Source organism: Blennius ocellaris (genome assembly GCF_963422515.1).
Source record: "Blennius ocellaris genome assembly, chromosome: 22".
Classification (NCBI taxonomy): Eukaryota; Metazoa; Chordata; class Actinopteri; order Blenniiformes; family Blenniidae; genus Blennius; species Blennius ocellaris.
The window spans coordinates 16,431,925-16,504,013 of NC_137671.1; positions in this window are offsets into that span (position 1 = coordinate 16,431,925).

Here is a 72,089-nt window from a genome sequence, read left to right on the forward strand (position 1 = left end):
GAAAGGGGGACCCAAAAAAAAGTGGAACATTGCTCTTGTTATGGCAAATGTAACCCAATCAGTGCAGTAAATACATACATATCTCCTCCTCCCATCCCTCCCCCGGCTTCCTCCTGATCACTAATTTATGATATAATTTAACAACGCTTCTATATTTGTTCCGCTAAACACTTTGCGTGGCATCAAATTACGGCCCACAAAAGATCATAGAAACCCAATATCACGCGTCCTATTCTCAGCCAATCTGAACGGAGAGATTGTGTTTCTTTTCTTTTTCTTCCCCATCGCTCGGCTCCGCGTCCAGAGGGGGATAGATGACATTACTAAACACAAATCAGCCAATAGAATAAACAAACTCGGGGGGGGAATAAACAACAATGCAATCTCCATCTACGCGTAAACAATATGAAGGGTTGTGCGTGTGTGTGGCTTTTCTCTTGATGAGGCTGAATATGTGTAGATGATAAGGCAACCAAGGTAATCAATGCAGTAATGATGGGGGGGGGGGGGGGGGGCGGTGGGTCCTATCAGACTCAGTCATCAATGGAATTTATAAAAGCGCATTGCCTGCCCTGTGTGTGTGTGTGTGTGTGTGTGTGTGTGTGTGTGTGTGTGTGTGTGTGTGTGTTTGTGTGTGCGTGGAGCTAAAGCGTGACAAACGCGTCATCTCGTGTGCGAGAGAGATAAGCTCTAAATAATTGCGGTCTGACAGGCCTGAATAATGGCCAAATTAGACAGAAGGTGCACGTTATTACCAGCAGCAAACATTCAAGGCTGGTTTGAGATGCAACCGGGTTTGATTACGACGACGACTATGACGACTGTGATGATGATGATGATGGCGATGATGATGATGGCGATTGTGTTGCGAGCTCCCACCACCACACACGCCCAACCTAATCCCATTTCCCCTCATATACTTTGTCCCTCTCGTGTGCGGATTAACATTCGGGGGCTGCGTGACTGTGTTACCTGTGGACGACCTCCTGTTGAGCCGTGGCCCACACACTGCGACGAAGAAGAGAAAGAAGATGAAGGGGAGGAGGGGGGGGGGTGGGGTGGTGGTGGTTTGAAACAGCCCCAGCCGTTGATAATCAGCGGATAAAAAAGGAGCGATACAAGGTCAGGGAAAGGACGTGAGATGGTCGGGTGAATCCGGGTGTGAAAGGAGCGATGATGGCGGAGAACAGAGAGAAGACAGACGAGGGCTCAGCTCTTTGAAGTCCGTCAGCTTTCTGGATTGTTTGGTGTTTTGTCTGTGGCGCAGTTTTACCACGCTCAGGTAGAAAGGTGAGACAAGCCTTTTGGGTGACACTCACATGAACGCCTAACCAAAACAAGGAGCCTGTACCCGCAGAGAGAGAGAGAGAGAGAGAGAGAGAGAGAGAGAGAGAGAAATCAGGCATGTAGTGGAGCAAAACTACTTAAAATCAATTTCTCCACCTGACATGAACCTTTATGGCAGAAATCACAGCGCAGACCAGACTAAATGACATCAAACTGATGTAATTTTGCACCAGCCTTTTAAAGTAGAATCCAAAACCCATGCTTGTTTAAATGAAACAACATGCATTCTTCATCAATTCACTGGTTATATGTGACTTTTTTTCCCAAAGCTTGAACAGGCTGCTTTGAGTTTACGATGCAGGATGGTCGTCTTCGATGTGAACGACGTGTCAAGACAGAAACATTGCGGGATGTTGGTCCAGTGGTTTCTTTCCACAGCTCCAACACTCCGTCAGGTTTTCTGATCTGAGCCCAGACGTCATGAAGCTTTGGTGGGAAAAAAGAAATCCATGTGTTGATATAGTCGAACTTTGTAGTCCAGCATCAAAATGTTTGTTTGAAATCTTCATCTCTGACTCTGGTTCTGCAGGTTCCTTCCTGTTTGCCTTGAGATGACAGTCTTATTTGGCAATAGAGCAATAAAATTAAAGAATTGAAGTCGATGTTGTACCTTAAGGAAAAAGAAAGTGATGAAAAGTCACAGAGATGTACTGATCAACTGATAATTCTTCACAATAAACAACCTTTTAGGTTGAGTCTGAAACCAAGTATGGAAAATGGTAAAACTACAAATATTTTCCTGAAATGTGAACACATGAGGGTAAATGAGAAGCTGCTGGATTGGTTCATGTGTGTTATGTTCAGTTTCAACAGTTCAGTATTCAACAACTTTTTTCTCTCTCTCTCTCTCTCCAAAGCTTGATAAGTTCAGTTTTGTTGCAGAACTCCCCAAATCTATTTCAAAACCCATCTGATATTGTATCAGCAGGAGTGATCAGATCCAGATCACATCCATAATCTCCGTGCTGATCGCTGCCCGAGCAGACGGTTATCTGTCAGCGATTTGCAGATTAGTGTTTTTAAATGCTTATCCGTGTAGACCTCCCCGAGGTAGTCGGGCTCCGGAGTCTCCGCTGAATCACAGCATCCGATCAGAGACTCACACACAGATTCAACGTGTTGGATCTGTGTGTGTGCGTGTGCGTGTGTGTGTGTGCGTGTGTGTGCCGGGAGGGTGGCTGCAGTGGATCATGTACGTAATCACTCGGTTATCACCAGAGCATCTTTCTAAATCAGTAAAACTGCTCTAATCACAATAACCAGAGCAGCTCCTGTTCTGCTCCTCCGTGAGCTTCTTAAAAGACTTTGGGGTCAGCGTCGGGTTACGGACACACAGTCGATGGCAACAGTCCAAAAAGGTGCATTCAACTGTAAACACTCTTGATCTTGTCTTTGTCGTGAGAGCATGAAGAAACTAAACTGTAACTGAGCTTTACATGTGATCTCTCTGTGGGGTGATACAGGGATGATGTATTTTTCTTTAGTCAACCAGAAAGAAGATTTCATCCTACTTTTCTTTGGTGGAAAAAGGGGGATTCTCCACTGCAGATAACTCTTGGTGCGTTCATGAGAAACTGGCAAGTGACACAAAAGTGTATATATATATATATATATATATATATATATATATATATATATATATATATATATATATATATATATATCCTAGCTCCAAGATGAACTTGTTTTCTGCTAAATAAGTGTTCCTTAATGCAGACCTGCATCACAAGGCCCAGGGGCCAAGTGTGGTCCTTTGGACAGGTTAGGATTGGCCCTAAGAGTCACTCGGAAATTATAAATCAAAGAAATGTTAGTATGCACGCTGCATGTCGTATTTAATTTAATTTAAATGATCAATCTTTTCAAGTTATTGCCCATTGATGAATGATTGGTTGCTACATGGTGTCTTGCGTCTCTTAGCTAGAGGAACAAACAACTGTTGGTCTTCAAAAATTGCTTTATGTCTATAGAAAAGTAGTTTTGGGGAAATGTGAAAGTTTCAGACGTTATTACTGATAATTGCTCAATAATTTAGAGCACTTTCACAGCAGCACTGTTTTGTCCAGACCAGTTTATTTCAGGGGAAATCCACTTTGATTGGGTTCGTTGTGAAAGCTCACCTGGACTCTTCCACCTGAAAGCATGGAAGCATCGATGCAACTTGCAAGTCAACTGAGGTTCTGAGGACAGTGTGGAAGCGTCAGGGGATCTCCAGAGGACAGAGAGAGAGGACGTCACGTGGAGCACCGTGCATTCTGGGTAGTAAAAAAAAAAAAAAGCTTACAGTGTGAATCCGAGGAAGCAGACACAGAAAGAAAAAAGTTGGAAAATGATTTGTGGGCAGACGTGGAGCAGTGAGGTGGAAGGAGACAGGAAGCAGCAACTAAGGAGTAGCGAGGAGGAAGTAGAGAGAAAGGCTCATTTATCTGGCCTACAATACATCGCGGTGGCTCGTGGCTTGCCATTAGCCGCTTGCCGGCTAAAGGGGCGGGATTTCCTCTTTCGGTCCGGACCAATCAATGAACCATGTTGCTCCTTCGTTATACTTTTCTTCCGCTCTGATCAGTGTTTGTTTCAGGCGATGGCACATCCAAACCAGCAGCTGTTGTAGTTGTGGTTTGGTCATATTTTGAATATACAGGTTGGTTCAATGTAAAACAAAGTGATGTATTATTAAATGTCCAGAAGATGTCGGTCTGTGACTCTGATAAGGGGACATAGCATCTTATGTCATTGCTGCAAAGCTAAAATGTATGAGCATTCTTGTTAAAAAGTCAATTAAAAATGTCACAACCATTAGTTCAGGCTCCGAAAGACATCTCCTCTTGTAACGAACTCTTTAATACATGTGAGCTGCAGAATTTCACCTCGGCTGCCCCGTGGTCTAAAAGTAGTGTGTGTGTGTGTGTGTGTGTGTGTGTGTGTGTGTGTGTGTGTGTGTGTTTGGGATCAGGATGAGATCAAATCCTTCATACACAAAAAGCTTCCTGCCATGTATCTGCTGTCCTCATCTACCTTGGCCTGGTTGGAGATGTTCTACTGCCAGTAGGACTGAGGGGAAACTCCAAACACTAAATAAGTCTTATCTGCTCCCGGTGCTCTGCTGAGATTAGCAGAGGAGTGAAGGAAGCCAGGAGGAGAGAGGGAGGATGACGAGGGAGGGAAGGAAGACTGAAGAATTCAAACAGAAATGAAAAAAAAACAGCTCAGCATAGATTTGATTCGTATCGTCTCATCTGCCCTTCTTTTTTTGGGACAAAGGTCTTCGGCACTAAATGTTGTACTGTTGAAAAGCATTATTTGCCTTGCCACATTTGTGAGGAACATGCATTTGTAGGATGAGCAGCAGAGCACCGGGTGTTGCTGAACAGCTTCTTTCTGGAGCCACTTGCTTCGTTTTGAAGCGTTGGACAAACAGTTTCCAGGTCATAGTGCTGATCTCCACCCAACTGAAGCCTGACTGACGCCCCTTTTTCAATATAAAGCGCATTGTTTCATCATTGTTGTTAATGGAGAGAGAGTCCAGGCAGGTGAGACTGTTCCAGTTGGTTCCCAGTTGTGTCATACACTGGATGGAAATCAAGATATTTATCAATATAGATAGAAACAATCATCGAGATTGTTTTTTCTTGGCTGCTCATCCTTTGAATCAATTTTTCCTAAAAAGAAAATAACCTGGTTTTCCTTTCTATGAATCCAACTTTCCTTATTTTCAGTGCTCTGCTTAGGAAAGTACCAAGGAAGGGAGGATTCAAGGGCCAAGGTGTAAAAAGACGGGGAGGAGTGAGGAGAACACGAGATGTGGGTGTTGGACGACGGCTGCACCGGCTTTTCTCAAGCAAGTCTAAACTCCTCCACGCTGAATAACTTCCTGCTAAAGAGTCAACCCTGTTACAAAACCAGCGCCTCTATCTTTGCAGAGAAGCGCTTGTTTTCTGATGCCATTACCCAGGCGAGGTGCGGAGTGAGAGGGTGGCAAATGGGGGAATTTGGGAGTGCTTGACGAGCGGGCGCATGGGGAGAAAAGCCAGTTTGGGAGGCAGCGGTGGAACCGCAATCTCCAGAGTCCATTCAGTCCCTGCCGCCCCGCGATCCCCACAGCAATTAAAAGCACGGCGAGAGGGGCCACGGGGAAGTCCAACGAGTCACGCCCACGTGGCGATGCTCCTGGGCTTAACAACAAATGTATTACATTGTGTACCAATGTGGAGGTACCGAGGAAGAGACAGAGAAGCAGCGTAAAGTCAACTCCACTTGCAGAACCCTTCAAACAGAGGATCAAAAGAGGATTCTCAGCACAAGGACTAATTCATTGTTCATTACACTCCTTTAAAGATGGATTCTTTAAGAATTGTTTCTTGGCAGGAGAAATGCAAGGATGCATGTTTCATCTTGAAGGTCTTGTATAACACTGTCATTTTCAGAATGTAGAACTTGGAAATCTCAAGAAGAAAACATTTGCATAAAAAGTAAAATCGAAAGTTCAAAGCTCACTCTATCTGGCATGAAACAACGGGAAACAATAATAGCTGTCATCTCTGACCCTGGTTCTGTAGAAAATACTGAAAGATATTTTAAACAAAAACGCCAATTTGCCGTTGAAATTTGAAGGAACTTCTGCATTACAAAGTGTCGATGTTGAATTTGCAGCGAGCCGCCAACAATAAATATGGCAATCAGGGATTGTCACAATCAAATTAAACATTTACCCAGACATTCATGATCAATTCAAACTATATTCTGTTTCATTTGTTTCAGTCGTGGTCACAGTAACTATCAAGGTACAAGAGAACCAGAGCCAGAGTGTGTGTTGGGTTGTTAGTAAAGAGAGAAAAGAACAAGTGCACATGATCTGTGTACAGCGCAGGAAGAGGGAAGCAGCAAAAGAATTCCACAGGAAATTAGAGGATGGATCTCAAACTACTAGAGACAGACCGTTCTTCACATGCAATTAAGAGAGTCTCCAGCAGCGGAAACCTAAAGGAGCGCATCGATGAAATGGTTCAACATCACCTGAGGCCGTCGGATCAATGAGGTGAATCTGTTTATTTGTAAAGTAGTGAGTGTGTTAGGCCTCCTTCACACAAAAGTGAAAACCTATCGTTTTGTTTCCAAAAAGTTCTGCGTTTATATGGCAGCGTTTTCAAAATAATGTCAGTTTACATGGAAATGTTAGAAACCGTGAAGATGATGTAGTTAGCATGCTGGGCCACAAGTTGGCACCGTTGTTTGTTTTTGTAGTTAAACCACACATACATGTGACAGAACATTAACGATGGGAGAACATGGACATTCAAGTGGACAGACAACCAAGTTAGATTGTTATTACAGTGACTGTCAATTATAAAACTACCAAGTACAGGAGAAAATGAACTTCCATCATATTTACACCAATAACAAAATAAGTGTATTTCTAGTTTCCTTTTCTTAAATGACATTTCTGTTGGTTGTTCCGTGTTGATGCCAACTGTGTTTTTGTACTCCTACAAGATCTGAAAGGGAAGAGAGAAGAAGAGAAAGAGGGATAACACCCATATCTGACCAAATGCAGTGAAGGAGAGTGAGATTGTCTCATTGTAGGATGAGCCTAAATCCACATCACATCTCTCCGCACACCCCCAGTTTTCACATTAAGTCCAATATCGCCACTCACTCTTTAAAGCCGTGCCAGTAGCCGCCCACTCCAACTCTTATCCCCTTCTTCTTCCCCTCTCCTCCAATGTCCATCAGTCATTGTTTCTCGAGCATCCTCCTCCTGCTCTACCTCCCCCAACCTCTCGGCTTAGATCTTGATTTCTGACCAGGAAATATCTACCGAGGCCCCGTCCGGCTACAATAACATTCAATAAAAGAACACAGGGGTGGCTGAGACCGGACCACTGATAGTGCTCACGATTTATGGGCCCAGCTCGCTCGTTTGCCACAAGCACACGGGCGCCACAGCGGGCGCACACACAGGCTCGCGTCATCATCTCACACTTACTCATACTACACAAGTTATTTATGTATAGCTGCAATTTGGTGTCAAATAAATCTTGACTAAATTGAGAAATTGCATGAAATGTTGCATTTATGTGGGACTGCCTGTTGACTCTGTGAACGTGTTTACTTCCTGTCTGCTGACTGGATTTTAACTACGCTGGTATGAAAATAGCGTATCACAAAAATACAACATAAAATGTTGTTTGATTGTGGTAACTTGGGCTTTTAAGTGATTAAAAGAAGAAAAAACATTTTTCATTGTTATCATAGAACACCTTTATGGATTGTATTTATTGGTGTGAAACATTGTAGAAGTCATTTCTTTTCTTTTCAACTTTATTTATATAGCAGCAAATGGAACACTGTCATTTGTAGGCGCCTTAAACAGAGAAAAACCCAACAAAAGCATGAGCAAGTCTAAGTGACTATGAAAAGGGAAAACCCTCTCCAACAGGAAGAAACCTTTGCAGAAGCAGGTTCAGAGGTTCTGCTATTCCGGTTGGGGTGAAGCAATAGAAGAGAGAAAATAGGACAGACCAATTAGGGGAGAGAATCAGGTTCAAGATGTCTGTACACAATTTACCTTTTACACAGACCTTGTGAAACTTGTTTATTAGGTGCTGAGTTTTTTAATTTTTAAAATTTCACACTACAATTTCCTTCATGTTCAGCCAAATTTCACATGGTTGCATTTTTTGTAAAATAGAAATGAAAAAAGCTGGGAAAAAAGATTAATTTAAAAAAGAAAAAAATAGGTTTCTTTCATAGAAGTGTGGATTCTTTCAAAAAAGAAATTGAAAAAAACGATTAAAAAAAAATAGCCTGATGTTGTCTCCTTTCAACGCACCATGAGAGGCAGTGAGGCAGACCTCACATCGGCTCACTTCACATGGCTCGATCCCACCAAAGACATCAGGGCATGTTTCTGTCCAGTTTTGTACAGTGGACCTTTTGCTTATTAGACAAACATGAGCAGCGTTGGCACAGCTGGTAAAATGGTTCATCTCTCAATTGGAAGGATGCAGGTTTGATCCCCGATATGTCCACTAAACCGCGACCTGCTTCCAATGGATGGATTCACTCTAAGGTCTTTTTGCATTTTTGTTTCAGAATACTTTCATGTTCTGAAAACAACATGGCGACAGCAGAAACACAGAAAAAGATGTAGTTAGCATGCGAGGCAACAATCCGCTCTAAACATTAGCAATGGGAGAACACAGACATTCGTATGGAGTGACGACCAATTTGGATTGTTATCATAGTGAGTGTCACCTATAAAAGTACCAAGCCCCAGGAGAACATGGACTGAGAGTCATGACACTGTAGGAGACTAGCAACTAGGTTGTGGTGCACGTTTCCGTAGCAGTGTTTCCATCGATTTGGGATTGAGCCCAAGTGTTTCCAGAAACTGACATTTTCGCCTCCATAGAGCCGGAGCATTTTCAAAAAGTTCCACTTTGGGACTCGTTCTCAAAAGCCCTGTTTGCACCGCAGGAATGCAGAAACAACCGCTCCAAACCGCATGGCGTGCCACGGTCTTCTGTGGGTCACAGAAGGCGGTCAGCGTTCTGTTCAACTGCGGTCAGTGCCGCTGCATCACAGGGACGGACCACGGACGCGATGCAGAGAAGCTCGGAGCTCGGAGCCTCCGTGTTCCGGCGCGGAGCTGCAGGAGCGCGATCAGCGCCGGAGTGGCTGCTCCTGCGTTTGGGCAGTAAGCTAAAGGCTCCCGTGCCCCGGAGCCGCAGCCAGCCGGGCGCGCTCAGGTGCCGGGCAAGTCGCCGGAGCGTTGGCTCTCTCAGAACCAACACGGAAGTTGCGGCTGCAGCTCTGCTGCTGCAAAAAATAACAGTTAACTAAACAACAAGTGCAAAGTGGAGGATGTAAACAACAACAGAGGATTCATAAGATCTAGATCTGCAGCCAAGCTGAGACGACTCTTGCAACGTCACATATCTGCGGAGCTCTTAAGCCCCGCCCACTTTTAAAGCTCCTTTCTGCGGTGGAAACGGGTACCGGATTTGGCTCCGGTTACGCTTTCCGGTTACGCTCTGTACTGCTCCATTCCGTCCCCGCACTCTTGTGCGGTGGAAACGGGGCTAAAGAGTTGTATTTCCAGAGGCACATCATTTTTGCAGACACCCAAAATGTATAGAAAGTTTTGCATTTTAACTTGACAGTGTTGCCATGCAAACAGGGCTCAAATGAATGGAAAAGCATGTAGATTGCTCAGATACTTATGGCGTTCACACCAAGTTGTGCTAGTTGGGTCAAACAGTGTCAAGATGCAGACAAATATTACAACACTTCAGTGTCATAACTTTCACATCTGAGCTTCCGCTGTGTGCCTGTGTTTTTCATGAGTAACACAAAAAACATTCACCATTTTAACTTCTTCAGTTAAACTTTTTGCATTCCACATCTTGCTCAGGTTTTGTCTCTTGATGCCAAAATCAAAGCGCTGGCATTGGTCCGCAGCAGACTACATCAAATCAAACACAGGCTGGGCTGTAGTTGTTGTTGACACTTGTCTCAATCCCCTTTGTTCCAATGTCCATATCATACCAGCCCACCGCACTCCAACGCCCGTCCAAACAAGACTACAAATGGCTGCCGTCCCACAACTCCTTAACACGGTGTGGGACCGTGCATGACTCCTCAGCCTGCTCAGGAAATCCTCTGTGACCAATGCCGAACGACCGGACAAGAAAAGTCAGTGTCCACCCCACCCCCACCCCCCCTGTGCTTCGACCGCCAAAGGCTGGAACAGACTGTGACGCCGTCACCCACAAACTAGAGCGGGTATCGGCCCCGTCCTCGCCCACGCTCCTCCAGGCTGGCCGGAGCCGAGCGTCACTGTCACGGGACGCACCTCAGGGATTCGTTCCCCGAGTCCTGCTCACGGTCCCGCCTTGGTTATCTGCTCAGGGCCAGGGAGGTGGGGGACGAGCGTGGGCAAAAGGGTTGGACCGGGGTTGGAGGGGGGGGGGCAGCACCGATCCGTTTTAGGGCGGAAAAGGATCATCATTGTCTCCCGTTTCACCCCATCACTTCCCATTACGGAAATACTCGCTGACAGTCTGTGTGTTTCTATGTGTGCGAATCTGGGGGGGGGGGAAAGCACTGGATGTGTGGTCTTGGCATCGTTCTAGCACACGTGCACTTTACAAGTGAGCGCACACTCTTTCTTGCTGCACACACAGACACACTGACATCACTACAGGCGCTCCTCAGCAAACCTACACATGGGATTGAGAGTGGCGCAGCTCTTCCCAGCAGACTGTGTGTGGGAGGGACAGAGCCACAGGCGCTAAGTGTCTCTATAGCCCATGTGAAATCACATGTAGGCTGCAATGAGCCTCCAACCATACCAGGCACAATCACACCAAGAAACAGAGAGGGAGCTTTAGAAGACCACCAAGGATAGCAGCATGGCACAGGATGCCTGGGCTGTCTCCGTGTTAAGGCCTTTTTCTTCACTGTTCCAAAGTATTCACCACTTAAAACAGATTAAGAGCTTGGGGAATAAACAGGCCCGATGCTAACCAAGTGGGGGGGGGAAACACAGGAGGAGGGTTTTGGGAATTAGAGAGTAGGACGAAAAGGGAAAGAAGCCTTTTCAGGAGATAATGCCTGGAGGAGCAATCTGGATTGTTTCAATATTCACTTGTGATGAAACAGATGAAAAAAAAACAAGGGGGTAGAAAAGACCTCTGGATTGCTCTGTGGGGAAAAAGAGCAACTTTTTTTTGTCTTTTGAGATGTTGAAAAGCAAAATTTTTGGAATCACGTGAATAGATAAACATTGTTGTAGTTTCTGTTTGTTGTTCAATAACAGTATTGAAACCATCACCAAGACCGATCCCTGAGGTGCTCCGTTTGGCCTTGTTCTGCTGGCATTGGCTGGGGTGGATGGCCTGAAGCTTGGCCACGTTGTTCTGTGCTACACTTCCATCCATCCATCCATCCATCCATCCATCCATCCATCCATCCATCCATCCATCCATCCATCCATCCATCCATCCATTCATCCATCCATCCATCCATCCATCCATCCATCCATTGCCAAACAGGTTATATTCATGTCTCTAAATTAAGGAATTCTTTTTTTTTTTTTCTGCTTTTTCTTTATTTCTTAGAGGCCACCTTAGGTCTTATCAACACAAGTCAAAATAGTCTTTTTGCTCCTCATTGTTCTTAAAAAAAGAAAAAAAAAGAAAGGTGGTGCTGTAACAGAAATGCACCAGAAATGGAGAAGAAGACACGGAGCATGCAAATCAGAGAAATGGACAAATGAACATCTCTCCTCATTAAAGCGACAAGTATCTGTTGCTTCAGCAGCTCGATCTGTAGCATGTATGCATGTTATTGATGTTGTTGTTTTAGTTACGTTGCGGAGAAGGTAGCATCGTCTTTAGCAAATATATGTCTTGTCCGACTACACGTCAAAGCCGAGGTGGTGTTTTCAAATGTCCCCACTCTTGAACCATTTTTCAAAACACGTCCTTTTTCAGGATCCTAAAATGCTCGGACAGAAACGATGGTTACATGAAACATGTGTCATGTGGAGGGGGCCTCAAGTTTCTTTGGTTATTCAGAACAGTTAAAGACAACTAGGTTGGTGTTGAATGATTTGAAGTTCAATCAATTCTTCTTCTTCTGGGTTTAATGGCAGTTTGCGTCTGTTAATGTTGCATTACCACCATCTGCTGGTTTGTATTGCTCTGTATTTGTTCACACTGCTCTATGAGAAAGAACGTGACAACGTTCCATTGTGCATCTGTTGAAGGTAATTATGCCTTTCACTGTTATTTGTTACGGTGAAAATAATACAATTGTGGAATATGGTGTCATAAGCTCTTTAACACTATAAGTATTTTCCCCCACGTTTATATATGCATTTATATGTATCTGATTATCTTTTTATATATACAAAGTCTCTTCTCTTGAGTGCAACTATTATAACTGTCTTCAAGTATTTTTGTGTAATGTTGAGCTGATGCATGAATTTCCCCATGTGAGATTAATAAAGTCCGATCTTATCTTATCTTATCTTATCTTAAAGGTTCCACTTCGTCACATTTTCAGTCCGATAAATCCAGTGACGTCTGTTTGAATTCTTCAACTTTCAGCCCAAGGCATTCTGATGTTTTTGTAATTGGCATATAATAAACCATAAACTAAAATAGATGATTATAATATCAGTTTCGTTAAAATAATAGGACATTTTTTAATTACATTTTTTATTTGATTGTCCTGTAAAGCAACAATACCTTTATTATTATTGTTACATTTTTATTCTGAGGAAAAACTGAAAAGACACTTAGAAAATAAAATTAACTTGTCTGTCTTTTATGTGACTGCCATCTGGTCGGCCAATCAGAAGTGTGTAGCGTCCCGCGTCTGAACGCCGTTAAACTTCGGGTAAAAGCTGGTGCTTGTTTGAGTGTTTAGCGACTCAGACTTCAGCCTTCACAGACTCACTTCCTGAACTTTGTGAATTTATGTCGTGGTCAGCGTTGCGCCTCGGTCAGACAGCTCTGTCATGGGAATTGATAGAAAAGGTCGGAAGCCCAGTCGTATCGAATCACCTCCAAGAAGAAGCAGAAAATAAACACTTGTGATGGAGGCTGGGAGGGTTTTGATGTAGCAGCGATCAACAAAAGGGAAAAAGTGTGGTGGGGGGGGGGGGGGGGGGGGAGTACTTGATATTATTCCCTCATTGATTCAGTCATGCTTTTTTCTTTCAGTCTGGGCATTGGCGAAAAACACTAACGTTTAACTAAGTTGCCACCAGCATGGTGGGTGTTATTGTTGTCCCCCTTATTGCCCCTCCACTCCCCGCCGTCCCTGCTGGTTTGATTCGCACAAAAGATGTGAGCGGGTGGAAGGATGATTACCATAACAAACCCGTTCACAGACGGCGTCCTGCTTCCCCAGGGAAGTGTCAATCTAAGTGGAAAAGTATGTTGACATTTATAACCATCTGGAGGGGACACGGTCGCCATTTCTCAGCTGCTTAACTTCAATTAGGGGACGGGGGGGGGGGGTGGCTTGTTAGCGGATGGTTAAGTGGCGGCAGAATGGGCGCTAACGGGTGGAAACACATTTATGAGTGTCTCTTAAAGAGTTTGCATTGTGCCGCGGCCTTTGTGGCTTCACATTGATGGAGGACCGCTGATGGCTATAGGAGATTATGTATTGACGGAGGATGTTAATGCCAATGAAAGCCCCCATTTTTTTTTTTTTTTGTTAAGAGTGATTCTACTATGTGAGATTTTCTGCTCTGCCTGGAAGTTACATCCATATATATATATTTATATATATATATATATATTTTTTTTTTTTTTTAAGGTCAGAAACTGCTGCTAAAAAAAGGAGATGGTAGATCCCGACGGGCTGGACAAGGAATGAAGGACAGGTTAGTGGGGGGCTAAAAAAAGAAGAGAAAACGCCAATAATAAAATGATGAAGAGGGAGGGGGGGAAAGGTCCTATTGGACAGGAAATAAAGTGCGCTGTCAGTCAGTGCCACAGTCACATCTCCCAGGTTATTGCTTATTGTTTACACCCTCCCCATAAAGGTCAAAGGTCTCAGTGTCCATGTCTAACCCCCCCCCCCCCCGCACACACACACACACACACTCCCCAATCCCTCTCCGGGTGCGAGAAGGAGGAACAAAGAGCGCACGGCCAAGGGTGGCGGAGGGGTGAGGAGGGTGGGGGGGGGGGGGGGGTGGAATTAGAAAAAATATATATAGAAAGGGAGAGCAGTGATCAGACGGCGCTGATAAGGAGAGGAGGCCGGGGCGGGGTGTTGCTGTGAGCTTTTGGAGGAGGAGGAGGCGGGAGGGGGATGAGGAGGGAGGTGGGAGGATTGGGGGGTGGGGGGGGGGGGGGGTTGTGGGGGTGATGTGTGTATTCAACTCCGGGCTGACTCCTCTTATGCTAATACAGCCAATTTCCTCTTTTATTTCATTTCTGGAGCCGAAATCTGCGATCTGCGATAAGGTTGCCGTGGCGACCGCCTGTTCCCCGGGCGGATGCGGGCAGCCGTGTGATGGAGATGTGTAAGTCGGCGGCGGGAGCAGCAGGGAATGAATAATTTAAAACTCCACCAAGCTGGAGAGATAAGAGAGAGCAGGGCTGAGCCCACCACCACCCCCCCTCTCCTCCCCCCCCCCCCCCCCCCCCCCTCCATCGCTCTGTCTCTCTCACACACACACACACACACACCCCTTCTCTTTCACTTTCTATTCCTCTCTGGACATCTAAGGCTTCCTCCTCCAAAGCAAGCTGACCATCAAGGTCAAGGGCATGATGGGTAATTGAACCGCTGGTTTGGGGGCGGGTCGGGATCGCAGCCCTATGAGCCTGCGGTCACCGCCGCATTCGATCACCCCCCCCCCCCCCCCCCACCCACCCCCGTCGATGAACCTTAGCGTGGAACCAGCTTGGCTCGCGTGTCACGACGGCCCGACACTTGAATGTGAAACACGTCGGGTATCGCAGAATGTTCCGGCTCGCTGGCGCTCCCGTGTAAACACGGCGAGGCCCGCTGGAGACGAGCCTGTCAGCGAGTGCAGGGTGTGGCTGGAACAGGTGAACACCGGCCACCGTTGAAGAGGTGGAACATTTCTAACATTTCTGTTGAAGCCTCTCTGCCATTCAAAGCACTAAAGTTTATATAAACTATCCTCCAGGGCTGCACACTGCTCTTAATATTGAAACGTCAACACGCACAAAATACATGCCTCAAATGATGTGAATTTTGTTGGGAATTTCTGATTAATACTATAAAATGCAATAATGTGGAAGATGAAACATCAAGTCACATAAATGTACGATTAAATATTACAAAATTGTATTGATCAGACAACAGCCAGTAACAACACACCCAGTGAAAATAATCAAAATGAATAAACTGAGTCTTTTACAAACTGAGCTACAACAGTAATGCTCAAACTTCTCACAAGGTGAACCACCAGAGAAAACGTTGAGCTCTTCAAGCTCCAACATGGCTGACCTGAACCTGCAGCAGTGGAGGCTTCACCTGTTCTATCTATGGAACTATATATATATATTAAATATAAATCTCATACCTTCATATATTTCTCCATTTATATTTTGATAATTTTATATATTTTCAAATAAATATGATCAAATATCTAGAAATAACTTTCCATCACCTCGTACTAGTGGGAGCTTGCACTTCACCGCTGGTTTGCGTACCACAGTTTGAGAATCACAACAACAAAGAAAAACAAACCAGGGCTGGTTTGAGGGCCAAGAGATAAACATCAAGTGTTTGTATTTATCTCGAATTATTTCAATATCTAAAAACATCATCAGGAGAGAAACATTGATATTTTTGGACCAAAATCAACTTTTTAGTTTTTGCTCTATTTTGATCTGAATAGAGTAAATGTATGGAAAGAGTAACTAATAACTAAGAAGAAATACATTTATTTTTTTACAAATCCATTCATTGAGATTGTAACCACTCTGATGTCGCCTTTATTTCAATTATTCTAAGTCGGTGAGGCGTCGTGGTTAGCACTTTGTTCACGTGGACATAATCTTACAGGTTTGACTCGGGGTCGTTCTGCGTGACGTTTGCATGTCTCTGTGCATTTATAGGTTGTGTCTAATTAATATCACAGTCTAAAAGTATGCATATGAGGTGGACCCTGTCTTCTCCCTTTGTTAGCTGAACTTGCAGTAATATTACTAGTACTTTGTAGCTTTGATCATTTTAAAGGAGGAATAACAAAAAGATTCTGAACACTTGTCACACTAATTCCTGACCCTGACTTGTTGCCTCTGCCAGGCTGTCTGAATGTCTGACTGTTAATGCATATGTCTTCATTTGCTTTTAATCTTTTTATGTATTAAAATCCTACTCATAATTAAAATTTCAATTTTAAACTTCATTTCAATCATTAGCTTTTGCTTCTATACAATTTCCACATATTAGTAGCTGTAGACTGAGGAATTATCATTAATTAAGACAATTTGATAAACATTATCATGTTAAAATGTAGGCTACTATATATTTTCGTGCGTGAAGCCACCATACACTGGCTTTGTATTGTGCAACATGGTTACAAAGTCCTATCAAAAACAATCAATCAACCATCTATAGATTAGAGTGGATCAAACTGAAGCTGGAGATGAAAACTTGACTGTCACTTCGTCTTCTTGTAGAACTTAAAAATGAGCTCAAATGTGCTTGTTGCATCACAAAAAATGTAATGAAAGGATCGATGCTTAAAGATTTAACATACATGTAAATAAAACTTTCATATGAACATTTCCGTCACATTTCCATGTTGCGGAAGTTTTAGGAAAGAATTAAAGCCGAAATCCAGCCTAAGAAGAGAATTATGTCAATGATACAGCGTCAGATGATTTATTTCAGTCCAACATGAACACATATCACACTCCGTATATATATATACCCCAGAATAGACACTTTTATGAAAAAAAGACAAACATAAGCACGTGGGCCATTTCCGGCTGGCCAAACCACAAATCATGCATAATGACATTTAGACATGATGCAACAGATTCTTTGACGTTTCACTGTTTTGTTAGACAAGAAGTTTCCATTCGGGTTTCTTTTATACTGAGATTGTAGTCATTTTCAGTAGTGATTGCTTGGTCTTGTGACGTATTCTCCGCACAAAGAAAAGTTTAAAATCTAAAGGTTATTTTGGCACTATTTTTTCACTCTGGCCCATTCAAGATGAAAGAAATCAGCTTGAATGTGGCCTCAGTAGACACAATAATGATGCTATGATGATGTGTGTGTGTGTGTGTGTGTGTGTGTGTGTGTGTGTGTGTGTGTGTGTGTGTGTGTATGTGTGTGTGTGTGTGTGTATTTAAAGACAGAAAGAAAAAGAGTGACCAACTTTGGTGAAACATCCAGGACTGATGGTCCAGTTTCTCCAAATCCTTCAATATGGTGTCAGTTTCTTCATGCATCCTAACATATACAGCGTTTTAGAATAAGCACTCTGGCATTAGAATTAGAATTACTCCTAGCATTATTCTCTTCAGCCCAAAGTTTTCAGAATCGGAGCCACTGTCATTGTCAAATGATCTATTGATGTAGAGTCATTTCACTCAAACATGCTCATTTTGAAGTTAAAGACAGGTAAATAAAGAGGTTTTAACTGATGAGAGAGGAAATCACGTTGTGGTTGTGAGGCACAATTAACAGAAACATCCATGAAGAGCTTTTATTCATGGAGTGAGAGCCACCATGGACGCTGCCACAGGCTGGATACATGTAGGTTTATAGAAATCCAAGCCTGAGTCTCAGTTTTGAGCATTTATTGGTTTGCTGCTGAATTAAAGTGGAATCAACAACACAAAGATATGAAGAAATAGATCAGTTGGCCTCTTTTGAATTTCTTTCAACCTACCGTCAACAAAATAATAAGAACAGTGAGAACCTGCATATCATATATCTGTATGTTTAACTCTGCACAGGTTTCATGACTTCCTGATGCAATCTGAAAAATAATAGGTTAAAGGTTTCGCTTGGGCACTGGCTAGTGGGATTTGAACCAACAAACCTGTTAGAACCAGCTACAACCACCTACAGGAGGTGCAAATCATTTCAACTTGAAACAGACTTCTGCCACAACTTTTTGAAAACGGCTCCCACGGCATAACTTTCATAAACAGTAAACTGGGGAAATGAAACTTTCTGGAAACTTTCCTGTGCACCACATCTGTAATATAGTTCTTCTGCACATGCTCAGTAGATGGACAATAACAAACATGGGAGCCTCGAGAGTGTCATGACTCCCAGTCCATGTTCAAGTTTTATAGTTCTCCCATTGTTAATGTTGACAGCATATTGTTCTCTCCCGGGGTGTGTGTGTGTGTGTGTGTGTGTGTGTGTGTGTGTGTGTGTGTGTGTGTGTGTGTGTGTGTGTGTGTGTGTGTGGTGTGTGAGACAGAGAGAGACATGGAATCACGTGAAAACTACTGGACAGACGTCAACCCTGGTTGGATGGAGAATCGACTTGAACTCCAAAATACTTGACATGTGATGATGTTCAGCTCTCCGATGGCCCCGCAGGGGATTTTTTTTTTTTTTTCTTCTTAATTCCAAGTTTGCGGAAGCGACCGTGCAGGTCACTGGCTCGGGCCCGCTCAGCAGGTTGGAGCTGTGTGTGTGTGTGTGTGTGTGTGTGTGTGTGCGTGTGTGTGTGTGTGTGTGTGTGAGACATTACATCCTCGACTCCTGTCTGTCTGGCCAGCCGACCTGTTTTCATTCCACAGTGGTAGCACGAGGCTTTATCGCTATGGAGATAAAGCAGGGGCTATAAACAGTCTGCAGGTCAGGTCCAGGTGAGGCGTTCACGGCAAGGTGTGGCTCAGGCCGGCCTTCCCTCGCGCCCTCCCTCCTGTCCTCCCTCCTCATTCCCCTGTCCCCAAAGAGACACAAGCGGAGGGGAAAATTGGAACAAAAACGCTGATTCATAAACAAGCCACACAGGCCGCCCGCACAGGTAATCTCAGCCCAGGCGTGACGCCTTCATCCGTGTGGCGCCAGCAGGCGGCTCGCCCTGCTGGGAGTTTTTTTGGGGTTAAAACAAACTGAAAAAAAAAGTAAAAAAAATAAGTAGCATGATAATTCCACCTGATCCGGCTGAACACAGTCGAATCGTAGATCTCAATTTCATCAATCTGCTTAAATAAACTTAAACAAGCATCTTCAGAGCACGTCTGCATGGAGAACGCACAAAATGACACGTAGGGACCTGCAACACACACACACACACACACACACACACACGCACACACACACACAGCACAATCCAGGCAGGCTGTAGTTCCGTCCTCAGACACACGGTGGCACTACGTACTTATTGGAGCCCTGCGGCTTTTTGGCTCCTTCCATCCCGGCCTGCGTTAAACACATCGTCCCACCAAGCAGAACAGGAGTGAACACACACTCATCCCCACACACACACGCATACACACACACACACACACACACACACACACACACACACACACACACCTAGCAGATACTCCAGATTGCATTGATAACACCGAAAATATTGGCCCATAGAAATAATACAACACAGTGATAAGAGAATGCTATCTGGTCTGATCATGATACCACAACTAAACGCGAGTGGAATATCAACTCCCGCAAACAAGAAATAAGAAACTGGGCCTCACATCACTGAAATGACAACATAAAACGGGCCTGACACGGGCCAAACCCAGGAGCTCCAGAAGCCGCTTGCCTTCGACGCAAACGCCGTGGAAATGACACTGCGTCTCTACGTGGAGCCGTGTAAATAGAGCAGTTTTAAGAGGCTTTCAGGACGCCTGCGTGTGAACAAATATGATTTCATTAAACAGAGGATATGAGCTCTCTCTCTCTTTTTCTTCTCCTGATGGCTCTTAATCTAGATTAAGGTTTGTGTGCATGTTCACAAATAGATTGGGCAAATTATACGCACCCGCAGTCATCAAATCCATTCAAACAGGGTCAAAATATAGAGGAATTTCTTCCACTATTATCTCTTTAATTAAATTATTCCCAAATTATTTCTCTGTTAAAATTGTAATCTATGTAAAGGAATAATAATAACTTCAATATATTTGTTTTAAATGAGGAGATTTGCACATCAGTCTTGGTGGGTTCTTTTGGGTTTTTTTTGTTTTTTATATTTTTTGTGGTGAAAGGAGCTGCTAGATTTACATTTGTTTAATTATGGGGAGCTTGCGATCGTCTATCTGAATGTGGAGAAGAAGAAAAAAAAAGAATTGTGGGGCCTCAATTAAATCTGATGTTAATTAAATCTGATCTTGTTTTGTGTATTAATCAAGCGGCAATTTTAATCTAGTGAATACACAGACTGTAATAAGAAATGTGGATATTGAAGGAGAGCAAGAATTATTTTAATTTCATGCTTGTGATGAGTGTTATTTCTTTATATATTTTATTTAGCTGAGTTGCATTAGTTCCTAATCTCCTCCCTCCCCCTCGCACCCTTCATACTCTGCCTGTCTTTCTGCAATCTGAGCATCAGATTCATCCCGACTACACAAAGGCGACTGCATGATCAATGAGGTGAACTTCTGGTGAGTTATTATGTGGAGAAGTCTTCTGTGCACAGGCGCTTTGGAATTAGAATTGACGCACAAGAGCTAATATTTCATTTATTTTCCTCTCCTTTGGAGAGGAAAGTGTAAGTGTGCGGCTTCTTTTGCTTGAATTTCATGGTGAAATAGTGCGTGCGTGTGTGTGTGTGTGCTAATTATGTTTACATCAGCATTAAAAGCTTATCAGATGTGCTATTCCCCCCTTTTTTTTTCAGAGGCGGCTTCTTGGTGGAGTGACACCACAGATAAGTAGGGAGAATTTACTCTGTGGTCAGCAACTCTCTCCACCGATATTTCCTTCGGGGTTTATTTTAAGCGAACCTTCCTCCTGAATGCAGAGATAGAGGGGAAGAAACACACACACACACACACACACACACACACACACACACACACACACGCACACACAGCACACACAAACTCTATCCAAACCACATTAGACTAATTAACAAACTCATTTAAAGCCGGAGAAATATTGATTGCCATACATTTGGAGGAGGATGCTTGTGGAGGAAGAGGAGGAGGAAGAGCAAATAAATAAATAAGACTCTGGCAGGTGTATGTAAATTGTTTGTTGGCAATGGAGAAATTTAAATTACAGTTCAATCAGAGAGGAGGAGAGAAGAGGGGAGGAGGAGGAGGAGGAGGAGGAGAGCGGTGAGCAACCCTGTGATTTCCCGTCTCCACGCTTAGTTGATATTTCACTGGGTGAGGATTGAGCGCTACGGGTGCATTTCACACCCTGAATGAGAAAAGGCAATCTCGCTCAGCCGACTAGAACAATAATTAGAATGGAGATTAAATAAAAATAATTAGAAAAAGTTCATCTAGTTTTGATGTATTAATTATTCCGCCCCTGCTTTATTCCAAGTCTAATTATCTGCTTCAGTGAAAATGCCAAGATTTTCTGTGAGTCATAAAAAATTACATTCATGTAATTATGTCAGCAATTTGGGGGGAAGTCAGCTAAGCAGAACCCCCCCCACCCCACCCCACCCCACCCCTCCACACCTCCCCAGTTTAAAGTAAGTAACTTCTAACTACTTATAACTTATAAGTTAATACAGTCCCTTTCAAGCCAGGGGTATAAATAATAGAATGCAATGGGAGATTATTTACTCTTTAAATGAGGAGCTGCTCTCCCAGCTCCCGACACTTCCCGCCTTCACACTCACACGCTCCTCGCACCACAATGAAAACAAGACCAGTTTTTATCCATTCTTGGTCAGTAGATAATAATTTGCATATAAATGGAAATATTTATTGTGACAAAAAAAAAAAAAAAAATAAGGAAAGGGAGATGTAGGAAGTAATATGCTCATTTTTCAAAAACTCACAGGGCCCCAACTCTGATATCTGTATTTTAGGAGTCAAGCAGTTTAAAAAAATAAATCTGAAAGAGAGAGAAAGGGGTAAATAAATAAATATCGGGGAGAAGAAAGAGAGAGGGGGGAGCCAGGGGAACCTTTTAAGATGTTTACTACACAAATGGAGTCTCCAGAGAAGACAGCGCGCTGATGAAATTTGAGAGATAGCTGTCGACGTTCTGTACTTTTCTCTCCTGGCTTGTGTCGATGGAGGCGGGCGGGCTGGAGCACTGAGCTGTAATGACTTCCCTTCCCTCCACCTGGGAGAAAAAAAGCCAATGAAGTCACCAAAATAAACTTTACAGATGTGGAAAAATGTATTACCGAGATAGGTGACTGCACTTGAAAAGAAATCGAATATTGAAGGTTCGACCTCGAAAGAGGGAGAAAAAAAAGGTAAAGTTATAGTAAGAACCTAAAAAAAACAACATAATGATAACATAAATAGAGTTTATTTACTTCATTCAAGCTGTAAAGTGATATGTTAAAAGTTTGTACAGAAGGTGGTGTGAAAATATAAATATTGGTCGACTTAATGATGGAAAAGGCTGAAGTTTAACCCCAAATGTCCTAATGCTTATGATGCTTTCAAACAAGTCCAACAAAGGCTGCACAGATATAGCCTGGTCAAATATTAGTCAATATTCAAGGTTTGACCTCAAAAAAGTAAAATAAATAAAGAACTGAAATGGTAATGTAAACATCATTTATTTACATTTAAGCTGTAAAGTCATGTGTTAAAAACTGAACAGAAAGTGGCATAAGAAGTTACATATTGGTTGAAAATGTTGAGGTTTGACCCCAGAATTCATAATGCATATGTTAATACTTTCTAAAATGGTCCAATCAAATGCACTTAGAAGTTCGTAGTTCATAATGCTAGTGTCAAAAATGTGGAACATGTTTGATAAGTGTCTAATGTAAGGGAAGCGCTAACCTTGCACACACTGCAATCTCAAATACTGAAGGAGTTATCTTGAGATTACAAAAAGAAAAGAACATGCTAATGTGATCACACTTTGAATTGACTTCACTCAGACTGTATGGAGATACATACACGTTTGAACATCTTAATAGGTCCCAAATAAGTCAGCGCTGTTACGTAATTCCTGCTCAAACATTGATCAATATGAAGGTTTGATCCCAAAGACAGAAAAACTAGGTGATTTCTGTATAAATCTTTCTACAGTTCCTAATGGTGATGTCGAAAAGCATGACTATTTTCTTTACTGAGTCTCATAAGGTGGAAAGAAAGAGCTAACCCCTACAGACACAATTTATAGGAAACTCAAGAATTCATAATGCTAATGTCAATCCACTTTAAAAGTTCTTCTCTATAGAGATGCATAAACCTTTGAACATCCCAAGTCTCTGCAATGGCAGCACAGATATCCTGCTCAAACACTGATCAATATAAAGGTTTGATTCCATAGACAGAAAAGTTTCACTTAAATGATTTTTGGGTGAAAACTTCAAAAGTTCCTAATGTTGATGTTGATAAGTGTGAAATATTGTTTGACATACAAGGTGGGAAGAAAGAGCTAACCTCGACCCACATGTCAATCGCAATCGTGGATTTATCACAAAATGTATAAAAAAAATTAATCCCAATGCTGATTTGAACACACTTTGAAGTTATACAAGGTAAATATATTTTCTGATAAGTCAAACAAAAAGTGGCATGAAGAAACAAAACCCAAATAAACACTTAAAATTAACTTTATTTAATGACGATCACAACTCTTTCTGATAAATGGCACACAAGGTGGCATAAAAGTACATTGACAGTAACTTGACTCGCATGGTAATCAGACATATTAAAGATTGACCCAAAACTGTTTGAAATTGTTGAATTCAGTCAGTAATTAAAAATTCCTAATGCTGATATAAACACATGTTGACACTTCCTTTTCTTAAAATTTAAATTAAGTGTTGGCTCAAACAAGAAACGTTATTTGTTGGTTAAAAAAAGACCAGGGTTGTTAGAAGCTTATATTACTAATGCTAATGTAACATTTTACATCTACATGTTTTAAACTATGAAGTCTGAATATATTTGAAAAGTTACACATGGTGCAAAAACATGCAAATAATAAATCGGCTTCAAAATTGGCTAAATAGGAGAAAGTCCATTTAAGAATGATCAAAACTCCTAATGCTCATTTTGCATTTTGCGTCTCAATCTGTTTAAATCAGTGATCGTACATTTCGAAGATTTGACTCCTAAAAAGACAGGCGACCAGAAGGTGGAGCCTTTGTTTCCTAATGCTAATGTAAATACACAATGTCTTCAGTTCACACACAAGACGGCATGAAAACACAGAGGATAACGATAAAAGATTATCAATGGCGGAGCTTTCAAAATGTCTAATGCTAATGTTCATACAAATATTTGTGGAGTGAAAAAATGAATATCTTCACGATAAAATCCTAAGGCTCATGTAAACGTTCACTTCATTTAAACCATAAAGAAGCGACACATAAAGGTGCAAATCTCTTTTTTTTCCTTTTTGATAAGTTGCACCCGAGGTGGCATTGAATTGCAAACATCGACACTTTGAAATGCAGAGAAATCCATGTTTTTATTAAAATTACATCATGCAAACATGCTAACCGCCCCCTCGTCTCCAAATCAGGCCGGAGCGACGCTCGCGTACCGCAAGCTGCGAAAGCACCACAGAAGGGAAGCGTCGGCTCCTTGCTGGCCTTGCACCATTTGGATTCATCAAATTATCCCCCGCACGGCGCCGCGGCTGTGCACACTGATGGCGGAAGCCTCCTATGTGGATCCAATATGCATTCAAATGTATGTAGCCGTGTATACACAGTGCAGGTGTGACGGCGGCGGCGCGGGATGCGTGTTAGCCTAAAGTGATAGGAATCGATAGGAAACAGGAAGAAGGTGAGGAATATTCTGGCCGCTCGTTCTGCTACAGCAGAGATGATGGTGCTTCTGCTTCCCCGTGTAATGGCCTCACATGAGCACACATGTGAGGCCCCACAGTGGAGCGCCGCCGCCGCCGCCAGATAAGACAGCTGAAGCTCTTTGACTTTCGATTTCCTGCTTAGAATCCCAGCCGAGGCTCTTAGAAAACTAAAACTTGTTTTAGGTTTGGAAGATGGTCCGGTCCAGTTTTACCCTCCACATAAAACTACACTAAGAACATGGAGCTCTTTTATTCAGCGTCTTAAATTTGCCATCTTTCAAGAAAAATCTGATTAGTTTTCAACAAAATCAACAAAATGAAGCCATTTTAATGTCAAAAAGAACAGATTTTTTGGTTATTTAAGTGACTTTTTTTTTAAACAAACATCCCATATTGATGACTACCTTTTAAAGATCGACTGCTGACAAGCAAAACAAAATTAATTTTCCCCTGAATTATAATCCTAACATTCAATAAAGCCTGGCAGGAAACAAAACAATAAAATATAAAAACGTTGTGGGAGAACTAAACAAAGGAACTAGTGTTTGTAGAAATGCATCTTCTTTTATTTATAAGGCCAAAGTGGAAAAAAAAAGCTTTTTATGAGGAAGGTTATTACAACATGCATATACTTGTTTTGTTTTTTTTAATATTTCATTATTGTCAGGGGAAGTCAAAAATAGATATTTTGACTCTTTTATCGTAAACAATCTTCAAACTCAAATGTTCCCAAGCATCTATAACAAACCATGTAAAAATACTGAATGAGCTAAAAAGGCTATTCAAAATAAGCTATAATTAAAGCTTTTATGTCGCAGTGATCAGGAAGTGCGAGCGGATAACAGCGACTGGTATCTGATACATAACAGGAGACCAACGCCACACTGAAACTGTGCGTGCTGATATCCATCTTGGGCTAAGCTCTGGGTTTTGATCCAGCACACGCACAATTCATCGATTACCACACTCCGGTTAACACGCATGTGAGAAGTATTTCGGAGAGATTTTCTCAGCCTGTGCCGCCTCGCACTTTCTCATTTGGTTCCTTTCTTTTTTGCAAAGTCCCCCCAAATCTGTCCTGTGCATCTGCTGAGGAGACGCCGTGTAGGAGTCGTTATCAGGGCCTGATCAACGAAGGCAGGAAACATACTGATTAGAATATGAACAAACCGCAGGGGGGAGAAAAATATGGCCACACACACACACACACAAGCAGTCCGGGCAATGTTTCGCAAGATGTTTGCCTTTTTTTGCTCTGCAAATGTAAGTCCACAGAACGCGTGTCGCTGCCTCACCACAAGCACCAGAACTGAGAGTTTTTACTCCATCAGTCTGCAGTCAACAGGAAATAACAGGTTACATTTGCAAGCAGCCCATTAATGAAGGCTCCCATTAGCAGCATTAGCGGCTAGCCATCCGAAGTTAGCATTAGCATTGAGAGGAGAGTCGTGGAATTCAGAACAGAAGTGAACGGGCTGCGTCTCATCAGAGAGCCTGAGAGAACACGTTCCTGATGACTTGTTGCTTAAAGCTGTTGTGTTTCAGGGCAATTCAGTCGGTGTGTAATAATGTAATACCCCGTTATTTCTTCCATGTGTGCAGCTGTTTCACACATGCATTTCAGAGACTAGTTTCCCATGAATTACTGGGCTGGTCCGGACATTCATTGTATAATGTTATGACCATTAAACACATTTAAAACGTGTTTAATAGTCCTAAACTTGTAAATATCTGACTGTTCTGCCCTGAAGTTTAATCATGAGTGAGATCATGACAATCAAGTCTACGTTTTCTTAATAGCAATTGTGTTATAGTTTAATAAATAAATGAAACTTAATCTATATGAATTACTTTCGAGCCACAGGAAATACTAAAACAATCAAATAGGCTTCAGAAAACCTCCCAGACAAGTAAAGTGATACGAAAGTACCCAGGAAGTAGAGCTTCTTGAATATTTTTAATGACAGGTAGTTCTTCCACTGTCTGTTTGGATGGAAATACTAAATCAAGAATCAATCAATTCATCAGGTGATTGACTGATAAACAAAGCTTAACCTAACCAAACAAACATCCATTTTTCTCAGTCCAGTCTGCTGGAATATCTACATTGTGAACATTAATATTAAGGTAATGATGATATTTCAATATGCTGCACAGTTTTTATATTTTCATACTGTATTAATCCCTTTGGGACAATTTTATGAATTGACAGAAAAAAAATAGAGATCTGAAACAATCGTATCACATTTGATTAAATACCAAGTTAAGGCACCGAATACCTTATTCCTTAAGAGAAAACATTATTCCAGTGATTCATCTGAAGTCAAGTGGGAAACGACTGAGCACTCACTTTGAGGCCTCCTCCGGGGGAATGTAGGAATGTGTACACTGGTGTTTGTATAAATATGTGCGTGCATGTATGTGTTGGCTATTAACCACATAAAGATGCAGGTTAAAGGAGGAAGCAAGACTCGTGTTTACTGACCTGAAGCCTCCAGCTCTCATGTGGACACAACTTATGTTGAGTTTAAGACTTGTGAAAGAACATCATGTTCGGGGATCGTCATTGACTTTCCTAATTCCCTCACTTATTTGTCTACAGGATGTTTGATCTTTAAGGGATTGACTGAATATCAACATATCATCAGCTTACATCAGACTTTCTATTGTTACTCTCACACGTTTTGGGGGGGGGGATATATACTCATTTAAAGGTTTTAAATATTTCTCCCTCATATTTTAATAAACATTGAAAATGTCTCAGATTGTTTAAAGCTTGAACATTGAGACATAGTTGTCATTTATCATCATTTCAGTTTTTGTACTTGTGTTGTAGTATACAGGATCATGTTAACTTTGGATAAACTTAAGAAGAAAACCTATTTATTTGGGATCATCTATTTAGAAGGTGACAAAACCCGACCTGTATTTGATTTGCGGAACAATTTCAGAGCTGAGTTTTATTTCAAAATACTTTCTTGACTTTGAGTAAATTAATAAAATACATTTCTGTGAAAAGACATGCCCTCTCTGTTTTTTTTCCAGTTTACATTTGTGACAGTTTTTGTTTGAGGCTACATGAAGATAAAGTATTTGAGAGGGTCGTCCTCAACAAAAGTTATCTTGGTATAAAAAAAAAAGTATTTTTATATGAATCAATTCCGTTTTTGAACCAAAACAAATGAATATGAAAGTAAATAGCACTAAATTTGGAAATCTAGGCTTAGTTGAATGCTAAGGTGGTCTAATGGGCTAAAATATTCATATAATATGACTTCTTCTCTGCAGATTCATTCTTTGTCATTATTTTATAAAAACAAAACATTAACAGTCCATGAATCCCCAGTGAAAACAATTCCAATGCAAACAATCCCATTACTGCCATCCTTTACTTTTCTTGGTCGTCATATTTCTGACTGTTCATACCAGAATCCCAGATCCTAATCTGAAAGTCAACTTCCTGTTGTCGGATCCGGCGTGCTGTTTTCCTGTTTGTACTGTTTCCAACCACCAGTCGACAGCACAAAAAACCTCCAAAACCACTGCCACTGGAAGGTTTTTATGGCAGATTTGCAGGCGAGACGGTGTGGAGTGTTTGCTTTAGATTGCTATTTGGGGCCGGTTGTGTTTGGCTGACAGAAGGCGCCGAGAGGGGGTGCGGGGATCGAAAAACAAGGCCGCTATCAATTACTGACCTCAATGGCCGACCTCCTGACTCGTTTGGACTCCCGTTTTCTGCCCACGCACACACTCACATGCAGAGCTGCAGTTAAGTCTGAGGTTTGGAGAGATCCCAGGGTGAACATTAATTTCTTAATGCACTCGGGGGGGGGGGGGGGGGGGGGTCCTAAAGATGAGGCCATACGGGACCACTCTGCCAACTCGCCACTGTCGGCTGCATGATGCAACCCTCTCTCTATGGGAACGTCTATATTAGTTTTACATTTTCTCCTCCTTCCCTCTTTGAAGGCCAGTTTTCATCGTTACGTTCGCACGGCCGTGTGAGTGTGTGTTGGTGGTTGTGAACGTCCGCACCGTGCAGAAGGAAAATAAAGCCGTCATTAATTAGCGGGCTGGAGGAGTTCCTCCTGCAGCCGGTTTGTTATTGCTATGTCTGCAGCGGGGAGAAGGAGGCCGACGCCTAATTGATGGACAGGCTCTCTGGGAGTCAGTAGTGATAATCAATATTGACACATGTTTTCTGCCCTCGCCATAACTCATAAACATCTGAAGGCAACAACCACATTCATCAAATTAGTGGCGTTGAAAACACTTTCGTTTCATGTTAAATGGGCTAGGCTGGTTAAATAGAGCCAGAATCAACCTTTTAATTGGATACTTCAAAGTTTTTCTCTTTGGTGGCGCAGACTATATGTGATGAAAAACTTGATGTTTTCACAAATCATTATTTCAAGAAATTACTACAATCAACATAAATCCACTTTTAATGAAACCTTCTGGTGCAAAATACAGTGAAATGTCCCAAGAAACTCTATAGGTTTTACATTCTGCATGTTTTTATAAATCCCCCTGAAAGCAGGCTTTGGAGGCTAATGCTTGTTTATCTTTCATGGCCATGAAAGATAGCTAACTCTTATTTACACTTTTTATTCATATTGAACCTAATAGTTTAATCATTTTTCAATATATTTTCACATTCAGTTTCAGTCTAACTTTCACCATTTAAGGTTTTTTTTTTCTGATTTACAAACATGTCGTCTTTTCGCCAACATGTTGAAGCTTTTAAAAACATTCACATTGATTTTCAATAAAACTAGTTATAACTATGTAAAATGTTCAATATCCCCAGTTTAAAAAGACATCTAACTTTAAATTTCAGCTTCAAATGTCCGAAAAAGTTTAGAGTTAAAAAAAAAAAAAAATCTGTATTTATATTTTCTGAAACATCAAACTGAGGCCTACAAACTAACAATTTATATTTATTCACATAAACAAGACCACCCATCCAAAGTGTCTTTATGTAAATCCCTTTGGAAAATGCATTAAACTTCATATTGTGTCCAATCTGTGATAGATTACTTGACATTTCTGTTATTTTCTTACAAAAATATGAAAACATCGTTCATCTCATACGAAGTGTGGCGAAGCCATTGAACACGGGTTTCCAGCTGCATCATTACAGAGCCTGGGCTCCTCTAAAGCCCCCGTGCGTGCAAGGGAACAACAACACAATGTGGCAGCAGTTTGAAAAGCCGGCCGGGTCTCAGTGGCAGAAAGAGAGCAACGATGAAAAAGATCATTTGGGTCACTGGGCAATTACTGAGACTCTCCATCACTATAAATGGACCCACACATAGTTCCCCCTCAATTAATGCATTAGAGGGGTCAGAGGTTATGTAAGCACCGTCCCCTCAGCCAGAAGTGGGCGGAGTGTCATAATCCAGGAAGTTGTGTGCTAAAAGCCGATTGGCTGCGAGGGAATGTTGAGCTTAAATAGAGAGCAAAAAGGTGGAAGAGGTGAGGAAAGTGCTGCGCTGGGGGAGTTCAGCCGGTGGTATTGTGCTGCCACTGCGTCAGAAAGCATCGTTTTTAACAGAATCCCTGTTAGTTTATACCAACCGGTCTTTAAAAGCTTCGTGCATGATGATGCATATTTACAGTCATCAATCACCAAAATCTTCTCTAACGGGGAAACACCGGAGGATACATGGAGACTCTGAATTGTACATTCAGGAATAATCCCACAAGATTAACAGAGAATTGTAGGTAACTTAAGTTTTGTTTGGATAGGGGCCCTCGACAGGAGGATGGCAACACGAACTCACGTCACCGTACCACATCCAGAAGCTCCCTCTGTTTATGCATTCACATCAAGCCATGAAAGGTGTATTATGTGGGCTTTTGGTCTGTCAGGTAAAGGTGGAACACTTTCTCCTCCCTCCCAGTCACTGTTTCTGTCAGTTGAAAGTGAGAGTCCATCGCCGCGCCTCGGGCCAAATTCCACATCCATGCTGAACACACACACACACACACACACACACACACACACACACACACACACGCACACACACACCGCACTGGTAAAAGCTTTCTAGGAAATGTGAGTTGACCTCGTCGCTTCACTATTAGAGACAAAGACACGTCAGGCCTGTGATTGGCAGTTAAAAGAAAGAAAAACATCTGAGCTACTTTTCACCCTCAATTAATGACGTGTTGATCTTGAGATTTGAGCTTAATAAATTGCCAGTGTAACTTGTTTTGTTGGGTGTACGCCAATACCATCACAACATAGTTATAGTTATGTTAGTTATGTACTGTCTAATATAGCTGTGCCTAATGTACCACTCTGTATATTTCAGTTGTAATTGGCATACCATGGTCTGTACCACTGTAATAACTGGTGTGTCATGTATGTACCACCGTAATAACCAGTGTCCTGTGGTGTGTACCACCATAATAATTGGTGTGCGTGGCAGACTAGTAAGTGTGCCAATGTTTGTACCATACTCATATCTGTTATACCAGGTTGTGTACTTTGGTCCTTTCTGGTATAGAATAATGTGAAGTACTGCAGTGTGCACCAAATTACCACTTGTTGTACCATATAGTGTTTTACAGTATCATATGATAGTGTTGCAGTCAAGTCCACCTAACGTGAGACCAAGACTTTAAGGGGCCGAAACAAGACATAGACCTTAAAACTGTGTACCACAGTAATATCTTACATGTCTTTATCGTCACCACAGTAATGTCTGGTGCACAGTAATGTGTAGCATGGGGCTACCATACTAAAATCTGATGTTTCAGGCTGTACACCATAGTAATATGAGGTGTATATCACATTATTATGTGAGGTACCATGGTGTGTGCCGTATTATTTGGTGGACTATCATCTGTATGACAGCAATATCTTCTGTACAATGGTGTCTACCTCACTTAAATGGGTTACCATCTTGCATACCATAGTGTACCACACATAAAGTGATGTGTACTTCAGTAATATCTGGTCTACCATGTTGTGTGGTGTAGAATTGTCTAAAGTTCTGTGGTGTGTACAAATGAGGTAAATAGTTTTAATAGGATTTCAAAATTATATATTTCAAATAAATCTAAAAAAGCACCCCCAACATGTTGCATCATGTACCATAACAAATAGCATGAAAATACTGGAATGTCCAGTGTACTAAACTGGTATATTAAAAGTGGTGTAGTTTACTCACCCCAGAGCTCTTCTTGTGCAAAGCAACAGATTAAATCATGAAGCAAATCAAGGTATTTGTGCATTAACCAAATGAACCTGTTGGTGCACCTCAAACAAATCTGCAGCAGTCCTTCAAAATCAGTCAAGTGTTGCTCTCAAACAGTGTATTTGATCAGAAAGTAAAGTTTACAGAGTGTATCGTCGTAAAACGGGAGCAGGGTTACACCCCCCATCACCGCCGGCCAATCATTCACCAATAACGCCGGTTAAAAACCCCCCAAGACATTTGTTAGATTTCCGTGTGTGTGTGTGTGTCTGTGTGTGTGTGTGTGTGTGTGTATTTACAAGCGGAGTCGAGGTCATTTTATATTAGTGTGTGTGTATGTGTGTAAGGGGGCACACACAGGGGCAGCCTCTCTTTCTGAGTGGCGAGACTTTGAAGTTGGGGCAGCTCTCTCTTTGAGGTGGTCTATCCTCGCCGTTCTCAACAGCGTTAATCATGCGTGAAGAGAACATGCTCACTCTGTGGTCCAGGCTTCCTCCTCGTAGAACGAAGGGTGTGGGATCAAGTGGGGGGGGGGAGGGGCTGCTGTGATTAGCATAGCCACAGGCTAACACGCTAAAAAGAAAAGGGCAACAAGTAAAGGTGGGGTCGGCTCATTCAAGCATACCTACAAAGACTTGAAGGCAATCAGATTTCACAAGATGTTTTGGGGTGTTTTTTTCGCTTTGCTGCAGATCACTTCCCAGGATAGTCAAAATATGCAATCATTTCACCCCCACCATTTTTTTTTTGAGGGGATAACTTGCCTTTGGTCTGAGAAGTTTTTCATGGTCTGGGCACAGCCTTGCACTTTCAATCAGACCAGGTAGAAGCCTCACTGTGGTCCCAGGTGACCCGAGTCATTTCATACATCTCGGTTGAACAGGTTCACTATTGGAGATCAAGAAAGTTTCCGCGTGGCTGCATTTGAAAAGTCTTTTTGGCCATGAACGTTAAATTTGGCCGTTGTACAAAAAGGCGAGTTAGTTTGTGTAGTTTTTCTTTGTGATAGCTGATAGTCAACTAATGTCCCTAAAACATACAAACTGCCGACGTGTAAGTGGAATCTGTGTTATTTCAGACAACAGTCTGCTTCCAGGCTTCTGGCAACAATTTGGGGAAGGGCATTCCTTGTTTTCACACCAGAACACAAAGCAAAACATGATTGGTTTTGTTTTTTCAAAGTGGGTGAAGAGCTGGACTGGCCTGCAAAGTGTCTTGACCCCAAAACCATCTGATTCCTTTGGGAGTGAATCTGACCCCACTGGTTCTCCAAAGCCTGAGAGCACGATGCTCATGGATAAAGAGGATGCATCTAAATGCCTTCTGACCACCCAATCACAAGGTTTCATCATAGTTTTATAACTTTTAGATAAGACTTAATATGACTGTTGTAAAACTAGTTGGTTTAGTTATGTACAAGACTGCTTCGGGTTTTACTCTTATTTCAGAAAATTGAAGTCCCTGTTTTAGTTTTTATGGGTCAGTTGGTTTGTTATGTCTGTCAACAGTGATTGTCAACGATAAAACTACTCAGAAGAAAAAGTCCCAGAAGAATATGGACTGGGAGTCATGATGCGGAAACATTGTTCTTATTGTCCATCCACTGAGCATGTGCACAACTACTCACCAGCCCAGCAGAAGCATTTCCCTCATTTATGTCAGTTTCAAAAAGCTGTATTTTCAGTTGGAGCTTTGTGACCTAACTATGGTTTGGTTCAAACATAATTACTTCTAAGGCCCCGTTCACAAAACTCTTGTTGCATTTTGGGGGTCTGTTTACATGAAAAGAGTGCCCGGAGGCACTGAAAACGCAACTTTTTAGAAAGGGATCCCAAGGTGGAACTTTTCGAAAATGTTCCGTCTCTGTGTAAATTGGGTAAAATGCAACTTTTCTGAAATGTTGCTACTGCGTTGCACTATTAGTTGTTCTGCACATGCTCAGTAGAGACAATCAGAACAATGTTTCCTCCGTTGGGTCATGCCTCCCAGTCCAGATTCTCCTGGGCTTAGTAGTTTTAATTTCACAGTCACCGTAATGATAATCCAACTGTCCGTCAGAATGTCCGTGTTCTCCCAGTGTTAATGTTTAGAGCGGATTGTTTAGATCCTTCTCTGCTGCAGGAATGTGTGGTTTCATTATACAAACAAACATCACCCACCAGTGGTTCTACAGGAAAACTGCATTGTTTTCAGCATTTCTGCCATTTCCGTGTAAACTAATGCAAAATGCATGTGCTTTCACCTGAAACGTTGTCGTAGAAACGAGGCCTAAACTGGTTGGTCTCTACAAATCGTATTGTTCTGCATGGTTTTACTCCCCAAAGTGTTTGTTTGGATTGAAGAAAGGCCTCCAGTTTCCTTGAGTTATTAATAAATGTAGTGGCAGAAGGACTGCTGTCACTGTAAGAGACTGCAAGGCTGAAGGAAAGAACAGCAAAGGGAGAATAAGCAAGCGAGAGGAAATGGGGGGGGCTGAAGGGGAGTACTTTGAGCACGGGGAGGCACAGACAGTTGAGTCATATTTCAGGCCTGATTGGAACTGACAAAGTGTTATTGGAGGACTCGGTCCCCACAGCATTGTTTGCTTTAGAAAGTCAGAGCCAGATATATTATGACTGAAAAACATTAGAGAGATCGGAAGTGGGGACAGCGCTGGGAGCACGGCATGTCTGTCTGCACACTGAGAAAAGGAACTTTAGAGGGCTCGTATGGAGATGTATTACGGCCTGATCCGACGTTTTATGCCATTCATAAAGATGTTTTAAAAGCGTGGTGTTGAAACACTAATGCAGCCGAACGAGTGACGGAATATCACCAATATAAACCTGTCAGTGCCCGCAGTCTGCAGCCCTGTGCTGCTTCCCTCATGGAGACGAATGGCTGCCGTTTGCCATGTGTTATGGCTGTTTCAGTTCAGGGACTGTGGAGATAGATAAGCATATACATCTCATGAGTATATATTGTCTTTATTTGCCCACTCAACCCACATTTAATCTCAAGGAGTCCGATCCAGACTCGACATTAAGACCAATTCAACCCAACATTTAGAAATTGGTTAGAGGTGAGGTGAAATTATATAATTTCCAAAATATTTTCCTTAGGTTTGGATGAAACATTTTAACACCAACAAAAGAAAAAAGATCACTATTTGGACTGAAATCACATAATTTTTGTCCTGGTTAAGAGATAATGTATTGTGTTACATACATAACATTCTGAAGTTTTTAAGCCCCAAAAAACAGTTGGTTTGGTTGAAGAAATAGTTGTTTTTGTATTAAACAATCATGACCATAATTTGGGGTAATCCTTTTAAAACGAAAAATCCACATAATCACTTCAAAAAACTTCTTGACATGTTTTGGATGCTTGCACTCTTTCACTTCATGTTAAAAATACAACCTATACAGCAAATGAAAGCAAAGACTCAAGAGAGTAGGAATATAAGCTTGTCTGAAGCATAAAGGAATGGAATCTTGTCAGATTTGGGGAAAAGTTAATAGTTTAGGCAAAAATTTACATTATTTAAAATGCTTTAGGTATTCAGCCACCATAGAAAAGATGGTATGGGTTGCCTAACCTTACCTAAATATCTGCTTCAGTTTAAGGAATCCAACCCACAACCTTTCAATTGGGAGATAACCGTTCTACCAACCGAGCCATGCTGCCGCATTAGCTAAGTGGTTTTTGGGGGTATTTAACTTTATTTTGATCAGAAGTTTTGATTAAATTTGGTCTTTAATATAATTTTATGGAGTAATTATTCAGTTTTGTGAGAATATCAACGTGTTCTACACCAACACAAAGAAAAACTTAATACATTTATTCATTTTACCAGTAATTTTACCAGTATGGCCATGTAACTGAAATGTGTGGTTGAGGCTTGTGGACCTCTGAGAACTCTAATGGAGACACCGTTAAACTACTGCCACGTGACAGCATTTAGTCAAGTAGGTTGCCTCCAGTAATGATCAATACTAGACTTCTTCAATGGTAAACGCTGAGCTGCAAGTAGAGCTGCATAGTGACGGTATTAATGTACTGTATACTGACCTGTCATAACACTGCCAATACGAGGCTGGAAAAGTATGTGTTGCTCGCTCAACTCTTCCCCTGTACAAATAAAGCTTAAAATAAAAAAAGTTAACACAGGCAGGAAAACAATGGCAGCCAGAGCAGGGCGCTCTCATCCTGGCCGGTGCTCACACATGTTTTGATAGTTAATGGACAGTATGGAGAGGCTAAGCCCGCTGTATTTGAGTAACCTCCGCCTGACCCCCACCGCCGCCCCCCCCCCCCCCCCCCCCCCCTCCCCTTCGCACACTGGGACAGAAAAGTGGGAAGGAGAGAAAACGGAGTGGAGGAAGAGGTGGTGGGGGCCGTGGCACTGCTTTAAATGAAAGGAGGCTCTCGCTCGCCGGTCGCGGCCTGTGTTGTGTTTGGCTTGGCAGGAAAGGTCCACACTGAGCGTGGCACCGGCGGCCAACATGAGCTGACTGCCACTCTGTCTGTTTAAGGCCTCAGCTGTAAATTAAGTTAGTGTTTCAATCTGGAAAACAGAACCCGATGATAAAAAAGATCAATATTTATGTATGTGTAGTTAAATAGCAGATTTTAAATTCATAATGACTAAAAACAAACAAGCTGAAGTTCAATAAATTGGTTGTATACTGATCAACTATATATGTATGTAAAACATATTGCTTGGTTACTCTGAATACTTTATTTGTCTTGTCACTTAAGTTGTCGGATGTTTATTGATTTGTAGCCAATCTGAGCTTGAAAATGAGCAACAAAAAAAGCTTTGTCATTTCTTCCTTCTAATAAAAAAACAAACTGACGGTTTTTGTCAGTTTCTTAAAAGCAAAGCAATTATTGTTTCCGAAAAAATTAACTCAATGCAAGTCAATTCAAAACAACCCAGCAGCATTTTTTTCTAATCATATCAGAATGAGTTCCACTGTAAATTATAACGAACATGTTTTTTGAAAAATGTGCTTATTATGTTGATTCAGAAAAACCCACCAAATAAATCAATCCAAATATCGAAATAGGGATCTATTATGGATAATGGACTTGATAGTTTTATAGTTGACAGTCGCCATAATAACGATCCAACCTGGTCGTCTTTCTCCGAGAATATCTATGTTCTCCTATTATTAATGTTTATCGTCCATTGTTCTCTGCTGCATGTGTGTGTGGCTTCAATACAAAAATAATCAGCAGCCATTAGTGGCCCAACATGAAAACTACATGATTTTTAAAATGTTTCTGAGTAAACGGCCATCTTTTCAAAACATGAATGTGTAAACACACAAACTTTCTAAAAATGAAATGCAAAAACAATGCGTTTTCCCTGAAACATTGTCAGGTAAATAGGACCTTCGTTTTCAATTTTTGTATGGAAACAATGATGTGTTAGTTCAGACAGACAAATGATTACCAAAAAACGATTTCTTCAAATATTATTATGATTGACACGTCGTGAGCTCATCAGACCAGACTGGTGCTCTGGTGCTCTCAATTTTATTTTCTCGAGGCATATACGTATTTAACAACTCTGCTGGAAAACATCTTGAATTCAACGCTGAAGATGACAAAGTGGGAAGGTTGATGTGGAGACGCAAATCGGACAAAGATGCCGGGATGAGAGGATGGAGCGAGTGTGGGAGGAAGAGAAGTGGAAACACGACTGGCAGACGAGCTGGTGGCACAGTGCAAAGCTCTTTTACCAGGAGAGAAATCCAATGGCTGCCAAGAAGCGAGCTGCCTGACGGGTGACACAAAGAGAGAATGAGGGGTGACGTGAGGAGAAAGAAGACTGCTCCGATTTCTCATGAGATTTTACCGTCTCGATGCAACTTACTATTTAACATGGTTTGTGTCTACATCCTGGTGGGATTGTTATTGCTATTTTGGATTCTTTCATTGATTCATTATGTGACTCTCTGAGCCAGACTCCCCTTTTTTTTGCAAAAAAAAAAAAAGGGGGTCAACCAAAGTGCCACCAGTTCATAACATAACAGTCATTTGCAGTCACCCCAAAGGAATCTGGTCATATCCGTGCACCCGCCAATCCCCGCTCCCTCCTGTATCCCACTAAAGCGACGGTAAAGGGTGGAGTCTGGCTTTTTCGGGGAGATAAGTTGACGGTCTGATCCTGTGCGAGCGTTCCCTGGCCGGGTCACGGGGGGTCATGTCAGGGTCGGCGTGGATCTGCTGATCTGGGAGCGATTAGCTTAATACGATTAGTCATGATATGACACGCTAGCAGAGCCAGGTGTTAACTGGGGAGGGGGGTCAGTGTCTGATGCAGTATACTCCAGGACACAAACACAAATTAGAGGAGGGTTTTTTTTGGTGGGGGGGGGGGTTACAGAGTATGTCCTTCAGGACTAGATGTCTCTCATACCAGTCAGAGACTCGGACCACAGGCAGGGTTTACACTACACTGACCTTTACCTTATGTTTGTTAGATTTGTAAAGTTTCATGGTGGATAGATGTATATCAAATAGCTGTTTCCTGATTGATCTGCAAATGTTTCCCTTTTTCAACCCAATGCCACCATTACTGAGCAAGGTGAAAGACATCCTCAAACCAACACAACTCAGTCCATCTAGCTTTTCACCACTTATCAATCTTTATTACTGTCCTCAGGGAACTTCCTTGTTCGGCATTGGGCAGCCACATTACGGTCACGGGTCTTGCTCAAGGGCCCACAGTGGTGACCTGTCGGTTGTGTTCTAACCTGAGAATGTCCAATCACAAGTGTGCTTCCCCTGCCTCTAGATCTCCACTACACTTTAACGTTTAATCGCAATCATTATGATTATCAAATGTCTTCTTCATCCTGAAAACAAGTGCCTCGTATTTGAAATCACCTGTAAGATGCTTTAGAGTGAAGAGACTGATCTCAACGTGGGCCAGATTAGCTCAAGAGTCCAGTTAATGTCACAGATGATCTGAACCTGCCACATAACGTCACTGAAAATGTGAAATGGCACTAAGCTCAACACAACCGCTTTTTCTCTTTGTTTGACATTTACATTTAAGCTTTTGGTGTAAGAGAATCGGGTGTGGAACCCACAAAGCTGAAGTCTTGTCACCCACATTGTGAATCAGAGCTGTGACCACTGTGGTTTGTACATTCATTTCCTCTCAATGTCGAAGTCTGCAGAACGTGTGTTGTGAATCATAAAGTCAGTGTGAATCAGGTTGAACATTCTGCTATCGTATCCGGGATCACAAGTTGTCACATATGGCCGAATGCCACATTTACAACGAATTCATTTGAATGAATTTTGGCTTACAATAAACAGGATAACATTTCTCATGATAGTGACAGGATTTTATTTAAAATGGTGGCCATTATATACAGACTATTCCACTAACAGCCACTGTCTTTCTCTGTTTTGCTTTCCGTGCACATCGTTGACTACATGTTGCGAAGTTGCACAACTCAAAACACCTCTGAATGTGGTTTACCTGGTTGGACCAGAAACCGCCGGATTTTGCTCTTTAACCTTTTGCAGTCATATTGTTTTGACCATGTCCAAGCAGAGAAGGTCTGTGTCATTTTAACTACAACTTGTTTGTGTCCCTGTAACAATTTAGACACTGATCCGATTTATTTACGCACCACACTCATTTTTCTTGACAGATTCTTCTTTTGAAACGGGGGCCAAACCAAACAGAGGGATACCGGTCACAAAACAAATTCAGGAAGTGCTCTTAGGAGCGATGTGGGGACAGGGGACAGACGAGGACTGATTGTTGGACCTCTGACCCTGGGAGTAGGTCCAAGCTGGTCCAGACGGGCAGACAGACGCTGTTGGTTCTGGCCGACAACGGCTATGATGTATGTTTTCCTGGAACCAGAGAGAAGGAAGTTGGGGCTTTCAAAATATAGCAGATATCATTTATTTTTAATATATGGGAGTTCGGACTGCACGAACCACGCTCAAAGTCTTCTGGAATAAAATGCAATGGACACTGCACCTCTAAGGCTCTAAGTTATGTCAATAACAGCTGCAGACTGCTGCTATTTTTCCTTCAAATCCCTGATTTTCTATTATATGTGAACACTTGAGTGTGTGTTGGTGTGCGTGTGGTTGGGTGGCAAGGAAAAGTATAGTGAAAGGCATTACTGGAGGTCATGTCAGTAGTGCAGGTGTTTTATCTGTAATCTGGAACATGGAGGAGTGAAGGACATGGGTTTGTTTGTGGTACACAACTCTGGGAATGACCTGAAAAAGTTGTGTTCCAGCACTTGAAAGAGACTTGCCTTGGGAAGAAGTAGAAACAGGAGTGCTGGAATTGTGTCAATGAATTCTGAACTCTGAAGGAAATTGTGCCGTATTTGAACAACTAAATATCGGACAAGTACAGGACTTGATAGGGAAGACAATTGAGAGAAATGTGAAATAAAGAAAAAGTCAAGAAAGTACTTCTTGGTAATGCAAAGAATTGTGTTTGAATGCTGAAAACTGTTGAACCCCCGCTAACACATTTTTGATCAGAAAGCTTAAAACCAACTGATATGTGCACTCTTTCTGATCCGTCCCAGCACTTCACAAAAGTCCCTCCTGTTGGAACACCTGGCTGCTTAAAAGGGGCTCCTCAAGGACCTGGAGGTTGATGGGCCAAACCTGCAGCTTCCTTAGCCCGAGCCCTGAGGCCACCTCTCCTTTTGTCTTCGGGACGCAACGCTGCTCGGATTCCTCGCTCCTATTCCCAACTCAGTAAGAGAATACCCAAACTACATGGGGTCCAAAGAGTGGTCATGACCACATGTGCATGTGAATACATGCATTTGTGTGTGTGTGTTTGTTGATCTCTGTTCTTAATTGAGTAACAAGGTGGATGTCCCTGTGCTGCAGCTGACTGGAGCTCAATAGCACACCTGTGTGATTGTGAGAAGAGCCCAGGCCTGACCCCGTCACCCCTGACTTCTGGCCTGTAACTGTAAACCTGCAAGTAGCAGAGTACAACGAGGATGTCGCGGGCCTCCCGATGCAAGCACGCCATGTCAACATGCATGAGTTTACATGGTATCCGTGCCGGGCTGAGCATGTGTTGTAGGTGTGCAGCCGGGTCATCTCTGGCTTCCGTTCACCTTGAGACTTCAAGGTAAGCATCTTGCTGATTGAAAATGCAAAACTTCCTACGTGACTGAACAATGGCTTCAAACTCTGAAGTCTGAGATTGAAAACAATGGGCCCGGGAAGTGTACAGATGGCTGTTTGGCAGCTTCAAAACATGTGAAGCCAGCTGTGAAGGACATTAGGCTGTGACGCCAAAAGCGCTGAGAAATCCACCGTACAGTATGTTTGAGATGAGAACTTGGAGAACAACTCCCTGCCCGGTCGCAGCTGGCTTTTTAAGATCTGGGTTATTACTGGCTTTATTGTTATTACTGCCTGTTTTTTTTTAAAGGGGCAGCCAAGCTGGGGGAGTAATCCGCCCGTCAGCGCTCACATTAATGGCCTAATTGGCCTCTTCTCTCAGAGTCAAAACGTAGGCCTCAGCCTCACGGAAACGCTAAGCCCTCAGAGCCTCCTCGCGCTTAACTACCCAAGTAATGCATGATGCCTCTGCAAAGTGGAGCCGTCATTACCCTTCTTTCTCTCATTGACATTGTTGTCATTCCTTCTTTTTTTTTCTCTTTTTCTGCTTCTTTCCATCATGCTATGCGTCAACTTGTGGCACCAACCCGAAGGGAACTTCAGCGGGTTTAAACTCCAGGCTTAAAGTGGGTAATGTGCGTGTCAAGCAGAGGGCTAATATTTGTAATAGAATGTGAGAAGCAGCTGTAAATATAAGAAGAATGAATCCATGGGGAGGGACGTCTAATTTTTATGTAATTGCTTTTACTCGATTCGACATCACAGAATGTTGTCATGCACTTAGTAAGCTACCAATTTGCCGACATGGCGTATTTGTTTGATTGATCAATGGTAAAACACAGTGTGAAACACATGGCTGTGCTGTGCATATGCATTTGCAGAATTTCTGTTATTTACAAGGTGACAGAGACAGTGTTTTCAAAAAGTCACATGACAGGGCAGCCACTCGCAGCGTTTCCGTCATCAACAAGGAGACGAGTATTGTCAAACCCCCCCACCCCTTTCACTGAGTTACACTGTGTTCAAAGAGTACCACTTTCAAAAAGTTACATTTTCAGTGACTCCACCCAAAACGTAATGCAAGTCTTGCGTGTAAATATTGTCAGATATAAACTGCAGAAGGATGACAGAAGCTACATCAAGAATGCGGGAGCCGAAGCAGAAGTGAGAGCAGGAAGACGTTCCAGTGGATCAGGTTGCAGAAGGATTATATTCACTGACGGACTGACAGGAAAGGGTTAACAAGTGCGACCAGTGGCTTCGGCATACACACTGCAGCTTTTACATTTATATTTGTTTTATGGCTTTTGTATTTGTGTTGCACCTTTGGCATACACAAGGTTCATTGTGGTTTCAAAATATCTGTTGTCATCGAATTGTTTGGTATTTACCTTTTCCTTCTGGGAAATCACTTTTAATAGTGTATCGTTTTCTGATCCTGTCTGATTTGTCTTGTTCGCAAGCTATAAAAGTGCTAATTAGCTGTGGATTTGTTTCTGCTGGGCATGCAAATGGAAACCCCCCATCAGGTAAAAGACAGAAGTTAGTGTGTGAATTCTGTATTGCCACAAAGCTGCATGTAGTAATTCATGATGGGTCCAAGACTGGACTCTCTCCCCTCGCCTCACTGGTATCCGCTGGTATAATCACATCACACGCCAGCCAGGTTGGTGAATACGAGTCTGTCATGTGCGGCTCACTGATGCTACTTCACATGATTCCCTGAGTATTGAAGTTCAGATCTTTCATTTGGCTATCACGGACATTTCAAGCCAAGAGTGCTGCCGCTTTAAATAGAGCTTCACTCCTGCACCGCTGGCAGCGAGGGGGCTTGAAGTGGAGCAGGTTGAGGGGTGAATGCCTTGCTTGAGGGTACAATAGCAGCAGGAGGCTTTTCATCGGCGTGAGGAGGGGGGGGGGGAACGTCAGAACCAACCACTGCATTCTGAATTCAGTGTCTCCTGTCAAATTTTCTCCATAATTCCCAAACTTGCCTGGAGCTTCCTTGTCCATCCTTACCGGCGACTTTCCCTCTTGATGAATGATGGAACAGAATTTAGAGTTGATGCCGGTCGCTTACAGAGCAGATCTGTCCACTGGCTTGCTCCACTATCAGCCCCGTTAATAAGATTTCATTCAAATCACAAGGAAACACATTCCTATTTGGAAATGCATCCAGACTTAATCACAACGTAATCTAATTGTTTAGCCGACGTGAACATTCCCATGTTCCGAGCGTCGATCCAGGGAACTTTCCTCATGGGTGGTGTGCGGGAGAGGTCAGCCACAGTGTGAACCCGGCTATCTGCAGACTGGGGGTTAGGCAGCTCAACCAAGAGATTAGTACGACGGGAACCGCCACAGGTGGATGCAGTTATTCTATCATTTCCTTCAACTTAATCGAATCAGCGACAGAGTGAGATCCAAAACAAAGGAGCGTCGAGGTGAGGGCGGCCGACACCTATCGATGCGACCATCGCCATAATCATGCCCACTCACTCGTTTAATTTTCAATTTAGCTCCTTGAAAAAGTCACACACACACACACACACACACGCACACACACACGCACACACTGGTTCGCTCAGCCAAGATGGGAGGTTAGGGGTTCAAGGTTGGAGGTTGGGGAGGAGGGGTGGGGTTGAGGCTGCTGGGTAGGTTTCTGTGAGGGTTTTGGAGTGGGATGGGGTGTTCGGGGGGGAGATCTTATGTGTTAGTGTAACTGAAGCTGTCATCCAGCCCCGGGGTCACCTCCCCAAAGCACGCCGGCTGTCTCTTTTAATAGACTAAACACATATGTCTCTCTATAGGAACATATGATGAGGAGAGCGAGGTGGGGGGAGGAGGAGGAGGGGGGTGTGGGGGGGGGGGGGGGGTGACTTCATAATTGGCCTGTCACTATTTTCTAATGGTTAGTGGAAATTGGCAATAATGCAAGCGTCGGGCCACATGTCACGCTGCAGCCACATTCATGTCATTTGTGGGCGCGTCGCTCAGAAACAGCTAGAAGTTAATGACTAAAACTAAGATAACCAAGTCATTCTTCATGGTTAATACCCACACAGAGCAAAATGAGAAAACAAGGTGGAAAAACGTAAAGCCACACCAAAGACCTTGTTTACACACTTTGTGAAGACAGTGGTTTGAAAAGCATCTCTGTATCTACGGAAACGGTGAAAAAAAGAAGAAGCTGAAAACATTGCAGTTAACATGTTTGAAAACCTGCATAAAGTTCTAAATATCAATAAGTGGTCTGTCTCGCCTTTTACAAGCGTCCAGATCCCTTTCAGCAGGACGAGTTCCTGACCCAATTTTATAATCATTTTCTGACACAATGTGCATTTAACAATTAAACTTTGGATTTCAACAGACTTTGACATTTGCTCCTAAACCAATCATTTGTCATGCAGGTGGGGTCGGGTTTATATATATGAAGATTTGGAATGTCTTGTGGTGTGACGACATATTTCCGTAGTCGTGGCAGTCGAGCTTGTTTACGTCATGATAAAGGTGAATACATTCATGATTTCCTGTTTTGAGCTTTTTCAAGTTGTACAAACTCAAACTAAAACTGTTGTGTTGAACAAGTGTTGAGTAACACCGAGTTGTGATATCGGTGACGCTGCCATGCCATGAGCCTCAAAACTGTCCCGTCAGGGTGAACTTGTAAAAACACCCAGAATGCAACAGGTGCAGGATCATTTTAATTGTGTTTTGCACCAGAAAGTTTAATTAAAATTAGCTTCATGTTGAGATTGTAGTAATTTTTGCTTGCAATTGTTTGGCTTGTGTGAAAATATTGACATTTTCATCACTGCGCCACAGCAAAGAAGAACTTTAAAGGATAAAATGACACCAGTCTGACCCACTCGAGATGAATTAGGCTGAATAGGATGAAGGAACTAAAATGTGTTTATATATTATATTATTATACATTATATATATTTATCACTTATGTCAATTAAAACCTATTTTCCAACATATTTAAAATCTGTGAGTATAAAATTGTTGGTCTTCTTAACGACTTGAGTTTAAATGAGGCTAAACAAGAAAGGTTTGCATGATTAAAGTTAATTGAAGAAGAAAGGTTGTGGATTTATGTGGATGGTATTTCAACATGTTTTTAACATATTTAATGTGATACTTCTTTAAGGACTACCTTGGTGAAAATAGTGTCTAAAGTGCTGACAGTGCTAAAGTCAAAATTTAAATGGGTATTATTTGGGCTAAACCGAAACGTTTACACAAAGTGCACAATTTGCACTTTGCACTTTATTTCAAATAAGCATTTGCAGTATTTCACTAGTAATGCTAAAAACATCATCTGTGCATCACATCTGTTTCCATTAAATTGATATTAATTGTATTCTGAGACATTCTAACATATTTCATGCGAGTAATAATTTACTACTTAATGTGTGTGTAATGTGTGATTGCTGCTAAATGTTAACTGGCATTCATATTAAACTGGATTAGCGTGTTCAGATCTGCGTCGTGTAAAACGATCATCTTGTGATTCACTGATCGTTTGTTCAGAGAAACTTTTGGGAGTAATTCTTGAAAGAGGAGGAAGGGAACAGGAGGAGGTGGCTGTATACTGGGGTTAGTGGGGTGTGTGTGTGTGTGTGTGTGTGTGGGGGGGGGGGGGGGGGGGGGGGGTATACCAGAAGGGGTCCAGAAGTGAGTCAGAGGATCCTTCGCCCCCCCCCCCCACCAGTCTCTTCAGAGAGCTGCTGGCGAGCTGCGCTGTTGAACTTGGCCTTGCCGTCACTCCGGAGTAACCCGACACCCGACACAGAGGGGCCTGACAGACTGGGGGGGGGGGGGGGGGGAGGGAGGGGGGCCCGCTGGGATGCAGAGTGCATTTCAAACCCATCAGTGTCAGTTAGTTCACTAAGTGGTGACATAATCACCACCGCCATGGCCGCTCCTCTGGGAGTGTCGGGCGAGGAGGGGGGCATGGGCCTCCTCCTCCACCCAAACTGAGGGACCAAGAGGAGAGGAGGCGGGGGCTCTTCACAATGCCTCATCAGAGTATTTATAATACACAGAATAACACAGTGAAAATGTTATGTCATATTCAAATACAACCACAAAGCCACTAAAACTTCTCTGATGTTTTAATGAATTTGTCATTATTAAAGGTCCCATATTATAGTAAATCGACTTTTCTGTGCTTTAAACGTCATAAAAGTGCTATTTGGGGTTCATATGCTTCCCAAAAGTGTTTTTTTTCATTGATTCCCTCAAGCTTGAGTTGACAGCGATCTTTCTCTGTTTTGACTGGTGGAAGAGCTCAAGCCGTTGATTCAATTTGATGACCAGCACCACCTTGCTGACGGAGCTGGAGAAGCCCCGCCTCCAGGAAGAATGACATGCGGAGAAACCAAAACAAGACACGCCCACAAATGTGCCAAGGAGCGCAGCCTCTTCTCTGTGCGCCATCTCAGTCTATCCTCGCTTCACATTGAACGCTGATGTTTTTGTTGACTTTTTTCCCACGACCCTGCCTCAGAAATCCGCAAAGAATCTATTTGTTTGCGAGCGTGCGAGCGACGCTTCACCAAAGAAGCTTCCAGAACTACGGGTACTTTGAAACTGGACTTACTCAGAAGCTCATCTTGAAACCCGCTGCTATTCCCACAATAAAAGATGCTAAAGAGGCGCGAAGATCTGTAAGTACATTACCACCAATGTTGCTTCATGTACCGGTAATATAATTTGCTTAATGCAGATTTTTATTGGACATCAATACACGAGTATTGTCGGACTATAGTCTGAAAGAGTAAATGAATGCTGTAGTCCATCCATGATGGACACGCCGACCACCCCCCCAACCCAAACTGTTTTGAAATTTGGTCAGGTAAAGCATTTTTGTAAGAATTTGATATTGAGTTTATCGTGACCTCGTTGCTTAAAATTGCAGCAACGACGTCCCGTATTGACTGACTTATTGCCACGTCCTATTGCAGCTGCATCCACACATTGCAAATGACAAGATGGTGACAGTCGGGTTTCATTCAATATATTCACATTTCGATCATTATACTCAAGGTTCATTCAATATATTCCAGGTTTCATTCAATATATTCCAGGTTTCATTCAATATGTTCCAGGTTTCATTCACTATATTCCAGGTTTCATTCAATATATCCCAGGTTTCATTCAATATGTTCCAGGTTTCATTCACTATATTCCAGGTTTCATTCAATATATTCCAGGTTTCATTCAATATATTCAAAGTTCATTCAATATATTCCAGGTTTCATTCAATATATTCCAGGTTTCATTCAATATATTTCAGGTTTCATTCAATATATTTCAGGTTTCATTCAATATATTCAAAGGTTCATTCAATATATTCAAAGTTCATTCAATATATTCAAACATTTATGGCATGCATTTAGGAAATATATACAGTGTTGCCACAAAAGATTGAAAAAAATTACCTTGAAAAAGTAATCAGATTACTGATTACGTTACTCCTTAAAAAAATAACTGAGTTACTTTACTGATTACTTGTTTTTAAAAGTAACTAAGTTAGAATAAATGTAACTTTTTAGTTACTTTCAGCAGCTGACAACAACAGCACCCAACGTCTCAACAGAAAAAGGGAAACCATTTTTGCTAAAAAAAAAAACTCTGAAAAAGGGGCGGGGCTTCCTGCCAAAATGGCTTTTAACTCAGGAAAATTACAAATGCAGTGCAACATGTCTGCAGTTGTGTTCTTGTTGCAATGATACTGAATGTGATTGGCTGAGTGTGGAGAAGGGGGTGGGTCAGGTGAGAGCAGACACACTGGAGGAGGCCGTTCTGTTTAATTACACACAGTGACTGAAGTAACTTTAATCTGATTATTAGTTTAGAAATAGTAATGCGTTAGATTACTCGTCACTGAAAAAAGTATATCTATCTATCTATCTATCTATCTATCGTGCAGAACTCATGACTCATGTGTATGGTATTAAATACACACTGCTTTTATAATACATTCAGATATTCATGCACTTGTACGCATCATCAAGGAATGTTCTTGATTTTGGTTCTAAATACAATAATCCCTTCATTGTATTTGTGCTTTTCACTCATTTAAATCCTCATTTAACGATGGTGCTATTTATTCTGTTCTTTTCTGTGTGGAACTATGCTACAAGAAAATCCTTCTGAATTAAGAAAAATATATATATGTATTCCTATTCCATCATTTAGATGATAGAAATGTTATACAAATTGAGTGTGTTTATATTTGTGTGTTTCTGTATATTCGTCCCCACGATGCTACGCATGGTTTATCACCTGTGAGGTAGAAGTTTTGGTTGGTTCAACAATGGAAGATTTTTTTCCATAGCGAATTAAAACTTTTCTCATGCTCATCAGACATTTGCAATTTGAAATATGTATAATGTTTTATTCTGTTTAGTTTACAACTTTCTCATCGGTGACAAGATTATTTTTCCGCCAAAAGATTGTCTTTGCTGCTTTGACCTTCAAACACATACGTGTCAATCATGTATTGCAGAAACAAGCCAGGGAAGGAGAAGACAGACTTTTTCACTTCTGAATCCTCACTTCCAGGTATTATTCCAACATTACTGTTGGAAAAACATAAGTGAAATTTGCATAATATGACCCCTTCAAATGAATAACTTCAGCTTAGAAAAAGGCACCCACTTGACCTGATTTATTTATTTATTTATTTGTTTATTTATTTTTACCTGCACCACACTTTAGAAACCTTTGAGTTTAACATTAAACTAATTTGTCCTATGAATCACACATACATCATTTTCACGTTTATATGTGCTGGCCAGGTTTAGCTGATTTATGTCTGAATACTCTGATTTAAAGAAGTTTATCTCGGGCAGACCTGGATTTTCTTTTTCCAAAAACTCTCAAAAGTCACATTTTCAACCATAAAACATTAGATTTTTTTTCATAAAAGTTAAAAAAGGTACAAAAGTTAGCTTTAATCACGTGAAACACCCTGAACTGACAAGCCATGGGAGTCATGTCGAGTTGAAGAAGTGAATTTGTGTTAATTAAGTGGCTCTCTGAGCATCTTGCCATCGTTTGGCTTCCTGTTTGGAACCACATGAAGAGCAAAATGGGGCCGTCACAGGAAGGCAACACGTCAGATTGAAATGACGGGCACTGCTTTTACCAAACACCCTGAAAGTGAGGCTGTTTTTCGCTTCTCACCTACATGTTTCCATTCGAGGTCAAGAGAGGAGACGAGAGCCAGTCACCTTGACTTTCCTTGAAACTCAAACTCGGTACAGAGAAGTCTCGACACACTGGAGATCAATCTTTACAAGAAAGGTTGTGATGATTTTGATTTGGTTTTAAATTCACCAAATGGAAGCTGAAGTAAATCAATAGTCATTTATATACTGGCATGTATTGCCGCATGTTGTGTAAATGCACTGAAAGAGAACCCTGCAGGTCTGCTTGGCTCAGTGGAGCAGTGGTTTGGACTTGCTTGTGAATAATCCCATGTGTAGTTTACATGTTTGACCTGTGGCTGCATTTGTTTTCATACAGTTCTCCAGGTTTCTCTCACAATCTCAAAAACAATAGTTTATTTAATCTGACAAGTTAATTCTGATTCAAACATTATGATGATTGTGTAGGTCCTGTTGGTGGAGTGTCTGAGTTTGACCTGTGATGGAACTGAACTGTGTCCGGACTCAAACAATGTGCCTGGGAGAGAGCCCACCATCCCTTTGAACTCAATCTGGAGCTCTATAATCTGATGTGAGAGGAGGAAGATGCTCTATAATCTAGATGTTACGGGAGGAATATGTTCTATAATCTGGATGTTAGAGGAGGAAGATGCTCTATAATCTGATGTTAGAGGAGGAAGATGCTCTATATAATCTGATGTTAGAGGAGGAAGATGCTCTATAATCTAGAAGTCGGTGGAGGAAGATGCTCTATATCTGGATGTTAGAGGAGGAAGATGCTCTATAATCTGATGTTAGAGGAGGAAGATGCTCTATATAATCTGATGTTAGAGGAGGAAGATGCTCTATATAATCTGATGTTAGAGGAGGAAGATGCTCTATATAATCTGATGTTAGAGGAGGAAGATGCTCTATATAATCTGATGTTAGAGGAGGAAGATGCTCTATATAATCTGATGTTAGAGGAGGAAGATGCTCTATAATCTGATGTTAGAGGAGGAAGATGCTCTATATAATCTGATGTTAGAGGAGGAAGATGCTCTATATAATCTGATGTTAGAGGAGGAAGATGCTCTATAATCTAGAAGTCGGTGGAGGAAGATGCTCTATATCTGGATGTTAGAGGAGGAAGATGCTCTATAATCTGATGTTAGAGGAGGAAGATGCTCTATAATCTAGAAGTCGGTGGAGGAAGATGCTCTATAATCTGGATGTTAGAGGAGGAAGATGCTCTATAATCTAGAAGTCGGTGGAGGAAGATGCTCTATAATCTGATGTTAGAGGAGGAAGATGCTCTATAATCTAGAAGTCGGTGGAGGAAGATGCTCTATAATCTAGAAGTCGGTGGAGGAAGATGCTCTATAATCTGGATGTTAGAGGAGGAAGATGTGGAAGGTCGAGGGAAAAGAGAGGAAAAGTCCTGCAACCTGAACAAAAAGGCCACATGGTGAAAATGTTCTGCTTCACACACTCTAAATGTATTTATTTATTTTTTCCATACACTGTCATGTACTGGCTTTGCGGGGAACTGCTCCCCCGGTGGTGCTAGACGGCACTGATGAATGGTGAGTATAAAAACAATAGTGGCAGCGACTGAAGCTCCACATGCAGAGACGCAGCTACAACTCACAACCTGCACAATATTTATAAACTAATGAGAAACTGTATTGAATGAATAACTTGCTATGGCTAATACGGCTCAACATATCACTGTCGAGTGTGTGTGTGTGTGTGTGTGTGTGCGTGTGTGTGTTGTAGCATATATCTTATCACCTGCTCCAGCCCCCATGATAAGGTGCAATGACAAACCGGACAATGGCGGCATGCGATTATCCCAGATGTGCGATTACAGTGAGCAAAAAGTGAAGTGGGGGGGGGGGGGGGGGGGGGGGCTTGGCGACCCCCGCCTGTACCATAACTGACCCCACCATTATTGCTCTGCTCAAAAGCAGCGGAGGACATGAAGACGGAGGTTCAACTCTGCACCTGTTGATTCAACATTCAGACAGTTAAAGAGCTCGGAAATCAGGACACATACACAAATGTACATTCATACATAAAACACACAATCTACACAAACACACACACACACTCACGCAGCAGATTATTCATTGAAGCCTGTGTCTCATGATTTTAGAAATACTGGGAATCCCCTTGTTTCTCTCAACAACAATCTGAAGACTCGGGCGCCGAGGCAGGCGGCGAGCTGCAGGTTTCCGTGGTGACGGCGCTAAATGCTGCGGTAACTGAGAGCGACGGGATGTTGTCCTGTCAGCCAGGACTATTTCTCAATGTTATCTCCTCCTTTCCTGCACACCAAGTCTCATTAACAGCTGAAGAACAGATGTGAAAATAAAGAGCAAAAACACCTGATATTGGATGAGATAAGGTTTATCTCCAAGTCCTTGAGTTTCTCTGAAGGCTGCCACATGAGGCCGGCCCCGCTTCCGACTCTTCGTGTGGAACCAGGGGACATTTTTTTTGGACGGCGGCTCCCGAGATGGACCTTTTTTGAAAGCGTTCCCACTACGTTTCCGTGAAAACAAGGAAAACACTGCTGCAACAACACCCACTAGTGGTCACGCATGCAAACTACAATGTTTTCATCTGCCGTTTCCGTGAACACGACCATTGTTTTCACATGTTGTATATAAACAAAACTTTTCTGGGACGAAAATGCAAAAACGTTTTCAGAACAAATATAGTAACGTGCTGTAATTAATGATTCTGCAACCAAAATATTCACATTTCAACTCAGAAAAATGTCACTTTTTAGATCAATTCTCATGTTGAAATATTGACATTTACAGTATAGTTACTCTTTCTGGATAAATGTTTTTTTTTTTTTGTGGCTGAGATGCATTGCGAGAACGACACTTTGGTGTTTTAATTGAGAAATTACTTAAATTGTGAATCTTGGGTGGAAAATGAGCATCACCCTGTATGTTAGTTTTGCAAATTTGGCTCAAAAAGCTGCATTGAATATTAACTTTTATTTAGATAAGTTTAAATATCTACATCATTTATGACATCATTGACATTAACTTTATACGGCTGATGTTTAGTTCATACAAATGTCTCCCATGTGTTTGATTAAATAATGAATACATCAAATAGTATCATTAACGATTTAATTTTAAAGTTGAGTTTGACTAAGTTTGTTTTTACTGCATGTACAACATAAACATGTATTAAAACATGTTTGACATCATAGAAAATAATCTAAAATCAGCTGAAAATGCAAAGCTAGAACATAATTTAGCTGTATTTCAGAGGTAGAACAAACATTTACATTATTTCCATCATTAATAAATTCTGTTGAAATGATTTTAAGATTCTACTACTGTGTGTGAAAATGTCAAAAAATAGTATATTGTGTTTTTATATATTTCAAACTCATCACCTCAACTCTTTCAACTTGTAATAGAAGTTTGCTCTAAAAATAGAATTTGAATGAAAATGGCTTATATTTCATATTAATCAAATCGAATAATTCACCTTTTTTTTTTTTAAATAAGCGTGTGAATAAAGAGGAGCACCCAGGCGGTTGAAGCTTTCTAGTAAATACAATGACAAGAGAAGTTACTCATGTTTCTCTCTCAGGTCACCAAAGAGTGAAATAAATAAAGGCAGCAGTTCGCGACGAGTCAGAAGAACATGTTTGATAAGATGGTGGCAGATATCAGGTGAAGAGCTGGAGCCCATTCACAAAAACTGAGGAGGATGACGAGGAGGATGAAGAGGAGCCACAACGCAGCAACCTGAGCAACACAAGTAAAACCCTAAATGTGTTGACAGCTCGCTGATAAGATCCACAACTCTGCAGCCGAACTAACGACTGATTCTGAGTTCTGCGACGTGCACACCAACATGCTCTGTATTTACACACACTGCACAATCAGTGTGCGTGTGCATGGATGTGTGTGACGTATAACCCAGGGGCTACATGTACATCTTGTAAACAGTTGAAGCCATTTTAATACAACACTTGCTATATTCAATTCTTACATGTATTGCAGTTTGTTTCATGCCCAATGTGACCTTTAATTTGTTTAAAGTAGAATGATGTAGACTTCAATGAATTATTGTAGTAACAGTATGAGTTGGTAACCGTGTTAATGCTCATATATTTAAGTAAACATGCTTAGTTATGTATTTATTTTGAAAAGGTGTGACATCAACTCTAGAAATAAAGGCACTGAAACAAAAAGTCAAGCCGTTCAAGTCTTCACTTCTTAACTCGACCGCATTAAAAACCTCTTCCACTTATTTTTCTTTTGAGTAAATATTCGTCTAGAAGGCTGCGTGCCAACAATCTCTTTCTTTTTTTTTTTTTTTTCTCTGTACATGTTTGCTTATCAGATGTGGTGTGAATATCGATTTCCTGGATACGAGGTGATAAGGTCTTTACGAGGCCGGCTCCTCTACAAGAGCATATTTTACCCAGCGTGGATTATAATGAGAGATTAAAGCTGAGCTCAGTCCGAACCGTATCTGCCACAGCCATTCTTTTTTTTTCGTTCTTTTTTTTATAATTCAGCGGGGGGGGGAAAAAACAACTAATATCGATAAACATGCTTAATGCGATGAACAGTCATAAGCTGCAGAAACAAAGTGAAAAAAAAATAAACAATGCTAAGCTCTCTGAAAGTTTCCTGTGTGTGTGTGTGTGTGTGTGTGTGTGTGTGTGTGTGTGTGTGTGTGTGTGTGTGTGTGTGTGTGTGTGTGTGTGTGTGTGTGTGTGTGTGTGTGTGTGTGTGTGTGTGTGTTGAAGGAACAGACTTTAAGGAGCCTGAGTCGGAGCCGTATAATGGCGCCCGATGACAAGGGAGGGAAACCATGAGCAGGCGAGCTGTAACCTAAAACACACTCTCTCTCACTCACACACACACACACACACACACACACACACACACACACACACACATAGAAACACTATCTGCATCTCACTTTCTACCGTATTCATTTCTGTCTTCTGTGACTAAGCATACGAGTGAGGAGGCGACCAGCACACACTTTGTTTTCTATGAATTTGGAAAAAAGCCACAATTTGCATCATGGTTTCATACATAGAATTCAATTTTTCAAGTAATGTGCCTGCTTTTGCACAAATTTCCCATCATGGTGTTATGGGTTTTTTTTTTTTTTTATCTTCAACATCCTGTGGAAAGTCAGCAAAGTTTGATGCTGAAACATACAAAACTTCCCGTAAAAAAAAAACAAAAAAAACATTTATCAAACTCACTTCATATATTGCTCATGCCACATGTAAATGACCTAATATCTACTAATTATTGAGTGTTGGCGGTTAACACTCGTCAGATGATACGTTTGAACTCACTGATGTGTGAATATCTATAACACACACTAGTTTACTCATAGTTTATATATATAAATATATATATTCATATATATACCCGTCCACGCACATCTTTCTTTCTCTCTGTTGTTCTTAAAAACAATGTAGTCCACATGCCAGGCCTTTAGGTGGCACTATAACTCTGCCACAGAATTACATAAAAAAAATGGAGAAGACAACGCGGAAAAAAATAAATACATAGAAGACACGGAACTCCATCATGTTGTTTTATTATAGCGACAAGTATCAGCAGCTTCTGCGGCTCGATCTGCAGCAAGCAGTCGACCATTGTTGTCGTCAAGTGACGTCGCGGATCGTTATCGGCTCGAGAGTTGGGGCGACGACGTCGTATTCGGCTAATGCACTTATTGTCAGTCCACGCGTCAACGCTGAGGTGCTGTATTGAAATGTCTCCACTCTGGAACCCGTTTTCCAAACAACGCCGGTTTCACGCTCCGAGAATGTTGATCAGACAAAAACCATGCAGTGACATGAAACGGCATTGTCGTGTGGACAGGGCCTGAAGCCGTAGAATATATTCTCTCTAACCAACGTGTACATGCTAGCTAGCTAGCATGTGCTAATCACTAACTATACACAATGACAGGAGTCGTCACGCAGGAATCACGTTTCCTTGGTAAAGCTCGTATCTTGGTATTGGACTTTGACTGAAACTAGAATGAAAATCTGGAATTTCAGTTTTTTTGTTTGGGCTCTTTGCTCAGAATAGATACGCCCACTAGGAGGCGCACTCCAAAACGGGAGGTTTTTGTTGTCGGCACCACTGGAGGGGAACATCTCAATATCTAGCGTTGCTCTGCACCACGGTTGTTTCCACCGTCACTTTTTATTTTTTGTGTGAGCAAAGGCTATTGTTCTGATCGATTGTTTCTGCAGCCAATCAACATTCGTACCGTCAAAATCTTGCAACGTACTCTACGAGAGGAAGTCGCGGCATGAAAAAGGGTCATAATTAGCTCAGTTTGATTTTTGTTTCCTAATAAATGTTAAGAATTGATTTAGAGACAATTTAAAGGAAAGTATATGTGAGAATACCAGCTGAGGACTCTTTTAACTACATTAGGATCCAAACACAAAACATTCACAAATCATTATCCGTATGCAGTCAGACAATATATACAAACTCGCTAACTATTAAGTGATTGAATACTAGTCGGGGAATAATTATTTACTGGTTTTGTGCTAATCATTAATGACTGATCAGATAATGCAGGCTAAGCAGCTAATCCATTAATGAGAGACTACATGCTAAGTGCTAATCATGATGTGCAAAAAGATTCTAAACATAAATATGTGCTATTTATATATATTTCTATCGTTTCAAAAACCATGCCGTATGATTTATATTTGACACCAATGTCCTGCGAGATCTGCCACTATCGATAAAAAAGCTAGTCTAAAGGAGTCTCCTTTAGCCACACTGGATGTGTTCTTAGCAGCACGTTTGTTTAGTTTCGAGGTATTTCAAAGAGAAGACGCCGTGTTCCTGTGCACATATTTCACACACACACACACACACACACACACACTCGTACATAACGGCCTAAATCAAGCCAACTGGCTGGTGTCCTGGCTCTAAATCAAATCCGTATAACCCCGGGTCTGTCATATTTACAGCTGCTGTGAAAAATGGCCGCAGACGTTCAATGGAGGGCAGCACAATGCCGCAGCAAGGTCTTCTCAGACAAGTGTGATTACTGTTGATCTTTTGCCCTTTTCTTTTTACGACACACTTTCAACAGCAACTGTAAAACCGAGGGCACAAAATAATAGAGAGATCAAGACCTTATCACATAAGTTTCGAAGGGAAACTCCCCTGTCTCTACTATATGTATGTATATATATATTATTTTTATTTTTTTCCTCTTGGACCTTTTTATTATTCAGGACAGGAAAGTGTACAGTGCATGCTGGTGAAAACGGAGGGGAAATAATCTCATGCAGAAGATTAAGTGGATTAATTAGGGTTTTATTCATCAGGGTGAATTGGTACCTAAAGAGCTTCCCCCTGCAATGACAAGGATTTTTTTCCCTTAATTATCTGGGCTGTGGAATGCAGTCCTGCGTGTGCGGCGCGGCGCCGGGTGGAATGGAGAGGAGACGGATCGCCCCGCAGTCGCTCCGCGCAAATCTTTCTCTGACAGACAATTTACACGTACGTGTTTGTTTCAGGTGCAAATAAACACTCAAAACAGGTTCAATTCAACAACAAAATGATGTGATGTAGTTTAACAAGCTGTTAGATTCACAAAACCCAATCCTTTTAAGTTATTTTTCAATATAGCAATAATATAGTACATATGTTTGCTTTATTAATTTTTATCATCTAAGATTGTAAATAAAGTACATTTTTATTAATATTTTCAATGAAATTAAAGCATAATACAACACAATTGTTAAAAATACTATTTACTTAAAATATAACTAAGTAATAATTACATTGGTGAAATTTGCACATAAAAAGTTTTTACAAACAGAAAATACTAATAAAAAGTCATAATATTCAGATTTATTACAATATAACACCAATAAAACTAAGAATTGTACTTGCTGCCTTCCGATAAACAGTTTATTTATATCTACATTTTACATTATGTAAAATTATAATGCATAAATTAACATAATTACCATTTAAATATCACAACTAAAACAACATAATCAGCCATAAAGAACTTGCTTAAGGTTTGCATTAGATTTAATCTGAATTCCTTGTGTAAACATGTCAAATATAAGTGTTTGTCTTATCAGTAAACCTTTCATTACTCAGAACTTTGCTCAAATGCAGAATTTATGAAGCGTTTCTACATTTTCTGTGAAAAATTGTCACGAGTTCAATGCAGATTCTGTGTTTTCTGTCCAAATTAAAATTCGACACTATAGGTCCAACACACACACACACACAGACGCGCGCGCGCACACACACACACACACACACACACACACACACACACACACACACACACCATGTAGGAAGCTGAAGTTTACAGTTCAGTTTGTTTCCACCACGTGGAGACGTTATTAAATTTAAATATTCCACCTCTGCACTATTAATGAGAAACCATGCATACACACACACACACACACACACACACACACACACACACACACACACACACACACACACAGATACTCAGTGATACACAAAGTGAAGCATTATATCCCTGTATTAAAGTAGTTAAAGTGAGCTTTTCTTTTAGGCCCTCTCAACAAAAAAAATCCAAGCATCCCCCCAACAAGATCCTCCAATAGCCCCCCAAAGAGGCCTCCCAACAGGACCCCCAAACAGTTCCCCAAGAGGTCTACCAAGAGACCCCCCCCCCCCAAGAGGCTCCCAACAAGCTTCAAAACAGACCCCAAACGACCACCCACCAAACCCACCAACAGACACTCTACAAGCCCAGGTGAGGTCTAGGTTCGTGGGGGGGGGGGGGGGGGGGGGGGGGTTGGAACAGGTGGAGTGGGCAGACAAGGGACAGATGGGTAGGTACCAGTGGGCCAGCCAAGGGGTGGGGGGGTACTGGTGGGCATTCAGCGACCAGGTCAGACGTAACGGTTGACTGGAGAAACATCAGATATGCATCTACCGTCTATAGTGTCCCTCAACTGACTGACACGCCTCTGTGTGTGTGTGTGTGTGTGTGTGTGTGTGTGTGTGTGTGTGTGTGTGCGTGTGTGTGTGTGCGTGTGTGAAACTAACAGTCACATTTTATGTACGAAAAAAATCATTTTAACTTGCTATTTTCAAGCCGTTTTTTACCTCTGTGTGTAAAATTGTATAATCTGAAAGGATTATCTGAAATGATCTATTAATGGGATTACCTGAAGGATTATCTGAATTATCTATTAATCTGCAAGGACATGCATTCTATTTTAAAATGTATAAAGGTAAGAACTGTGTGTATTTTCTTTAACCCCCTCAAAATTTCAGATTCTATGTGCTAACAATTACAAAAATGTTATTTTAAAATGGTAAACATTTTTTTAGTCTACTGTGTATGTGTGTAATCTAAAGGGATTATACGGAGCAGGGCTGTATTTAAAATATCTATAACAACAAGAGCAAACTCCCTGAAAACATCCCATTCATGTAACAAAAAAAAAAAGCTTTTAACTTGCAAAGCAAATTTTTCTGAGAGGTTTTCGGCTTCAGTGTGTAAAACATGTTTAATCTGAGGGGATTATACGGCGTGAGAATCTATTTTAATGACTATGGTCATTGGTAGTTTGTATTCACTTCATAAATTTTTTTTAAATCACATTTCTCACTTTGTTTTCTTGAATTGCTTTAGTCTTCTGTATATAAAACTATGTAATCTGAAGTGATTAAGAGCATGTGGATATATTTGAATGAGTCAAAGTAATAACAGTAGTGTCTTGTAAAAACCTGAGGATGTTTTTTTTTTAAAGAAAAGTTTTTATCAAGAAAAAAATGCAAAACAAAACCAACACTTGTATTGCTTTTTAGGGGGGATTTCAATGTGGGAAATTGTGTAATCTGAAAGAGATTATAATATGTGGGCCTCTAATGAGGAAAAGCAAGTGTGTGGTTAAACTCTTTCAAATAATGCTTTTAATTTATAAAGACTTTATTTATTATTATGTGTAAAATTCTGTAATATGTCTACAATGATGTAATCTGAATGTATTATATATCAGTGTGTTTAACTGTAGACCACAAAGACGTTAAATAGAGAGCAACAAGTAAAAGAAAACTAAACTAAAATATAAAAGTTGAAACAAGTCATTTTACACTTGAATAGGAGGTAAATAGAAACAATGACAACATGAGAGAGGAAAAAAAACCAAAACAAACAATTCCTGTGTGAATTTGTCCTGGTCTGTCTTTAAGTGGACACTTTTCACAGAAGCTTTCACAGGAACGTTAGCAGAAATAAGATCACACACTAAAGACGCTGCGGCTTTGTGATGCAGGCCGACCGTACGGAGGCGGACTTGCGGAATAACCAAACCTTCAAAGGCCTTGGTCATAAAGTGACGACTTAATCTCTCATGTCAATCACACTGTGCACACTGTGCATGCTCTGCCTCATCAGCACTGTTTGTTTTGTTGGTGTTCCTCAGAGATGCATCACGGGACCACAGCACTTCAGAAAGGGCCGTGTGGGTTTGGTGCATGATTAAAAAAGACGGACAAGTCGAGAGGTTTTGCTAATTGTGAGGGGAAAAGTCGCAAAACAAGAGTTTTTAAATGTTTAAACAAACTAACAGACTAAAGAAGTCACACATTTTTAAATGAATTAATAAATTATCTTACTCTCAGTCTTTCTCTCACTTTTTTATTGTTTGCTTTAGCCTTAGATATCTTAAAACCTAGTTAGATTTACAGTGTTGTAACGTGGACATTAATTATTTTTCTTTTAAATACAGTTGCTAGGCTTAAACAAATGTGCACTAATGCTTTAAAGTTGCTTCAAATGTCAGTTTTACACCTAAATATAAATAATGCAGGTGACTTTTAAACATGAATTGGAATAGCTTCACAACTTGTTTAGTTGTTAAAAGAGCATCAAGGTATTTTGTTTAGTATTATATTAACTTTCTCACTTTTATATCGTTGCATCATCAAATCGTGCTTATATGTCCTGAATGCATACTTGTTTTTTTTTTATATTTACATGGAAGAAGCCGATATATTTTTAATTGTACTTTGAATATTTAACAGACTACATTTAATTGAAATGAAAGCTGATTGAACAAAGGAAATAAGTAATCTGGTTGAAGCCGCTCAGGAGATGTTTGCGTGGATGATTATACAGTCTTAAAGACGAGTAAACTGAAGTCTTTTTAGTTACTTTTCAGGATATTTTAATTGTTCGTTTAATGTTTGGTAGCACACACACATGCTCAGGTAAATAAGGAAGTCAGATGAACACAATTAAATGAAGTAATCATAACATATACACACTTAAATGAATGGCAGTGACACACACTGCTGTGTTGTAATATATCCTGTAAACCACTTTTAATTGTGTCATACTCCTCACTTTGAGGCTATGTATTTAAATTAAAGTCCTCTTTTCCCGAGGGCCATCATTCGGTCTTCATTGAGATTTTAGTGAGTATAGAAAGTCTGCTTTGATTAATTTACAGTCATGTCTTGAAGCTAGAGATCCTTGGTGTCAAACTTGCAGCCTGCAGGCCAGAGCAAGGCTGTCAAAGTGTTTCCTCCGGCCCACTGGGTAAGGAAATGGAAAGATAAAGAAATGGCCACGGCATTATTTAAAATAAATAATGAATAAATGTTTTTGTTTTATCGGCATCAACGCATTCTGAGTTTGAAAATCAAGCATAATTCAAAAGTATATATAGGTTCTTTATCGTATTTGGACATATTTGGGGGAAGTGATTTGTACGCAGATGATAAGAGGGTTTAAAAATGACGATATTACATCAAAAGAGTTCAACAGGTGAATTATCATGAGTCAAAAAGGACAAGAGCGAAAAACAATGACAATAGCTAAAGCATTTAGAAAGAGATGAAACTGTTTAAATAAACTAATGATAAAATAGCTGAAATGTGTTTGAAAGTGTTGAAAGAGTTTAAAACTGCTTAAACAGCGACAACAGCTGAAATGGCCAATGGTCATATGTCAAGATTCAGAATTCCTGAAATAGATGAAGTTAGGACAGCTAATAACCACTAAAATGACTTTTACATTAAGGAAAAAGGCAAAGCAGCTAAAACACAAGGATAAAAGAGTTCCCTAAACAAAACAAAAAAGTCAAATCAAAAAGAGTCAAAATTGCCAAATATACAATATCTAAAATGGAAAACACATGAGGAAACGGGTGACACAGCTAAACGAATTAAAGATAAAGTAGCTAAAATAGGTAAAAAGTGTTAAAATGGTTAAACTGTTAGAACAGCATAAATGGTCAAAATAGCTCAAATTACCACAGAATGGGGAAAGAAATTCAAGGAAAATGGTTGAAATGGCTAAAATAGCTCAAAATAATTGAAAAGTCCATTAAAAAAGAACACAATAAAAAATGTTAAAATTGAAAGAGGTCTGATATGGTAACAGTAACTGAGGTGAGGTATATATATATATATTTGGCCATTTTGGTCATAGAGATTAAAGAGAATTCTTTCCAGGACAACCTTTTTAAAAAAAAAAAAAATCCTAATTTTTAAACACGTGTCATCAAATTGAAACCATTTAATTTGAAAAATTGGAAAATGCATCACTTTGAAGATTCCTCTGATTCTAAAGTTACTTCTGCATGTGGCTGTCTTGAAAAGCTGCACGGTGGTTTTACTGTATGGTCACTGGATTAATGGTGTTTAATTGTGCCATCCGTGTGACAAGGCCACTCTCATTAAGGCGAGCGATGGCGACTTCCTCTTCGCTCTTCATCACTTTCTCTTCTGGGCTGAAAGTAGGTCACCAGGGATTTCCTGCTCACAGACCGAGCCGACACCTGGCCTCTGAAATGCCGCGTGCGCTCGTGTATACAACTCCTAAGTTAGAACAGCTTGCCGGTTTTGGTTTTCCCGCCGTGGACCTCCGTCGAGCAGCTACAGACACTCAGCTCCCGGCTGAGATTTGACTTTTTTTTTTTACATTTTCAAAAAGCACAAAAACAACATATTTATTCGTCTAATTTTTCCAATTTAAAGTTTTCTCGAGAGATGCAATATGAAACAAAAGCCTCGTCTTTTTTCCTTTTTCCTTTCTCTCTCTCTCTCTCACTCTGAATTATTAGCAACCCGAGGCTTACCTTTGCATTTCTAATTACACGACGCAGAGAAACGACTCTCCGACTCTGCAGGCGTCCGCAGCCACCGTGTCACTCTGAAGGAGAAATCCACAGCGGAGACTCTCGGATCCAGGCTAATTCACTAAGTAGTCTGCAGGAATTTCCACAGCTTTAAACAGCTAATTCCACACCTCTGGACTTAAACATCTGATTTCTTCCACTTGTTTAGATGCATTTCGTGTCAAAAATCGAACGCAAAGCCTCACTTTTTAATGAGGGGTAATAAAGAGGGGCAGAAAACCAGGCATGTTGATTTCTTTTGGTGTTTCCCCTCCCCCCCCCCCCTCCCCCCACAATCAAACAGAAGGAAACTCGGTTCTGCGGTGGGTTGAACAAAATAATTGTGGCATCACAGCGAAGCTTCTTAGAATGATAAAAGACACTTTCCTCTTCCTCCGAAACAAACAAACACACACACGCGCAAAGTCATACCGAGAGAACGAGCCGTAAAGATTCACAGAATGTGAATTGTTCTGTCTTTCTCAGTTCGATCTCTCTGAATGATGGATTTTCCGATGATCAAACGTGTAGAATGTTGACATCCAAAAGCCTCCAAGAATCACAAATACCCAGAAGAATGTGTCAAGAAACAGTGGCAGGAACCCCCAGACTTCTCAAGAGGCAGTTGAACCACTTTTCCAACCTCTCTGGTTAAGCCTCGCCTGGTGTGGTTTGAACTGTCAGAGCAAGGTGGTTATTTGCCAAATGGGTTAAAAAAAAAAAAAAAAAGCAAAAACTTTCAAATGGTTAAACTTCTTTGGTTGCGAAAATGGCTGAACACAAAGTGACTTAAAATTACTAGGGTTAGGGGTAGATGATCAAAATAGCTAAATGGCCTAAAATTACTACATATGGCTAAAATAGTTCAAATGTGTTTCACTGTTAAAATGGCAGCATTAGCTAAAATGTCTATAATAATTAAAATAGGTAAAATGACAAAATATACCTAAAGAAGTTAAACGGATTTGACTGAAAACAGTTACAATGGGTGAAAAGACTAAAACTGCAAAATAAATAAACTTCATTGGTTGCTGAAATGGCTGAAAGTATTAAAATGGCTTATTATGGCTAAACATCTCTAAATGACCTCAAATGGACTTGACGGTTAAAACCACTAAAATAGCTAAAATTCTTAAAAATGATATTAGCTAAAATAGCAAAAATAAGTTAAACATAGCTCGAAGAATTCAAACGATTTTTAGGGCTAAAATGGCAAAATAAACAAACAAATAAATAAAGCTGCCAAACTGCAAATATGACAAAATTGGCTGCAAGAACTACTATCAAAATAATGTATAGAACTACTAAAAATGGCTATAATGATTAAAATAGCTAAAATAATCTAAAACAGCTGAATATAGTTAAAATAATTCAAATAACTCTGACTGATAAAATGGCTAAATAGTTAAAAGGGCTAAAATGACTATAACTAAACTGGCCAAAACAACTAAAGCGGTTAAGAGCCAATACCACTACAGAGCTAAAGTGAGTGACTTAAAATTGTTAGACTACGAAAACCAGTAAAATCGCATTAATTGCTAAAATGTCTATAATGACTAAAACAGCCAATTTTCAATAATTGTGTGGTCAAATGGATTTGACTTCTATAAAGGCTAAACTGGCTATAGTAGCTAAAAGTGCCTTCGACTGTTGAAACAGCTCAAATGGCTAAAAATGGCTGAAAGGGTTTAGCAGTTTTCCCCAGATGCTCGTGGTTGCTGTCACACCTCACAGCCCAGCCAGGGTTCTTCAATTTCCCGACTCTGGGACCCGTGTTTAAAAAAAAAAAAAAAAAAAATGTTATTGTGCTTTTAAAACGCCGCTTCATGAACATGAATCGGCATTCTCGTGTGGACGGCCCCTAACAAGACAGTCATTTGCATCACTTGGAGCCGCTCTAAATCTGGTTTTACCACGAAGGAGCTGAAGTGACAACACTGAATAAAAGCTAAAATGGCTTTGACAGCAAAAATGTAAATAACTAAAAATGTCTATAAACGCCAATCAAGGCTGGATCTTACAAGATTAATTCTAAATTCACGTGAGTAACTCTAAACTCAGTTTTTATATTTGTGGGGTTAAAAGACACTGGGATGGACCCACTGATTCCCTCCATTGAAGTGTCCGTTCACACTGCGGAGTTCTACCATCCTCCCCTTCCTTCTCCCATCCTCCCCTTCCCTCTGCCATCCTCCCCTTCCTTCTCCCATCCTCCCCTTCCTTCTCCCATCCTCCCCTTCCCTCTCCCATCCTCCCCTTCATTCTCCCATCCTCCCCTTCCCTCTGCCATCCTCCCCTTCTCTCTCCCATCCTCCCCTTCATTCTCCCATCCTCCCCTTCCCTCTGCCTCTCCATTTCAAACCAGGAGTTTAACCTCGGAACAGATTCTGCTCACGCTGCAGCAGCGGACCTGGCCACGCACCACGGGAGAATTACCTCCCATAATTATACTGCAATTACGACCCAGATAAAATCAGCATTATTCTAAAAAAATAAAAAATAAAAAATTGAAAAAAAAAAGTTGAAATGAGAAGAGGGAGGGATGGAAGGAGCTGGAGCTTTAGAGTCTCCGAGGGGATTGGTGACAGTCCTGTGAAACAAAAGGAGGCAAATGGACAGAAAACCTCTCTAATTAAGCATCGGTGAAAAGATGGTGTCTCTGGTAATTATAAAAAGTGGGGGAGATTCTTAACTGAGGCTAATTTCCTTTCACTCTGGTAAATTTCTAAAAGTTAAGTCCAGATGGAGAAAGTGGATCCACAAACTTTCACAGTGGCTCAAAGGATGCGGCGCGGCCTTGTGGAAGAAGGAAAAAGCCACGAAGTTCTGGGACTGTCCTGACGGCTCAGTGACCCGCCACTTGGGGCGCTACGCACACTCCCATCATGCTCCTGGCGGCAGAAGAACGAGGCCTGCAACAAATAAGCTCTCCCTTCAAATCCCTTCAAACCGCCAAACCGCCACCTCCCGAAAATAGACATGCAAGGAAAAAACAAAAAAAAGCTTTTGGGGCTCCGCTTTCCAGCTAGTCATCTTCAGTGACGTGTGTGCAGTTTTCAGTCTGGAGCTGGATCGCAGCAGACAGGACATCTGCTCTTCATATCCGCCCGGCGTGTTGCACAAAGTGGACTCTCTACGCTGCAGCCACAGGCCCAGCGGCGGCGCGGCGGCGCGGCGGCGCGGCGGGCACCGTTCCCTCTCCAAACACAACTCGGAACGGGGACTTGTTTATCCAACCGTTCAGGGCTTGGATCGGAGGCAGATAATGTCTGTTTCTCCGTGTAGCCGCACACATCTGCGTCTCAGTTTCCCACTTTCAAAAAAAAAAAAAAAACAAGTGGTTTAAACTGCGATATACAAACACGCGCTGCAGGACGAAGCATAAACACGCAGGTGGGTTGCCAGCGCACACCACTTAGGGAAGACACTGGTGGTCCGTATCGGCGCACGGAGGCTTCGACCTCCGGGACGACGTTTACCAAGAGCTTTAATCTTTTTCCCTCTTCTTCCCTCAACACCTCGAATAAATCTCACAAAAAAGTCTTCAAATCCATTTGTAATGCTTTTTCATCACTCCGGTGTCATTTCTTTTAATAAAACCGCAATCTGCACGCCGCCATCGCCCATTTTTAAGGTCAGCGTTGTGGGGAGGGAAAAAAAAAAAAATCAAACATTTAAAAGAAAATGATTTATAACCTGTATATTCCAGATATGTAATGGCGAGAGTGTCTGGCGGCGATGCCATTACTTATTCCTGAAAGCCCCCACCTGATTGTCGTCGCTTTAAAAAAACACCCAAAACGGCGGGATGAAGCACCTTGAGCCGCTGATTGGGATCTCACTCATATTGGCTCGTCACAAAGATGAATGCAGTTGCGGAGGGAAGGATGAGCGAGAGCTGGCCACTTTTAATAAATCCCGCATCATGCCTCTGCCGCGGCGCTCACATGCTGCTGACAAGTGCATTTATTCAAAGAGTTTGATGAATTAATTTGTTTCTTTTTTTATTATTATTACACTTATTATCAGGAGGAGTACATTCACACACTCGCGGATGAAAAACGATCTCCAGTGAATAATGGAATATGTTGATTTCACCCCCTTCACATTTGAAGGCTGCCAGTGAGGAGAGACTTTGGCTCGCCGTGTCAGACATGAGACCGGCCAGCAGGTGGCTTCACTCCGGCCAAACCACCAAGCAAATAATCTAAGAAAACATTGACCTTTTAACACATTTTGTTGTGAGCAGCTACGGGCATTAGCATTAGAGCCGTGCTGTCATAGTGAGTTTGTAAAAACACCCAGAATGCAACAGCTGCAGGACAAAGTTTCGGTCATCATGGCTGTATTTTCCTGGTCAAGATGAAGTTGGACTGTATATGGCCTCTGAACTAAAATGAGTTATTTGGTCATGTTCAGTACATACTCGCTTTGAATTTTGGGGGATTTTTTTATTTTTTTTTTTGTTCTACGTTGTAAATAGGGGGAAAAAAAATACCTTGATCTCGATAACATTAAAGTTGTGCAACACGAAGCAGCTATCAGATGAGTGGCCGGACGTTGTGCGTGGGAACCGACTTTGCCGAATCTCTTGAGCGAGCCACATTCAAAAACAAGCAAGAACCATTCATAACGTCAGTATCGGCTGCATCTGCACACATTTCGGGCCGGCCAGCAATATCCTTCAGAGGACAAAGTGTACGAAATGAATCAATAAACTCAAAAGCCCTGAAATCTCAAATCCATTAGAGCCACGACGGAGCACATATTACTTCAAAATGGAGTTGCATGAAGTGTCAGATGTCCACGATAAGGACGCCTTCATTTGAGTTTTTTTGCAGGTTTTTTTTCTTCCCCTGATGGGACACACGAGTGGCGTCTCCTTATCATTCATGCCATAAAGTGCTATCTGTGTCTCCTATCGCCCGTCTCTGCACGAAGGAGGAAAAGAGAGCAGGACTATGACAGAGAGAGGCAGAGAATGAAGGACGGAAAGCAGCGCGATGATAAACATCGCGTGTTGTTGCTGCTGCGGCCACATGCGTGTTGGAGTGGTGACGGACGCCGTCTCGCTGCCTTAACACACGTATCAAACAAGGCCACGGCTCTTACACGCTCTTATCTCCTGCTGCCCCCCCCCCCACCACCCCCCCCCCCACCACCCCAACAAATGTGAAGCTCTATACCTCAACAGTGCAGAGGAAATCAAACTGTTGCTGAAGTTTCCCCTCCCCCTCCCCCTCCCCCTCCCCCCCCACCGTAGTGTTATCTCCTCACATGAACTCAAACTCTTCCTCCAACTTTGATTAAACTGTCAGAATATGTAGATTTCCGACGCGACTCGAGTCGAGACGCGAAAACTGAACCGTCCGCCTTGCCTCCCGCGTCGTCACTTTGTGTGGATTCGAATCCGGGTTCCGTTGCCATCAAAGGCGTCACGGTTTGCAGATGGCGCGCTCGATACTTGAACACTGACCCCGCTTGATTTAGCAGACGCCCCCCACCCCCACCCCCTACATTCATTCTGCCTGTTTTTAATACTATCTGAACCCGTCACTATGCAAGGCGTGACCTTAATCTCGCCGCCTTTAACCTTGCCATTCTCTGGCTCTATCTCTCCTTCCTTCTCTTCTCTTGTTCCACCCCCCCCCCCTTTGGGTTTGTTTATCCAGCACTCTCGCGCCGCCTCTCTGATGAGCGTTTTATCTTGCGGCCCACCTTTTCACACCGCCGCATTCACAATCACGAGTATCACCCGTAATTATCTCGCCGTATTCCCCCTCCTCGCCGTATCGTCGGCGTTCATCTGCACGCTGGAATTATATGCGTTTCAGCTGGGTGCCACCATGCCGCTCCCCACCCTCCAGAGGGGAGGGGAGGGGGGTGGGGCCGGGGGAGGTGGGAGGGACAGGTTTCGGAGCAGGACCTGAGCGGGGAATGCCTGGAGACTCCGGGGATCGTGGCGCCTCGCCAGCCTGACCCCGCCTCGCCATGCAGCGGAGTTTGGCCTCGCATCTCAGGTGTAATTACTTTGTTTCACAGCTTCTTTTATCTCCCATCGACTTTGCATCTGTTGCCTTTCATGCTCCGCCACTACCGCGCATAATATAGTTGTGGTCCCTGTCAAAGTCGCCGTGACCTTCCTCCACCCACGCCGCCGCCATTGTACCAATAAGAAAACCAATTAATGACTTATCCGTCCATCTCAATGTCAAGTCTTTTTCCGAGGTGTACTATTATGTCTGCTTTCCCGACGTGCCGTTAATTAACTCCACGCTTTCGCCTCCTCCGGCCCGAGCCTCCCGCCGCACGCTCGGCCCGACCACGCCGCCATTCAGCAGGCCACATAATAGTCGGCGGGGAGAGTCGGCGGGAGCTCACGCTCGCTCTCACGCGCTCACAAAACCTTAAACTTCTGAGAGGCAGGACGGCGGAATCGGCAAAGAATGATATGAAAGGATTTAATGAACAAGATGTCTGAAGGAGAATTCAATGGAGAGGCCAGATAAGACTCTAAAGTAGTTAAGAGTGGGCAGAGTGCGGCGCGGCGCCGTCTTTTAGGTGAGGACGACGGAGCGGTAAAAACCCCACGCGTATCCTCACACCTTTCATGAGGGAAGCCCTAACACCGGCTCCACGTTTGCTTTTGCCTTTATCGCATTCATATTCAAATTTCCTGAGTGAAATGTCAAAGATGATAGACATATCACTCTTAGCTTCTTTTCTTCCCCCTTTTGCTGTTGGAGCAGCCGGCTGGAAAACCTTTTCACAGCCTGGCTTTAAACTTTTATCACACCACTAAGAACCAGCGGCGACATGCTTGTAGCTACAAGTCACTTCACCAGTTACTGAAAATGAAGGCTGCGCGATGCATTATGTTGTCGTGCATTACTGGTTTGCAAATGCAAAATTCTAAAAGTGTGATTAAAAGCAATTAGTTCATAAAAATGGTTGAATTAGTAAAGAGTTGAAATCAATTGCCATCAATAACTGCTTCATCCCCGGGAGTCAAATGCATGAAAACCAAGGAAAAATGACCACATGGGAACAAACGGGGTTAATTTACTGCAGACGCACACATAATGAGGAACAGCAATGTAAAATGTTTCAAATGACATTAAGTAAGGAGCACGAGAAAGAGCACTGTCATTTAACACAAACCCATTGACATCATGTGTATAATTTATATTATCAAGCTGCATCACTTAGTGGAGGAGGACGTTCTATAATCTAGATGTTAGAGGAGGAAGATGCCCTTTATTCTGGATGTTAGAGGAGGAAGATGCTCTATAATCTGGATGTTAGAGGAGGAAGATGCCCTTTATTCTGGATGTTAGAGGAGGAAGATGCTCTATAATCTGGATGTTAGAGGAGGAAGCTGCTCTATAATCTAGATGTTAGAGGAGGACGATGCTCTATAATCTGGATGTTAGAGGAGGAAGATGCTCTATAATCTAGATGTTAGAGGAGGAAGATGCCCTTTATTCTGGATGTTAGAGGAGGAAGATGCTCTATAATCTGGATGTTAGAGGAGGAAGATGCTCTATAATCTAGATGTTAGAGGAGGAAGATGCTCTATAATCTGGATGTTGGAGGAGGAAGATGCTCTATAATCTAGATGTTAGAGGAGGAAGCTGCTCTATAATCTAGATGTTAGAGGAGGACGATGCTCTATAATCTGGATGTTAGAGGAGGAAGATGCTCTATAATCTAGATGTTAGAGGAGGAAGATGCCCTTTATTCTGGATGTTAGAGGAGGAAGATGCTCTATAATCTGGATGTTAGAGGAGGAAGATGCTCTATAATCTAGATGTTAGAGGAGGAAGATGCTCTATAATCTGGATGTTGGAGGAGGGAGATGCTCTATAATCTAGATGTTAGAGGAGGAAGCTGCTCTATAATCTAGATGTTAGAGGAGGCCGATGCTCTATAATCTGGATGTTAGGGGAGGAAGATGCTCTATAATCTAGATGTTAGAGGATGAAGATGCTCTATAATCTGGATGTTAGAGGAGGAAGATGCTCTATAATCTAGATATTAGAGGATGAAGATGCCCTTTAATCTGGATGTTAGAGGAGGAAGATGCTCTATAATCTAGATGTTAGAGGAGGAAGATGCTCTATAATCTGGATGTTAGAGGAGGAAGATGCTCTATAATCTAGATATTAGAGGATGAAGATGCCCTTTATTCTGGATGTTAGAGGAGGAAGATGCTCTATAATCTAGATATTAGAGGATGAAGATGCCCTTTATTCTGGATGTTAGAGGAGGAAGATGCTCTATAATCTAGATGTTAGAGGAGGAAGATGCTCTATAATCTGGATGTTAGAGGAGGAAGATGCTCTATAATCTGGATGTTAGAGGAGGAAGATGCTCTATAATCTAGATATTAGAGGATGAAGATGCCCTTTATTCTGGATGTTAGAGGAGGAAGATGCTCTATAATCTAGATGTTAGAGGAGGAAGATGCTCTATAATCTGGATGTTAGAGGAGGAAGATGCTCTATAATCTGGATGTTAGAGGAGGAAGATGCTCTATAATCTGGATGTTAGATGGGAAGATGCTCTATAATCTAGATATTAGAGGATGAAGATGCCCTTTAATCTGGATGTTAGAGGAGGAAGATGCTCTATAATCTAGATGTTAGAGGAGGAAGATGCTCTATAATCTGGATGTTAGAGGAGGAAGATGCTCTATAATCTAGATATTAGAGGATGAAGATGCCCTTTATTCAGGATGTTAGAGGAGGAAGATGCTCTATAATCTAGATATTAGAGGATGAAGATGCCCTTTATTCTGGATGTTAGAGGAGGAAGATGCTCTATAATCTAGATGTTAGAGGAGGAAGATGCTCTATAATCTGGATGTTAGAGGAGGAAGATGCTCTATAATCTGGATGTTAGAGGAGGAAGATGCTCTATAATCTAGATATTAGAGGATGAAGATGCCCTTTATTCTGGATGTTAGAGGAGGAAGATGCTCTATAATCTAGATGTTAGAGGAGGAAGATGCTCTATAATCTGGATGTTAGAGGAGGAAGATGCTCTATAATCTGGATGTTAGAGGAGGAAGATGCTCTATAATCTGGATGTTAGATGGGAAGATGCTCTATAATCTAGATATTAGAGGATGAAGATGCCCTTTAATCTGGATGTTAGAGGAGGAAGATGCTCTATAATCTAGATGTTAGAGGAGGAAGATGCTCTATAATCTGGATGTTAGAGGAGGAAGATGCTCTATAATCTAGATATTAGAGGATGAAGATGCCCTTTAATCTGGATGTTAGAGGAGGAAGATGCTCTATAATCTAGATATTAGATGATGAAGATGCCCTTTATTCTGGATGTTAGAGGAGGAAGATGCTCTATAATCTAGATATTAGAGGATGAAGATGCCCTTTATTCTGGATGTTAGAGGAGGAAGATGCTCTATAATCTAGATGTTAGAGGAGGAAGATGCTCTATAATCTGGATGTTAGAGGAGGAAGATGCTCTATAATCTGGATGTTAGAGGAGGAAGATGCTCTATAATCTGGATGTTAGAGAGAATAAGATTATTTGATGTAAAGGGGGAGATTATTCAATTTAATCTTTATACTCCATTTTATCCAAGAATTCAAAAAACATTTGTTCTGTAATATATTGAATCAT